The sequence below is a fragment of the Triticum aestivum genome, chromosome 1D (assembly GCF_018294505.1).
Source record: "Triticum aestivum cultivar Chinese Spring chromosome 1D, IWGSC CS RefSeq v2.1, whole genome shotgun sequence".
Lineage (NCBI taxonomy): Eukaryota > Viridiplantae > Streptophyta > Magnoliopsida > Poales > Poaceae > Triticum > Triticum aestivum.
In genome coordinates, this window is record NC_057796.1 from 318,527,792 (window position 1) to 318,599,880 (window position 72,089).

Below are 72,089 nucleotides of genomic sequence, written 5' to 3' on the forward strand. Positions count from 1 at the left end.
TGCCCCGAACCAGATCGGGATCGAGGGGAGGGGGCGACATGGGTGGGGGAGTGGGGCGACGGGGGTTAGGGTTTCCGTCGGTGGGGGTTATGGAGGGAAGTGGGTGGGCTAGCTGGGCCGGTTGGGGGGTGTTTCTTTCTTTTTTTGTTTTGTTTTCTATTTTTATTCTTTTCCTTTTTCTTTATTTTCTCTATAGTTTTAATCAATTTAAATTATTTAGAGATCCTGTAAAAACGTGGTTCCTTCACCATAAATACCTAGGCAATAATTGGCACACTCCGAACATTTTAGTTTTAGTGTTTGAAAACTTTTGATGTTTGACAAAAATTAAAATTTGAATTCGAAACGTTTTGAACTAACGCGAGATTAGCGACAGTAAGAGAGGTGACGCGGCATCATTAGCAGAGGTTCACTATAGCATAACTATCCAGGCGTTACAATTCTCCTCCACTACAAGAAATCTCGTCCCGAGATTTTAAGAGGTGGCATAAGGGAGAAAGTTCTTGCTTGCTCTTCTCGAAGAGGTTGATCCACTACGTTGATGTCTTCATTTCTCTACTCCAGGTCATCATGATGAAGCTGAAATTCTTTTCTTTAGGATCTCCATTGTACTTACGAAAAAGATAAGGGGGGAGACTCGGGAAGGACGAAGCTCAACACATGCTAGGTACTTGGGGGCTATCTCAGTGAACGAGGCATAGAGGCATCTCTTGAGATGAAATTCAAGAGAGTCATCGAGAGCAAGGTAAGAAGGTTCAATAAGAAATTTCAAGCGGATGGGCAATCGTTCGTTGCCTGAAACAGAGTGTGAAAGGGGTTCGAAGCAATGAAAAGAAATAATGCGTCTAATACTAGACTAGATCATCCATAGGACGGTGGCTCGTTAATTTCATACGAAGCCAAGGGCAAAGGATACTTCAGAATCAAGGTTGTAAAGGAGAGTCAGGTTTCGATCCTGTGGAACGGTGGGTTATGGGCCCACCATGTGGGTTAATAGTAGGAAGGGCGGTGGCGTCTTGCAGGATCATGTAAGCAAGGCATGTCAGAGGATAGCTTGTTAGTTATGTCGGCAACAACATCGGTACCAAGGGCGAGGGATGAAGAGAACCATTTTCCTGCTCGTTGAACGAGGCGGACCCATAGGCAAAGTTCTCGTCCAGCGATGGTTATCGGAATGTCGTCAACAAAAGTAACAGGGTCTTACTGACAGAGTGGTACAACGAGGTGTTTACGTAAGCAGGAGAAAATTACTGCTTAGATCATATAGATCACAAGAAAGGTTAAACAAAACAATGGAAAGGAAATTGTGATTACCAGATTAAATAGAACAATGAAAAGGAAAATGTGTTTAAACACATATTCCAGTTGTATATCCTTCCCAAGGACAAGTAGAGCATGACATCCATGACATGATAGAAAGTAGAAAACCATTTAGGTAAGGGGAAAGGAATTCCACGACATTACCCATACAACGGTGTTTGGATAATTGATAAAGAAAATTTAGCATTGCTGCTTCAAATGTTCTTATTGAGAATCGGAGTAACACATATATGCTTCGAGATAGCATTGACATGGTCATCATGTAAAGGTTAGATTTTTTGATACACAAGGATCCATAAGGAACAACTTATAGAATAAGTTTTACAATTTCATCATGGAAGAAAGGATAACCTTGCTAACAAGGAAACTGTAACAATAGGTCCTCCGGCCAGGTGTACTAGGCATGACACCACCTTACTGGGTCATGTAAAGACCAATGTTAAAACTCTTGGAAATATGTTCAAACCATCATATATGACCCGAGATTCGGATCTAATTGGTGTCGGGATACCTCAGACTCGGGATGCCTGAGAAGAAAAGGTGCAACACAATTGACGAGATGACATTGTAAGATTATCAGGAAATGAACTATGAAAGCGAGTTCCGAAACAAGAGTTCATCATTAAACAAAGGGAAAAGACGAGGGTGTGGCTGATGGACTCAGCGTCTATTCCTCAAGTTTTACTAAAAGATGGATTTCCACAATTATGTGAACAAGGAGATCACATTTGTCAGATCAAATGATATAGTGAGGTGTGCTCGAGGTAAACGTACACAATTAAACATTGGTTGAAGGTGCACCCAAAATACGGACTTAGGTAGCATAATCAACGTTAGAATGCTGATTCGATAACCAATGGTCTAAGAATGAAATGTCGACCATTAACTTCAAAGCAATAAGGTTGCTAGAAGTTTTAAAATTACTAGTCCATTTGTCGGTATTACTGTTAGGAACAACACGGGGACCAAGAAAAGAATGGTGATGGTGATAAGTATCACTTATATCAAGAATTCTCAAGAAGTGGTGAAATTCCCACGACATCCTTGACATAAAAGATGGTAATATTCCAAGGTAGAACATAACACAAGCTGGATAGAAAGGAACTCAAGGTAATACACAAAACATGAGCAAGTTTGTGTTGGAGGGAGGGCATTAACGTTGCCGATGATAATACAAACCATCGAGGGGCAAGGATGGTATTTCCCATCAAGAATTCAATAGATATTTTGGAAGAGCTCAGAATGTTGATGATCACGACACCTTTGTTGAAAGATTCCATGAGGCTGCCATTGAATAACGACGACATCAAGCAAAAGGAATGGTGAAGCAAAAGACCACTGGAACCACGGATATGACACAAACTCGGAATCAAGTATTGTTGTTCAAGAAAATAATATATGACAAGGAAGATCGACGTAAGCTTAGCTCATCGTCGAAAGTTGTGCTCTAGAAGGAAGGACCCGCTAGCATAGTTAAAATTTAGCACAATAATGATATAGCCGAGTAGGCTAGGAATGACGTGATCGAGTTCAAACTCATAAGTAATGAAGGTTACCAAGAGTTGTTTAATCGCGGTGCGGACTCGATTCAGTTATCAATGTCTTTGAGTGTTTAATAATTCAGAGCTCGTGAAAAATTGGAATCAATGAGAATGTAGTACTTGACGGAGAACTCATAAGAATTTATGCAGTTATGTGATAATCTCGAGATACCAGGGGGTAATACTCGATGACAGACCAAAGTAGAGGTTGGACTGGGGTATTTCTTTGCAGAGGACAAGTGCTTAAACTTGCCCGAGAAATGGGATCAAAGAAGAACATATGGTCGGAACCACGATTGCAAAGGATCAATTCACCGATACCAAAGGATATTATATCAAGGAAATAGTTATTATTACAAGAAGCTTCCATGATAGGATCTACATAATGTCCATGGGCATGAACACAAAGGTTCAAGGTCGACTCCCACTTCCTCAATGCACAACCTTCCATTCACCTCTCGTATTTCGAAAATGACATTAGTTGTTGAAAGTTCTACCTAGCGCAATACCAGATAAGCATGACCCGTGAAATCTTTTGGGTTCACACAGATTAGGGAAGCTGTTGGTTCAACCCATCGGGGCATCTTAGGAACATATACCACAAACTTCGGAGTAAATAATACAAGCTCGCAAGTAGAGTATGGTTATCAAAGCAGAGGATACAAATTACCATAGGCATTATATACCCATGGAAAGGCTCATAAGGTTATTGAGTATGAAGGACACTGTCGGATAATAATACAACAAGGGGTCCTGTGGTCTACAATGGAGCTGATGCGAGTATCGGTACTCTATCAGAGGAAGAAGGAACAAAAGGGCATCGGATTATAGAAACAACTGACTAATTCAAAGATCAAATGCAAAGGAATTATCATTTCCAAATCAAGGGATCAAAGTCGACGGTCTGATTAAGAATGGATAAGTTGAATAGACTTAGGGGGTACAATCAACGGCAATTTGATTGGTCGATAACCAGCTCATGTTCAAAATGACATTTGAGCCGGAAAGATAATTTAAAAGGGTCAACTGATGATTGTGTGCATTCGCACTCATGTTGAATCAATAGGATCAAAATGACGGTGTCAAAGGAGACTAATGAATATTGCCAGACATATGAGAAGCATCCATAATGCAAGCAAACAAGTATTTGCAGAGCAATAAGCTGCTAAGGATTTTCGGAGGATCGAGTAGTATTTCGAAGACTTTTGTGAAACACCTGAACAACTGGGGATGAGCGAATAGTCGATAAGTGCGAGGAATTATCCGTAGGGGTATCCATGTGGCAAAGAACTGCAAGGCAGTAGGCACAAAGTATTCTCGGAACAATAAAGATAATTTCGAGGTATCTTATAATAACAAGATCAACGGGGAAAGATTGTATGAATGGCAAGTGTACATTGTTATCCATAGAGGTTTATTGATGGATGGGAATTGCAAAAGCGATGGCACAAAGTCTCGAGAGAACATCATAGAGTATCCTCGAAATCTTCTGATGTAGCAGACGATCATCGGTAATAAGGTGCTCTCCGTATGAAAGTGATCACAAGATCCTAATGTTAGATTTAGCAAAATTCATTTAACCTGAATAGAAGAGAGATCAGAGTCCCGGAGTATAGATGGGGAATAAAATATCCTAATACCACCCAATGGCGACGTGGGCCCATAAGGCACACAGCCATGTTAGTAAAAGTTTTGTAATGTCTAGACTCGACTTCGGCCAAGGAGTGTGGAAGGGGGATTCCTACAGGCAGTCGGCTCTGATACCAACTTGTGACGCCCCCGATTCAATCGTACACTAATCCTGCACAAAAACATGTACGATCAAGATCAGGGACTCACGGGAAGATATCACAACACAACTCTAAAAACATAAATAAGTCATACAAGCATCATAATACAAGCCAGGGGCCTTGAGGGCTCAAATACAAGTGCTCGATCATAGACGAGTCAGCGGAAGCAATAATATCTGAGTACAGACATAAGTAAACAGCCATAAGATGGCTAGCACAAACTGGGATACAGATCGAAAGAGGCGCAGGCCTCCTGCCTGGGATCCTCCTAAACTACTCCTGGTCGTTGGTGGCGGCCTGCACATAGTAGTAGGCACCCTCTGTGTAGTAGGGGTCGTCGTCAACGGTGGCGTCCGGCTCCTGGGCTCCAGCATCTGGTTGCGACAATCGAGAGGAAAGGAAAGGGGGAAAAGAGGGAGAAAAGCAACCGTGAGTATTCATCCAAAGTACTCGCAAGCAAGGATCTACATTACATATGCATGGGTATCTGTGTAAAGGGGCAATATCGGTGGACTGAACTGCAGAATGCCAGAATAAGAGGGGGATAGCTAGTCATGTCAAAGACTACGCTTCTGGCAGCCTCCATCTTGCAGCATGTAGAAGAGAGTAGATGGTAAGTTCACCAAGTAGCATCGCATAGCATAATCCTACCCGGCGATCCTCCCCTCGTCGCCCTGTGTGAGAGCGATCATCGAGTTATATCTGTCACTTGGAAGGGTGCGTTTTATTAAGTATTCGGTTCTAGTTGTCATAAGGTCAAGGTACAACTCCGGGTCGTCCTATTACCGAGGATCACAGCTATTCGAATAGATAAACTTCCCTGCAGGGGTGCACCACATTACCCAACACGCTCGATCCCCTTTAGCCGGACACACTTTCCTGGGTCATGCCCGGCCTCGGAAGATCAACACATCGCAGCCCCACCTAGGCACAACAGAAAGGTCAGCACGCCGGTCTAAATCCTATGGCGCATGGGTCTGGGCCCATCACCCATTGCACACTTGCACGTTGCAAGGGCGGCCAGAAGCAGACCTAGCAACCTCCATTACAAAGGAAGTTGCGTTACACGGTCCAACCCGGCGCGCACCGCTCAGTCGCTGACGTCAAGAAGTCTTCGGCTGATACCACGACGTTGAGTGCCCATAAATGTTCCCGCGTAGTTGGTTAGTGTGTATAGGCCAGTGGCCAGACTCAGATCAAATACCAAGATCTCGTTAAGCGTGTTATTTTGAAGTAATCGCGGACGCCGACCAGGGCCAGGCCCACCTCTTGTCGGTGTCAAAACCGGCGGATCTCGAGTAGGGGGTCCCGAACTATGCGTCTAAGGTGGATGGTAACAGGAGGCGGGGGACACGATGTTTACCCAGGTTCGAGCCCTCTCGATGGAGGTAATACCCTACTTCCTGCTTGATTGATCTTGATGATATGAGTATTACAAGAGTTGATCTACCACGAGATCGTAGAGGCTAAACCCTAGAAGCTAGCCTATGGTATGATTGTTGTTGTCCTACGGACTAAGCCCTCCGGTTTATATAGACACCGGAGGAGGCTAGGGTTACACAGAGTCGGTTACAAGGGAGGATATCTACATATACGTATTGCCAAGCTTGCCTTCCACGCCAAGGAGAGTCCCATCCGGACACGGGACGAAGTCTTCAATCTTGTATCTTCATAGTCCAACAGTCCGGCTAAAGTATATAGTCCGGCTGTCCGAGGACCCCCTAATCCAGGACTCCCTCAGTAGCCCCTGAACCAGGCTTCAATGACGATGAGTCCGGCGCGCAGATTGTCTTCGGCATTGCAAGGCGGGTTCCTCCTCCGAATATTCCATAGAAGATTTTGAACACAAAGATAGTGTCCGGCTCTGCAAAACAAATTCCACCTACCACCATAGAGAGAATAATATTTCCACAAATCTAATCTGCCGACAACTTTTCATAATGTGACGTCACACCATGGACTGGTCATTATTCAAACCGTTTCTCCCAGCCTGCCACTGCACGTTTTGCCAGGCGGTTTTATTGGCACGTCTTGTCGGAGCAGAGATCGTGTTCCCCTTATCACGGGATTCTCATCAATACGCGTATGGATAACCCAATCATGCCTGTTGGTATGACTCCCCGATTTCAGGCAAGTTCCAAACGGCCACGCGGAGGACGCTTGATATTCACCCTCTTTATAAAGGGGCCAAGGCCTGTCCTTTTCTTCTCGCACTCAATCGAATCCTTCCCCCACCTCGAGTTCCAACACCCAAGGCCTAGGCTTAGTGTTTCGGACCTTCAATCATGTCCGGATCCAATCTTCAAGGTCGGTGGATGCCCTCCTCCGTCACAGAGGAGGACATCAAGAAGCTAAGAGAAGCCAGGTATCTGACCGCCGAAATCTCGCACAGGCTGCCTGCTCGAGTGCAGGTCATCCCCACTCCCGAGCCCAACGAGAGTGTCGTATTTGTCTCCCACTTCCTCCGAGGGCTAGGCTTTAGTCTTGATCCCTTTGTTAGAGGGCTCATGTTCTATTACGGGCTCGATTTCCATGATCTGGCTCCGGATTCCATCCTTCACATCTCGTCGTTCATCGTCGTGTGTGAGGCCTTCCTCCGCATCGCCCCGCACTTCGGCTTATGGCTCAAGACCTTCAATGTGAAGCCGAAGATAATCGATGGGTGACACGCAGAATGCGGAGGTGCCATAATAAGCAAAGGCGTTGATGCTTCATGGCCAAAGGGAACCTTCCCGGAGATGTCCAACTTGTGGCAGCGGGAGTGGTTTTACATCACAGCTCCCCGAGGTACTAAGTGGGTAGCCGCCCCTGCCTTCCGCTCGGGCCCCCCGCCACAACTGGCGTCATGGGTCAACAAGGAACTGGACTGGGGGCCAGTAAATGATGTGACGACATTGCAGAGTCACATCCGAGATCTCCTCGAGAGAGATGTCAGCCTTGTCAAGGTAATGCAAGTCATGCTAATTCGTCGAGTCCTGCCTTGCAAACGTCGACCTCTCCGTATGTGGGAGTTCAACCTGGAAGGATCGTGAACTATTCAGCAATTCTTCGGCATGACGCTCGAAGAGATGTATGGATTGTTCTTCGGATCACAAATAAAGTGTCCGAACACCACCGAGGATGCGGGTCTGAGCTGCAATCGTCCAGATACCCAAGTAAGTAATTCTTCGGCCGAACATGCTGTCTCTTTATTTATCACAACATCATTATGAAAGTTGCTCTTCGACCAGGACTGGATAAAAAAGGGGAAGATGATCAGGTGTTTGGCCCCCCTTCCCGAAGGCTCAACGGATCCAGTACTGGTCAGAATGCTTGAGCTCGCGCCTTATCAAGCGCCATCAGGGGAAGATAAAGGGAGGAATAAAGAAGCCGAAAGCGGGCCTCACTCATTATTCATCCAAACCGGGGGAATTAGTGCCTCCGCGAAGGAGGATATCCAGGGAGAAGGATGTAAAATCCCCTCTCCCCAAGGAAGGAAGAGGACCGCCTCTGAAGACTTGGAAACAATGGTTTCCAAACGAGGGAAGAAATCTTTGTCAGGGGGCCCTACCCCGAAGGGTATCCTTACCGCACAGTGCCCGCAAGGGGATCAGCCCTCCACCGAGCTGTAAGTAAACAAAAGTACTCTAAAGTAAATATATCCTGCTTTATTTCTGAGGACAATAACCGAGACGTATGTCTTGTAGTTCGGATCGTAGCCCTTCTCGACAGAGTTTGTCTTCAGGGGATCTTCTTCCAGAGATGATGGAGAGCGAAACACCTCCCCATGCCTCCCCGCCTCATGAGGCGGGCGACCCTGAGGTGTCGTCACGAAGGATTTCTCCTGATCCGCCAAGGCCGGAAGGTAACCCTTCGGCCACCCGGAGTCCGGAGTATTCGGCTCCTAAGGGGAGCAACAGAAAGAGTCCGGAACTGTCCGGTGCACGACCAGACTCACTGAGGAATCTTCTGGAGCAAGCGGCTATCTCAGAAGCGCATCGTAAGTTAATGGGTACGGTAGTAGAGAAGATTTCATCCGCCGAAAGCGGGTTGCATGAAGCTTTTATGAGTCTGCTGAGAGGCTTTGAGGTACGCAAAGTAATATGTATATTTTTGACGGTACCACGCACACCAGGTGTGCCCTATGCAAATAGTAGCCCCTGAGACTCTGGTTGCTATCGAAAAAGGCGGTAAACAGAGGATCATAGTCCCAGGTAACAATCATGCCGCCTTCATGTGCAGGTGGCTGAGGGTCCGGTGGCTAGCCGGACTGGTGAGTTTGCCGAACTGAAGCGGCAACTTGATGCGGCAGATGCCGACATCGTGCTTGTAAACAGGCGGCTTGATGAGGCATAGGGTATGTATTCTCCGGTGGTCAACATATATTAAGAGGAGCATAATGCTAGTATCTATAATATGCTGTGACTGCAGATGGAGCTGCCGCCGTGGAGACCCTTCAGGCGGAACTTGCCCGAGCCAAGGAACAAGCCAGGAGGAGTGATGCGGCCGCCCTAAAGGCGGTCGAAGAGTTAAGAGCCGAACAGGCTGCGCATTGCCAGAGCAAAGAGAAAATAGCCAAGATGGCTGTTGAGTTGAAAGATGCCGCCGACCGTTATGAGCTTCTCGAAAGGGAAAGTCAAACGAAGGCGGCGGACATGGAGAAAGCCATGGTAGCAGCTAAGGAAACCCGCTCTAAAATCAGAGCGGCGAAGGAGGAGCTACGTCAAGCCAGAAATATCACGGCTGGGAAGCCCTTTTTGTTGCGGACGAAGTTCGGAGATCCTAAGTATGCCCTTCTGGATCAATTATGGAGTTCTGCGGACGCGTACTTGGATTTGGCAGCGAGTGCTGCTGATGCGACCAAGTTTTTCAAAGATAAAAAAGATCACGAAGTGGAAAAGTTGTTCTGGTCACAGTTCAATTCTCCAGCGCATCGGCTGCTGTTAAATGAGCAAATGGCCGAGTGGGCCGAGCTCCATAGGTTGTCCGGGGTTGCCATGAGGTCTGTCGTGGATCGTCTCTGGCCGGAAGGACCAAGGCCGAATAGTTATTTTGGTCTTGTGCAACGATTCCTTGGTGATGTGCCGCATATCGACGCTGTAAAGAGGTCGGCGTGCATAGAGGGTGCGCGGATGGCTCTTGCCCGTGTCAAGACATACTAGGCGGAGATGGAGGCCACCGCTATTGCAACCCAGAATCCAGCCGTAGGCCAGGTTTCGGCCGAGCGCTATTTTGAAGAAGTCCTGGAAGGTGCTCGTTTAATAGAGGCTCAGTGCTCGAAGAGTGTCATGTTCGAGTGACATGTATCTCGATTGTAAGAACAATGCTATTTAAATTATAAAGGCGGTGTTTATACTTTTGCCTGAAAGTATTATGATGTCTCCTTTGCGGCCGTTTATGTATATATGTATATAACCTGAAAGTTTGCAGTCGTCGGCTTCAGCCCCCACGCATATAATGCGGGGGTGTTCGCAAAAGCGCGTGTTCACACTTGATCCATGTCTTGGTCCATTAAGGAGGTGGTAGCGCGGCGAACGAGGCAATCAGACTATATTGCTTTAACACTTTCACTTAACCATAGGAGTTTGACAGTGGGGCTACTATATAGCCCCTGGTACTTCCGCGCTCATCCGAGTACGGGGCGCGTACGTACATGACCGAGAAAACCGGCCCTTCGTTAATGCAGAGGAATCCCGAACTGTGCGTCTAAGGCGGATGGTAACAGGAGGCTGGTGACACGATGTTTACCCAGGTTCGGGCCCTCTCGATGGAGGTAATACCCTACTTCCTGCTTGATTGATCTTGATGATATGAGTATTACAAGAGTTGATCTACCACGAGATCGTAGAGGCTAAACCCTAGAAGCTAGCCTATGGTATGATTGTTGTTGTCCTACGGACTAAGCCCTCCGGTTTATATAGACACCGGAGGAGGCTAGGGTTACACAGAGTCGGTTACAAGGGAGGAGATCTACATATCCGTATTGCCAAGCTTGCCTTCCACGCCAAGGAGAGTCATATCCGGACACGGGACGAAGTCTTCAATCTTGTATCTTCATAGTCCAACAGTCCGGCTAAAGTATATAGTCCGGCTGTCCGAGGACCCCCTAATCCAGGACTCCCTCACCTCTCACCTAGGTAGTCTCAACCTGCCACAAAGATCCACCCAGAGGGCCGTCGGGACAAAGGTCCTTTCAGCCCCCAATCCGTGAATCACTCACGGGTACTCTACGAGCCGACCCGACTTTAGTCACCACATGTATCATATATTACGTATATAAGTATATACCCGTGATCACCTCCCGAGTGATCACGACCCGATAGTATAGCATGGCAGACGGACAAGAATGTAGGGCCATTGAAGGAATACTAGCATGCTATACTAAGCATTTGGGATTGCAGGTAAAGGTAACAGCAGTAGTAGCAAAGACAGGCTATGCAGCAGAATAGGATTAACCAAAAGCAGTAACATGCTACACTACTCTAATGCAAGCAGTAGAGAAGGAATAGGCGATATCTGGTGATCAAGGGGGGGGCTTGCCTGGTTGCTCTGGCAAGTAGGGGTCGTCAACAACGTAGTCGATCGGGGCACCAGCAGCGGCGTCAGTCTCGTAGTCTACCGGAGAGAAGAGGGGGAAGAAACAATGAATACAATGCAAACAAATGCATAACGATGCATGACATGACAACAAACAGTGCTAGGCGTGCCCTAACGCGGTAGGAGGTGATACCGGCGAAGGGGGGAAACATCCGGGAAAGTACCCCCGGTGTTTCGCATTTTCGGTCAGATGAACCGAAGGGGAAAAGTTGTGTGTTCGCTATTCTAGGGATGTGTGGCGGACGAACGGGCTGCGTATTCGGATTCGTCTTGTCGTTCTGAGCAACTTTCATGTACAAAGTTTTTCCATCCGAGCTACGGTTTATTTTATATTAATTTTAAAAGATTGAATCATTTTTAGAATTTATTTACTTATTTTAATTCAACATTATCCAGAATAGTGTATGCTGAGGTCACGATGACGTCAGCAGTCAACATGGTGTTGACTGGGTCAAACTGACGTGTGGGTCCCAGCTGTCATTGACTGTTAACTAACCTATCAGATTAATTAACTAAACTAAGTGATTAGGTCAATCTAATCAGGATTAATTAAGTTAATTAATTAATTAATATTTTAATTAATTTTAATTATTATTTATTAATTTATTTTTAAATTAATTCTTTTTTAAAATTTTCGTTCTGGGCGTGGGCCCCGTTTGCCATAGGCACAGGGGGCTTAGCGGGCTTAGCGGGCAGCGGGTTACGGGCGCTGGCGGAGCCAAGCGAACCTGGGCGACGACGGCCCTGGCGGGCACAGCCGCATTGGCCAAGGCGGCGGGGGTGGCGCGGCCGGGCTGGCGAGTGGCCAAGCGGGCGCGGAGCAACACGCGAGCGGGGGCTGCGGGGCGGCGCGAGCGGGGCGGCCGAAGCAGCTGTGGCGGCGGCAGCGCAGGCGGGCGCGGCAAGCAGCCGGCGAGCATGGACGAGCGGGAGGGGCGGTAGGCCGGAGCAGGCAGCGCAGCGGGGTTGCGGGCGGTCGCGGTGATGGGAAGGAGGCGGGGAGCGGTGCAGGGCTCGGGGCGAAGGACGCAGGGCCTCCGAGCGGCGCCGCGGTGCAGTGGCAGGAGCCGGGCGGCGGCGGCACAGCCCGCGGGCAGCAGAAGCAGTAGGAGCAGCGCAAGACGGGGTGCGTCGAGGCCGCAGCGCCAGGCAGAGGCGGGCAGCAGAGCGCAGAGGCGCGGCGGCTCGGTGAGAGCAGCGGCGGACGGGCGTGGCTGTTGCGGGCGATGGGGACGGCGGTGAGCGCGCGTACGTGCGCGTGTCGTGGACGAGGAGAAGGAGAGGAGGGGGCTCACGAGGGGAACGTAGGGAAAATGACAGCGGGGTTCGAGGCGGGGGATGGGGACGACGCGGACGTAGGGGAGGCAGTCCGGCGGTGACGTCCGGCGAGGTCCTCGGGCGGCGGCGACGGTGATGCCCAGATCCAGATCGGGATCGGGGGGAGGGGCGACGTGGGTGGGGGAGTGGGGCGACGGGGGATAGGGTTTCCGTCGGTGGGGGGTTATGGAGGGAAGTGGGTGGGCTGGCTGGCCGGCTGACTAGCTGGGCCGGTTGGCCCAGTGGAAGGGGGGTGTTTCTTTCTTTTCTTGTTTTGTTTTCTGTTTTTATTCTTTTCCTTTTTCTTTATTTTCTCTACTGTTTTAATCAATTTAAATTATTTAGACATCCTGTAAAAACGTGGTTCCTTCACCATAAATACCTAGGCAATAATTGGTACACTCCGAACATTTTAGTTTTAGTGTTTGAAAACTTTTGATGTTTGACAAAAATTCAAATTTGAATTCGAAACGTTTTGAACTAACGCGAGATTAGCAACAGTAACAGAGGTGACGCGACATCATTAGAGAGGTTCACTGTAGCATAATGCTACCTCTTGAGCACTGCGTTGGTTTTCCCTTGAAGAGAAAAGGGTGATGCAACAAAGTAGCGTAAGTATTTCCCTCAGTTTTTGAGAACCAAGGTATCAATCCAGTAGGAGGCCATGCTCAAGTCCCTTGCACCTACACAAACAAATAAGAACCTTGCAACCAACGCGATAAAGGGGTTGTCAATCCCTTCACGACCACTTGCAAAAGTGAGATCTGATAGAGATGATAAGATAATATTTTTGGTATTTTTATGATAAAGATAAAAAGTAAAGATTGCAAAATAAACGGTAATAGAAATAACGGTAGATTAATATGATGGAAAATAGACCCGGGGGCCATAGGTTTCACTAGTGGCTTCTCTCAAGATAGCATAAGTATTACGGTGGGTGAACAAATTACTGTCGAGCAATTGATAGAATTGAGCATAGTTATGAGAATATCTAAGTATGATCATGTATATAGGCATCACGTCCGTGACAAGTAGACCGACTCCTGCCTGCATCTACTACTATTACTCCACACATCGACCGCTATCCAGCATGCATCTAGAGTATTAAGTTCATAAGAACGGAGTAACGCTTTAAGCAAGATGACATGATGTAGAGGGATAAACTCATGCAATATGATATAAACCCCATCTTTTTATCCTCGATGGCAACAATACAATACGTGTCGTTTCCCCTACTGTCACTAGGATCGAGCACCGCAAGATTGAACCCAAAGCTAAGCACTTCTCCCATCGCAAGAAAGATCAATCTAGTAGGCTAAACCAAACTGATAATTCGAAGAGACTTGCAAAGATAATCAATCATACATAAAAGAATCCAGAGAAGATTCAAATATTGTTCATAGATAATCTTGATCATAAACCCACAATTCATCGGATCTCGATAAACACACCGCAAAAGAAGATTACATCGAATAGATCTCCAAGAGAATCGAGGAGAACTTTGTATTGAGATCCAAAGAGAGAGAAGAAGCCATCTAGCTAATAACTATGGACCTGAAGGTCTGAGGTAAACTACTCACACATCATCGGAGAGGCTATGGTGTTGATGTAGAAGCCCTCCGTGATCAATGCCCCCTCCGGCAGGACGCCGAAAAAGGCCCCAAGATGGGATCTCACGGGTATAGAAGGTTGCGGCGGTGGAATTAGGTTTTCGGGGTGCTCTTCGATGGTTTGGGGGTACGTAGGTATATATAGGAGGAAGAAGTAGGTCGGTGGAGCCACGAGGGGCCCATGAGGGTGGAGGGCGCGCCCAGGGGGTAGGCGCGCGCCCCTGCCTCGTGGCTTCCTCGTTGGTTGCTTGACGTCCACTCCAAGCCCTCTGGATCACGTTTGTTCCGAAAATCACGTTCCCGAAGGTTTCATTTCATTTGGACTCCGTTTGATATTCTTTTTCTGCGAAACACTGAAATAGGAAAAAAAACAACAATTTGGGTTGGGCCTCCGGTTAATAGGTTAGTCCCAAAAATAATATAAAAGTGTATAATAAAGCCCATTAAACATCCAAAACAATATATATAATAGCATGGAACAATAAAAAATTATAGATACGTTGGAGACGTATCACATAACTATCCGGGCGTTACATCAGGCAACACACACAGTTTCTAGGAATAAACTGTGTTGGATCAATGAACAATCACACACAACATTCTCTTGAAAACTGTTTGCGTTACGCTACCTTGCGCAAACGTTTTCCTTGAAGTGACTGTGTGGGATGTATATACGAACGGAAATGTTTAGCGGTGACTGACTGTGTGGGATGTTTGTACGACTAGAAATGATTTCGCCTGTATAATTGTATTTTTTGAGCACTACTGTACGTATTTCTGTATTTGAGTGCTTGCCGGTCGCACACGACCTCATTTTGCCGAGCGTGTGTGCCAGGAGGGCATATCCCCGACGGTTTCTGGGTCACCCCCCTATCGCCCACACTCACTAGGTGACGGTTCCGAACGCCGTCGCGGAAAGGGGTTAAAAACCGTGTGTATAGCACCGACGTGTACCAGTGGTGACTAGATGAAATTCCCGTGTACCCTCAAGAATGCTTTGCTTATCTTAAGAGACCGTTTTGGACTGTTCTTTGCCTTAAAAGGATTGGGCTACCTTGCTGCACTTTTGTTACTATTAGCATTATTTGCTCGTTACAAATTATCTTGCTATCAAACTACTCTATTACTTACAATTTCAGCGCTTGCAGACATTACCTTGCTGAAAACCACTTGTCATTTCCTTCTGCTCCTCGTTGGGTTTGACACTCTTACTTATTGAAAGGACTACGATTGATCCCATATACTTATAGGTCATCATATCTTCACAGTTCTTGCTTTCTTTAAGCACGAGGTCTTACTTGTTCTCGGTTGCACACATGGACTAGGTCTTCATGGTTAGCTGGCGTGCATCCGATATTGTCGGTAACCTTTAAGTGAAATGGCTTGGTGACTGCTAATGCGTGTCGTCTCATGTCCGACGTACGATGTAGTCGGATCGTCAAAGTTGATCTCCATCCAATGCAAAGGAGTGTTTCCCTTTAAATGACTAGGACACTCGAGGTGTGTATCACCAAATTAAAATCCTATATGTTTTTTTTACCGAGGGATTGATATACAGGAAAAAAAGATTTCATACATGGGAAGGAAACCAAAATTCTTGTAGCTTCCACTTCTTTCCCTTTCTCATGCATACTCTCATGTCCCTTGCAACAAACCATTTTTTGGAACCCCACCTTCTACCAATGTTTCATCTTTATTTATACATTTTAGCTTACTATTTTTTATAATTCGTTGTCCTCGACTGCATGCATGAACTAGACCTCCATGGTTAAATTAACCGTGCCGTAAACTTTAAGAGATTGACTTAGTGACTGATTATCAGTAGCGTTGTCTACTGTCCAATGTAGGATGTAGTTGAGTCGTCAAAGTCGATACCCATCCAACTTCAAGGAGTGCTTATTGTTGAAAGGTCAGAACTTCCAAGGTTTATATCACCAAGTCACTATTAAAACTGCGACAAGTAATATGGACTAGAGGAAGTATATGGTTTTTCACTTTTTTTTGCCGAGGGATTGAAATAAGAAAAATAAAACTCCACATCCCGAAGGAAATGAAAATTCTTGGTGTGTCCTCTTCTTTCCCTTTCTCCCACTGTCCTTCCAAACAAAAAGCTAAACGACTATTCCGAATTCCCCCAACACTCCATTTCCTCCCCATCTCCACCGCCACCACCACCTCCTCCCGCTCCTCTCCATGGCCGACTACCACCGCCCCTACCAGCGCGACCTCCGTCCCCCGCCGTCCTCGGCCCCGGACCCCACCATCTTCCACGGCAATGGTTACTTCTCCTCCGTCGCCCCCCAAGCCAACGCATACTTCTCCTCCGCGCAGAAAGACGGCGCTTTCCCCGGCGCAGGCGACCGGCGGATCGAGATCTACACGACGGCGCCTCCGCCTCTCCCCCCGCCTCCGCGCCTCGCACTGCCCCCGCCTCCGGGGAGGAGGGAAGGTGGCGTGGGGAGCGGCGGCAGCGGAGGGGGAGGTGGGGGCGGTGGAAGCGCCAACATGTGGTGCTTCAGCGACCCGGAGATGAAGCGGCGGCGGCGGGTGGCGAGCTACAAGGCTTACTCAGTGGAAGGGAAAGTGAAGTCCTCGCTGCGGAGGGGCCTCCGCTGGTTCAAGGGCAAGTGCTCCGATATCTTCCACGGCTGGTAACCTCTTCTGCTCGGACGGTGACAGGGTCCCAAGAAACCTAAGCTCCTGAAAAATGTCTGCATTTTGGAATCTTTTGTTTGAAGGTAATGTTCAGAATAATTCCTCTACCACTAATTGAATGCATTTGAGGTTGTGATTGTATATTGGTGAGCTAATGGAGGCTTAGAGGAACTTGCGACGGGTGTGAATTCATGAAATGTTTGTGATGTGTCGTATTTGCACCTCTGTAGATTTATCTGCAAGCGGTGGTGGTGATTAGTCATGTTACCCATATCTGTTACTAATAAAACACAAGGGCTGTGTGGGCAAATGTATCTTTTTAGTGGTTATGATTATTTGTTGGGAGATTGGTTTTCAATCAGATTCAGGAATCATGGAAATACCTACGTTTTTTTTTTGTACTCTATCACTATGAATGCTGAATTGTCAGTGGTACCATTTTATCTTGTGGTTTGAATGGCTGGTGAAGTGTGTGGTACTACTATCTATTGGAGTGGGTGTTCCGGTAGGAGGGATTGAAGTGCAATAAATTCTTTCAGACAAGTACGGATTAGGTACATTGATGAACTTCCATCTGAAATTAATAAACAGAAGGACATATGAGACTGAACACCCCCACTGATTGGCTCAAAATTGTTGCAAACAGTTGCTGATTACCTAATCACATATTCACTGGTAGTCTGATAACTAACGTCACCTATTTGAACATAGTTTGGTCCAGTATTTTTTAGAAAATATGAAGTTATCCTGTGGTTGGTGTGACATGTTGACAACCAAACCATGCCACATTATTATTGGCTTGATTATGTTGTTTGACAACCCTTTGTTTGTTTCAACTCTACGTTCGGTGTGGCACTGTTTGGTTCACCAAACTTCCTTATGTTTGTCAACATAATGAAGCCAATATTTGTTCATATAGATGTGTTGATGACCTACCTTTGGTCTTTATGATACAAATAGTATAACATAATTGCCCCTTTGCTTGATAGAATTGCTAGACATCACTGCCGTCAGCACGGCCACATCAGCCTTGCATGATATTCTTTTTTTATCATGTTCTGGCAAATGCGCTTTTGATTGATGTTACACTGTGACTATTAGCCTCGTAGCACGTTAAAGAAAACATGGTAGACGGTAACACATTTTCAGCTTGGACATTCTGTGAGCTCTATAATCAGCCACATTCAACACAAATGCATTGAGATGTATAAACACATTGATTATGTTGCGTGTCAAATCTTAATATGCGTTGTTCAGGCCATGAGACAAAAGTGCTTCTCATTGATCTGTATAGCGGGGCCAAGCGAGCTACCTTTTGTTAAAGAAGATTGCACATGATTGAGCTGTTGCTAGTTCCTCCATTGGTTCATTCTGCTGTGTAGTTACTTATTAATCTTGTCTATTCCCTGCCTCCCTGTTGTATGATGAATACTTCTTCTGAGTGAACAGTTGGTTTCATTTGACTTGTTTCAGAAAGTTCCATTTTTCATGAAAAAACTGACACTGCATTGTGGGCACCAGCATGTTAATTGTTTGCCTGGCAGTGCAAGCTATGCAAATGCAACGCAACAGTGTCAGTGGGGGGACGCTTCATCACCTCTGTCCTAAATGATAATGGAATCTTTGACTGCTTGTATTTCCCAGGAAGAGCTGTGGAGGCGTATGCTCCTGACATAGCCCACATGTTTCTTTATCTCCATCTTTACTCTTAATAATGATGTCGAACAATGGGGGTGGTCCGGGATGTGGAGTATCTGCTTCTGAGCTCAAATGCTCCCTCATGAACAGGAAAATAAAATCAAAAAATTCTGATTTTTTTTTTGTAAACTTTGACAAATGTTTTGTGTGCTTGCAAAACTTCAGCACTAAATAACATTCGTGGAAGTTGTGGCAAAAAAAAAAAAATCGATGCTCCAAAAATTCTAGTTTTGTAAACATTTAGGAGTGTTGATTTTTTTTCTTCTTGCCATGACTTTCACGAGTGTCATTTCATGCTGAAATTTTGCAAGCATACAAAACATTTGTCAAAGTTTACCAAAAAAAACAGAATTTTTTGAATTTGTTTACTATTTATTTTCAATTTTACTGTTTATTAGGGTTCATCTGAGCTCGGGATTAGAATAGGACTTTTGGTGGTCCGGGCACCTTTTCCTCTTTACGTTTGGGATTTCAAAATTTTGAATTTAAAGGTCTCAATTTACTGCAAACAACCCTCGGCTTCTTGAGATGGAAGATCTCATCCAATAGCTGGGATGAAGCCGAGAGCGTGCTATGGAGTGAAGAAGTTGTGGTGCCACTTTTTTTTGTTGCGAATAAGAAGTTGTGGTACCACACAGCTGGAGAAACCTAAATTGTTAATGGACTTGACTAGGGCACATCTAGATGTAATTTTGTTATAGCACATCTAAGGTGACATCACCATCAAACTGTGATCCCGTCCCCCATTGTCTATCCGCACTTTGTACGTTTGCGGCAAATTTGACAATTTTGACCTGTAGATGAAAACAATTCATTAAAACAATTCACAAAATGAATTGGTTCAAAAAAAAATTCACTCAGGACACGCAGGCGCCACATCCTACCGTGCAGCGCCTATCTTGCAGGTGTTGCACATCTGACCAGCGTGGCACCCATGGGGCCCGCACCGAGCAGTGCAATGCCTCAGAGCTAGACGCCACACACATGTAATGTGCAGCGCCTAATTGCTAGGTGCCACACTTGTTACGTGCAGCGCCTAGCTGTTGGGCGCTGCACATGCTGTTACTAGTTGGCTGGCTGGCCCCCTTCCCCCACGCCCCCCCCCCCACACTCCAACCCCCAACCCCATCCTCACGAGATTTGCCCCCTCTCCCCCTCTCAAATCTTTCTCCAAATCTTCCAAATTTGAAGATTTTGTCCGTGGATTTCGAACCCAATCCCTCCCTCAAGGTAGTCTCCTCTGATCTCCTTGTTTTGATCCAAGAAATGTTAACATTTGCTCATTGGTTGCTAGTTTGGGGAAACCCTAGTCTTTATGGATCTAGAGATTTGTATGGAGATATGAGATGTTTGTTTGCCAATTTCCTATGATTAGGGTTGTTAGTATGTTAGGGTTATTCTTATGGGTGTTGTTATGTTGGTGCTAGGGTTAGGCTTGTTAGTATGTTAGGGTTAGGGTTATGGGTGTTGTTATGTTGGGGGGTTAGGGTTGTTGTTTCATATCTATGTTAGGGTTTGTATTCCGTGTTAATCTTTGGATTAGTACTTACGGAAGATATGTTACGTTTTGTTGTTTGAATGCTTATAGGGATGGGAAGAACATGTGTGTTTGTTCATCATGTGGACAAAGAAGCCATCTTGAAAGGCAATATTGAACCGGACCCGGATGAGCTTGACATGGTGTTTGATAGTAGTCCTAGCTATGCGGAGGTCTTGGAACAAGTGAGGAAAGATTTGAATTGGATGGACCCTAGTGATATCGGTGAGTTGGAGGGAAGGCATAATGTTGGTTTTGGAATGCACATCAGTTGGAAGACAATACGTGTGAACTCCGAGAAACGTTGGGTTGCATACACGGAGACGGTGGCCGAATCACTAGACAAGGCTCTTGAGTTATTTGCTACGAAGAAGGTTGATTCAAGTTTGCATTTGAACATGAACCGGAACCCCTCCCCCTTGGTTGCTAGTAGCCCCCCACCCTTGAACCGAGATGAAATTGTTGAACCTCCTTTGACCCAACAAGTGAGGCCAATATTGAGCCCGTTTCCAAACAACCAAAATGAAGCTTTACAAGAGGAGAATGATGAGTATGCGGACGATGACAATGAAATTGATCTACATGACAACAATGTGGGTGATCTCGACAAATATCATGTACAAGAGACAATGGACCATTCCATCCCTTATTCGCGTGGCTATGCATCGGATTCAGATGATGAAGGTCCCGACGAACAAGTTGATGAGGAGGGGGTTCACGGTAAAGGAGGCCGAAGCTTTCGAGAAGGTATTCGGGCGGGATCATCGGACTACATTGTTCAAGGATGTTAGTCTCGTGGATGAAGCCGTGGTAGATGGTGGCCAAGGTATATCTTTTGGAGTTAGGCCAAGTTCTCACCGTGATTTGGAAGACGACAAGAACAGGATTTCTCGCGGGTCTAAGTTCCAAACCTTCTTGGAATTGAAGATGTGGCTCGACAACTACTCGGTTATGCATTATCGTCCACACAAGGTGGTGAACTCGGACGTTAATGTGTGCTACACGGTTGCATGTGAAGAGAAAAAATGGCCATGGATTGTGCGTTCAAGACCATGGAAAGGAGGTCCCACTTGGCACGTAGTGAGTTGTGTACCAAGTCACATGTGCCGAGGCAAGAGGGTGGATGGCAAGGTTGTCTCCCAATACCAAAGACAACTCACGTCCGAGTTCATCGCTTACAGGATTTCCAACTCAATATCCACACTTCCAACAATGAGCATCCAACATGTCATGGACCTTGTGAAAGCCATCTTTCATTACAAGGTGAAATACGACAAGGCATGGAAGGCGAAGTAAGCCGCATTTAAGATGTTGTATGGTAATTGGGAGGAAGCATACAACCGAATCCCTAGGTTGTTGTTAGCCATGGCCGCCACTAACCCGGGCATGGTTCATGTGGTCGAGCCTCATGGGGAAAAACAACGGTTCATGACGGAAGGACCGTCCGAGTATTTGGCTGTGCATTTTGGGCGTTCGAGCAATGCATGAGGGCTTTCGAACACTGTCGGCCGGTCATCGCCGTTGATGGCATGTTCTTGACGGCACAATACAAGGGCACCTTGTTGGTTGCGATAGCAAGTGATGACAATAACCGGGTGTTGCCATTGGCATTTGCTTTGGTTGAGGTGGAGAACAATGACAACTGGGAGTGGTTTTTCCGTCTTTTGAGGACGAAGGTGTTACCCGCTCAAAGGGAAACTTGTGTCATATCGGATCGCCATCAAGGAATTCTTAACGGGGTGGACATTGACATTCCCGGTCATGCTCCGTTGCACCATCGATGGTGCATGAGGCACTTTTGTTCGAACTTCTATAGGGCATGTGGCCTTAAGGAGTTGGCCGATGATCTTCAAGATTGTTGTCTCGTTTTCTCCGACAAGCGGTTCTCCTACTTGTACAACAAATTGCTCGCACACAAAAAACTTGATCCCGGGGGTCAAGACTTTCTCAATAGGCACATTCAAAAAAGGAACAAGTGGGCACATGCTTTTGATGAAGATGGTCGGAGATATGGTCAAATGACAAGCAATATGGCCAAATGCTTCAATAGGGTGCTCAAGGGTGCACGTGCATTACCCGTGACGGCAATAGTTCAATACACTCTATTTTGGTCTGAACATTTGTCCACATGTGCAACGCCTAACTGCCAGGCACCACATCGTGCAGTGTGGCGCCTCAGGGCTAGGCGTCACACAGTTGGACAAGCTATCCAGAGAGCAACAGAAGGTTGCAGCCACTTCTCTGCCAAAAAGCTCGCTAAGTCCTTGTGTGGCGCCTAGCACAGAGGCGTTGCACTGTATGGTGTGGCGCCTCAGAGCTAGGCACCACACCGCGATGTTTCTGGTTGTAGCTTTCTGTTGCTCTCTGGACATTTGTCCAGATGTGCAACGCCTACGTGCAAGGCGCCACACCATGCAGTGCAGCTCTTCCAAAATATCCTCATTATACGTCGGCTTGCATATCTCCACACGGCTACTTGCAAGAAACCATGTGAGGTAGTTGTTGAACGCGATCGGGAACTTGGATCCTTTTCCAGCCTTAGCTTGCTCCACACTAAGCGTGAACTGAAGGAAATATGCCCTAGAGGCAATAATAAAGTTGTTATTTATATTTCCTTATATAGTGATAAATGTTTATTATTCATGCTAGAATTGTATTAACCGGAAACTTAGTACATGTGTGAATACACAGACAAACAGAGTGTCACTAGTATGCCTCTACTTGCTAGCTCGTTGAATCAAAGATGGTTAAGTTTCCTAGCCATAGACATGAGTTGTCATTTGATTAACGGGATCACATCATTAGAGAATGATGTGATTGACTTGACCCATCCGTTAGCTTAGCACGATGATCGTTTAGTTTGTTGCTATTGCTTTCTTCGTGACTTATACATGTTCCTATGACTATGAGATTATGCAACTCCTGAATACCGGAGGAACACTTTGTGTGCTATCAAACGTCACAACGTAACTGGATGATTATAAAGATGCACTACAGGTGTCTCCGATGGTGTTTGTTGAGTTGGCATAGATCGAGATTAGGATTTGTCACTCCGATTGTCGGAGAGGTATGTCTAGACCCTCTCTGTAATGCACATCACTATAAGCCTTGCAAGCAATGTTATTAATGAGTTAGTTGCGGGATGATGCATTACGGAACGAGTAAAGAGACTTGCCGGTAACGAATTGAACTAGGTATTGAGATACCGACGATCGAATCTTGGGCAAGTAACATACCGATGACAAAGGGAACAACATATGTTGTTATGCGGTTTGACCGATAAAGATTTTCGTAGAATATGTGGGAGCAAATATGAACATCCAGGTTCCGCTATTGGTTATTGACCGGAGATGAGTCTCGGTCATGTCTACATAGTTCTCGAACCCGTAGGGCCCGCACGCTTAACGTTCGATGACGATTGGTATTATGAGTTTATTTGTTTTGATGTAACAAAGGTAGTTCGGAGTCCCAAATATGATCACGTACATGACGAGGAGTCTCGAAATGCTCGAGACATAAAGATCGATATATTGGAAGGCTATGTTTGGACACCGGAATGGTTCCGGATGAGTTCGGGCATTTTCCGGAGTACCGAGAGGTTACCGAAACCCCCTGGGGAGTTAATGGGCCTTATTGGGCCTCAGTGGAAGAGAGGAGGAGGCGGCCAGGTGGAGGGCGCGCCCCCAAGCCCAATCCGAATTGGGGTGGGGGGCCGGCCCCCCTTTCCTTCTCCCTCTCTCCTTCTTCCTTCTTCTCCTACTCCTACTAGGAAAGGGGGAAACCTACTCCTAGTGGGAGTAGGATTCCCCCCCTTGGGCGCGCCCTATGAGGGCCGGCCCTCTCCTCCTCCCCTCCTTTATATACGGTGGAGGGGGGCACCCCATAGACCCACAAGTTGACAGTTGTCTTAGCCGTGTGCGGTGCCCCCCTCCACAGATTACCTCCTCGGTCATATCGTTGTAGCGCTTAGGCGAAGCCCTGCGCCGGTAACTTCATCATCACCGTCATCACGCCGTCATGCTGACGAAACTCTCCCTCGGCCTTAGCTGGATCAAGAGTACGAGGGACGTCACCGAGCTGAACGTGTGCAGATCGCGGAGGTGCCGTGCGTTCGGTACCTGATCGGTTGGATCGCGAAGACGTTCGACTACATCAACTGCGGTACTTAACGCTTCCGCTTTCGGTCTACGAGGGTACGTGGACACACTCTCCCGCTCGTTGCTATGCATCACATAGATAGATCTTGCGTGATCGTAGGTAAATTTTTTGAAATACTGCGTTCCCCAACAGTGGCATCCGAGCCAGGTCTATGCGTAGATGTTATATGCACGAGTAGAACACAAAGAGTTGTGGGCGATAATAGTCATACTGCTTACCAGCATGTCATACTTTGATTCGGCGGTATTGTTGGATGAAGCGACCCGGACCGACATTACGCGTACGCTTACACGAGACTGGTTCTACCGACGTGCTTTGCACATAGATGGCTGGCGGGTGTCAGTTTCTCCAACTTTAGTTGAATCGAGTGTGACTACGCCCGATCCTTGTTGAAGGTTAAAACATCACACTTGACGAAAAATCGTTGTGGTTTTGATGCGTAGGTAAGAACGGTTCTTGCTCAACCCGTAGCAGCCATGTAAAACTTGCAAACAACAAAGTAGAGGACGTCTAACTTGTTTTTGCAGGGCATGTTGTGATGTGATATGGTCAAGACATGATGCTAAATTTTATTGTATGAGATGATCATGTTTTGTAACAGAGTTATCGGCAACTGGCAGGAGCCATATGGTTGTCGCTTTATTGTATGCAATGCAATCGCCCTGTAATTGTTTTTACTTTATCACTAAGTAGTAGCGATAGTCGTAGAAGCAATAGTTGGCGAGACGACAATGATGCTACGATGGAGATCAAGGTGTCGCGCCGGTGACGATGGTGATCATGACGGTGCTTTGCTGATGGAGATCAAAGGCACAAGATGATGATGGCCATATCATATCACTTATATTGATTGCATGTGATGTTTATCCTTTATGCATCTTATTTTGCTTAGTTCGGCGGTAGCATTATAAGATGATCTCTCACTAAATTTCAAGGTACAAGTGTTCTCCCTGAGTATGCACCGTTGCGAAAGTTCGTCGTGCCGAGACACCACGTGATGATCGGGTGTGATAAGGTCTACGTTCACATACAACGGGTGCAAGCCAGTTTTGCACACGCGGAATACTCGGGTTAAACTTGACGAGCCTAGCATATGCAGATATGGCCTCGGAACACTGAGACCGAAAGGTCGAGCGTGAATCATATAGTAGATATGATCAACATAGTGATGTTCACCATTGAAAACTACTCCATCTCACGTGATGATCGGACATGGTTTAGTTGATTTGGATCACGTGATCACTTAGATGATTAGAGGGATGTCTATCTAAGTGGGAGTTCTTAAGTAATATGATTAATTGAACTTTAATTTATCATGAACTTAGTACCTGATAGTATTTTGCATGTCTATGTTGTTGTAGATCAATGGCCCGTGCTACTGTTCCTTTGAATTTTAATGCGTTCCTAGAGAAAGCTAAGTTGAAAGATGATGGTAGCAACTACACAGACTGGGTCCGTAACTTGAGGATTATCCTCATTGCTGCACAGAAGAATTACGTCCTGGAAGCACCGCTAGGTGCAAGACCCGCTGCAGGAGCAACACCAGACGTTGTGAACGCCTGGCTGAGCAAAGCTGATGACTACTCGATAGTTCAGTGTGCCATGCTTTACGGCGGGACTTCAACGATGTTTTGAACGTCATGGAGCATATGAGATGTTCCAGGAGTTGAAGTTAATATTTCAAGCAAATGCCCGGATTGAGAGATATGAAGTCTCCAATAAGTTCTATAGCTGCAAAATGGAGGAGAATAGTTCTGTCAGTGAGCATATACTCAAAATATCTGGGTATCATAATCACTTGACTCAGCTGGGAGTTAATCTTCTAGTTGATAGTGTCATTGGCAGAGTTCTTCAATCACTGCCGCCAAGCTACAAAAGCTTCGTGATGAACTATAACATGCAAGGGATGGATAAGACGATTCCCGAGCTCTTCGCAATGCTAAAGCCTGCGGAGGTAGAAATCAAGAAGGAGCATCAAGTGTTGATGGTCAACAAGACCACCAGTTTCAAGAAAAAGGGTAAAGGGAAGAAGGGGAACTTCAAGAAGAACGACAAGCAATTTGCTGCTCAAGTGAAGAAGCCCAAGTCTGGACCTAAGCCTGAGATTGAGTGCTTCTACTGCAAAGAGACTGGTCACTGGAAGCGGAACTGCCCCAAGTATTTGGCAGATAAGAAGGACAGCAAGGTGAACAAAGGTATATGTGATATACATAGGTATATGTGATATACATGTTATTGATATGTACCTTACTAATGCTCGCAATAGTGCATGGGTATTTGATACTGGTTCTGTTGCTAATATTTGCAACTCGAAACAGGGACTGCGGATTAAGCGAAGATTGGCTAAGGACGAGGTGACGATGCGCGTGGGAAATGGTTCCAAAGTCGATGTTATCGCCGTCGGCACACTACCTCTACATCTACCTTCGGGATTAGTTTTAGACCTAAATAATTGTTATTTGGTGCCAGCATTAAGCATGAACATTATATCTGGATCTTGTTTGATGCGAGACGGTTATTCATTTAAATCCAAGAATAATGGTTGCTCTATTTATATGAGTAATATCTTTTATGGTCATGCACCCTTGACGAGTGGTCAATTTTTGTTGAATCTCGATTGTAGTGACACACATATTCATAATATTGAAGCCAAAAGATGCAGAGTTGATAATGATAGTGCAACTTATTTGTGGCACTGCCGTTTGGGTCATATTGGTGTAAAGCGCATGAAGAAACTCCACTCTGATGGACTTTTGGAATCACTTGGTACTTGCAAACCATGCCTCATGGGCAAGATGACTAAAACTCCATTCTCCGGAACAATGGAACGAGCAACAGATTTATTGGAAATCATACATACTGATGTATGTGGTCCTATGAATATAGAGGCTCGCGGCGGGTATCGTTATTTTCTGACCTTCACAGATGATTTGAGCAGATATGGGTATATACTTGATGAAACATAAGTCTGAAACATTTGAAAAGTTCAAAGAATTTCAGAGTGAAGTGGAAATCATCGTAACCAGAAAATAAAGTTTCTGCGATCTAACCGTGGAGGAGAATATTTGAGTTACGAGTTTGGTCTTCATTTGAAACAAAGCGGAATAGTTTCGCAACACACGCCACCCGGAACACCACAGCGTAATGGTGTGTCCGAACGTCGTAACAGCACTTTATTAGATATGGTGCGATCTATGATGTCTCTTACTAATTTACCGCTATCGTTTTGGGGTTATGCTTTAGAGACGGCTGCATTCACGTTAAATAGGGCACCATCTAAATCCGTTGAGACGACACCTTATGAACTGTGGTTTGGCAAGAAACCCGTCGTTTCTTAAAGTTTGGGGTTGCGATGCTTATGTGAAAAAGCTTCAATTTGATAAGCTCGAACCCAAATCGAAGAAATGTGTCTTCATAGGATACCCAAAGGAGACTGTTGGGTACACCTTCTATCACAGATCCGAAGGAAAGACATTCGTTGCTAAGAATGGATCCTTTCTAGAGAAGGAGTTTCTCTCAAAAGAAGTGAGTGGGAGGAAAGTAGAACTTGATGAGGTAACTGTACCTGCTCCCTTATTGGAAAGTAGTTCATCATAGAAATCAGTTCCAGTGGCTCCTACACCAATTAGTGAGGAAGCTAATCATGATGATCATGTAACTTCAGATCAAGTTACTACTGAACCTCATAGGTCAACCAGAGTAAGATCCGCACCAAAGTGGTACGGTAATCCGGTTCTGGAGGTCATGTTACTTGACGATAACGAACCTACGAACTATGAGGAAGCGATGATGAGCCCAGATTCCACGAAATGGCTTGAGGCCATGAAATCTGAGATGGGATCCATATATGAGAACAAAGTGTGGACTTTGGTTGACTTGCCCGATGATCGGCAAGCCATAGAGAATAAATGGATCTTCAAGAAGAAGACTGACGCTGATGGTAATGTTACTATCTACAAAGCTCGACTTGTTGCGAAAGGTTTTCGACAACTTCAAGGAGTTGACTACGATGAGACCTTCTCACCCGTAGCGATGATTAAGTCCGTTCGAATCATGTTAGCAATTGCTGCATTTTATGATTATGAAATTTGGCAAATAGATGTAAAGACTGCATTCCTGAATTTATTTCTGGAAGAAGAGTTGTATATGATGCAACCCGAAGGTTTTATCAATCCAAAGGATGCTAACAAAGTGTGCAAGCTCCAGCGATCCATTTATGGACTGGTGCAAGCATCTCGGAGTTGGAATAAACGTTTTGATAGTGTGATCAAAGCATATGGTTTTATACAGACTTTTGGAGAAGCCTGTATTTACAAGAAAGTGAGTGGGAGCTCTGTAGCATTTCTAATATTATATGTGGATGACATATTGTTGATTGGAAATGATATAGACTTTCTGGATAGCATAAAAGGATACTTGAATAAGAGTTTTTCAATGAAAGACCTCGGTGAAGCTGCTTATATATTGAGCATCAAGATCTATAGAGATAGATCAAGACGCTTAATTGGACTTTCACAAAGCACATACCTTGATAAAGTTTTGAAGAAGTTCAAAATGGATCAAGCAAAGAAAGGGTTCTTGCCTGTGTTACAAGGTGTGAAGTTGAGTCAGACTCAATGCCTGACCAATGCAGAAGATAGAGAGAAAATGAAAGTCATTCCCTATGCTTCAGCCATAGGTTCTATCATGTATGCAATGTTGTGTACCAGACCTGATGTGTGCCTTGCTATTAGTTTAGCAGGGAGGTACCAAAGTAATCCAGGAGACGATCACTGGGCAGTGGTCAAGAACATCCTGAAAAGCACTAAGGATATGTTTCTCGTTTATGGAGGTGACAAAGAGCTCGTCGTAAATGGTTACGTCGATGCAAGCTTTGACACTGATCCGGATGACTCTAAGTCACAAACCGGATACATATTTATATTGAATGGTGGAACTGTAAGTTGGTGCAGTTCTAAACAAAGCGTCGTGGCGGGATCTACGTGTGAAGCGGAGTACATAGCTGCTCCGGAAGCAGCAAATGAAGGAGTCTGGATGAAGGAGTTCATATCCGATCTAGGTGTCATACCTAGTGCATCGGGTCCAATGAAAATCTTTTGTGACAATACTGGTGCAATTGCCTTGGCAAAGGAATCCAGATTTCACAAGAGAACCAAGCACATCAAGAGACGCTTCAATTCCATCCGCGATCAAGTCAAGGAGGGAGACATAGAGATTTGCAAGATACATACGGATCTGAATGTTGCAGACCCATTGACTAAGCCTCTCTCACGAGCAAACACATGATCAGCACCAAGACTCCATGGGTGTTAGAATCATTACTGTATAATCTAGATTATTGACTCTAGTGCAAGTGGGAGACTAAAGGAAATATGCCCTAGAGGCAATAATTAAGTTGTTATTTATATTTCCTTATATCATGATAAATGTTTCTTATTCATGCTAGAATTGTATTAACCGGAAACTTAGCACATGTGTGAATACATAGACAAACAGAGTGTCACTAGTATGCCTCTACTTGACTAGCTCTTTGAATCAAAGATGGTTAAGTTTCCTAGCCATAGACATGAGTTGTCATTTGATTAACGGGATCACATCATTAGAGAATGATGTGATTGACTTGACCCATCCGTTAGCTTAGCACGATGATCGTTTAGTTTGTTGCTATTGCTTTCTTCCTGACTTATACATGTTCCTATGACTATGAGATTATGCAACTCCCGAATACCGGAGGAACACTTTATGTGCTATCAAATGTCACAACGTAACTGGGTGATTATAAAGATGCTCTACAGGTGTCTCCGATGGTGTTTGTTGAGTTGGCATAGATCGAGATTAGGATTTGTCACTCCGATTGTCGGAGAGGTATCTCTGGGCCCTCTCGATAATGCACATCACTATAAGCCTTGCAAGCAATGTGACTAATGAGTTAGTTGCGGGATGATGCATTACGGAACGAGTAAAGAGACTTGCCGGTAGCGAGATTGAACTAGGTATTGAGATACCGACGATCAAATCTCGGGCAAGTAACATACCGATGACAAAGGGAACAACGTATGTTGTTATGCGGTTTGACCGATAAAGATCTTCGTAGAATATGTGGGAGCCAATATGAACATCCAGGTTCCGCTATTGGTTATTGACCGGAGATGAGTCTCGGTCATGCCTACATAGTTCTCGAACCCGTAGGGTCCGCATGCTTAACGTTCGATGACGATCGGTATTATGAGTTTCTGTGTTCTGACGTACCGAAGGTAGTTCAGAGTCCCGTATATGATCACGGACATGACGAGGAGTCTCGAAATGCTCAAGACATAAAGATCGATATATTGGAAGGCTATGTTTGGACACCGGAATGGTTCCGGATGAGTTTGGGCATTTTCCGGAGTACCGGGAGGTTACCGAAACCCCCCGGGGAGTCAATGGGCCTTATTGGGCCTTAGTGGAAGAGAGGAGAAGGCGGCCAGGTGGAGGGCGCGCCGCCCCCCCCCCCAAGCCCAATCCGAATTGGGGTGGGGGGCCAGCCCCCCTTTCCTTCTCCATCTCTCCTTCTTCCTTCTTCTCCTACTCCTACTAGGAAAGGGGGAAACCTACTCCTAGTGGGAGTAGGACTCCCCCCCTTGGGCGCGCCCTATGAGGGCCGGCCCTCTCCTCCTCCCCTCCTTTATATACGGGGGAGGGGGGCACCCCATAGACACACAAGTTGGCAGTTGTCTTAGCCGTGTGCGGCGCCCCCCTCCACAGATTACCACCTCGGTCATATCGTTGTAGCGCTTAGGCGAAGCCCTGCGTCGGTAACTTCATCATCACCGTCATCACGCCGTCGTGCTGATGAAACTCTCCCTCGGCCTCAGCTGGATCAAGAGTACGAGGGACGTCACCGAGCTGAACGTGTGCAGATCGCGGAGGTGCCGTGCGTTCGGTACTTGATCGGTTGGATCGTGAAGACGTTCGACTACATCAACCACGTTACTTAACGCTTCCGCTTTCGGTCTCCGAGGGTATGTGGACACACTCTCCCGCTCGTTGCTATGCATCACATAGATAGATCTTGCATGATCGTAGGTAATTTTTTTTTGAAATACTACGTTCCCCAACATGAACTGTATGACATACTTCCTGTGATTCTTGGCCCAGTCCTTGATCTTGCGCTGCTTTCTCCTATCCAACCTGCATGTTAGAAAACAAAATATTAGCACCATCGAAACTGCCGAAAAGCTGCTAAATTCACAAGGTTCATTCTCTTACCCGTGTAGCAACTTTTCCGTGTCCTCCCACTCCGGTGGGTGCGGCTGGAACAAACCAAACTGGCGGAACACCCGATGTGGCATGTGAAAGCTCAACCGCCCAGTTGCATATGAGTGGGCACCGCATTTGCCAAAGATCCCTATCCCTAAGGCACATCAGATTCAGCACGAACTCTCTGGGGTTACCAAATGCATCCCCTTTTCCATAAGGCTCCCATTCCACCTGTAACATAGCGTACAACAAGGAAATATTGATGTCGAGTTACGATAAAAGCATGAGAATGAATGATGCAATGCCAAGTCACCTGCTCAGCCGTAATCGTGTCCAACTCGCTCGTGTACTGCTTGTACATGACCGAGGGATCATCCGTCGTCTCATTTAACACATCCCACTTGTAAGCCCAAGTGGGGAACCGTAGTGGGTCGTCTTTGTCGTCCCGATCCTCGTACTTCACGGTCTTCGGTCGTCCAACCGGCAATTGCTCCCAGCTCCATACAGAAAGTACGAGCATACAACCACCAATACATCCGTCCTTTGAGGTCCTACACCAGGCTTCATCCAACTGCACATAAAAGAAAACATGGTTGAATTAACAGGAAGATCGCATTCATAATGTAGCAACAAAGTGAAAAGAAACAACTCCCTACCTGTCTATATAAGTAAGCCAGTGTCGTCGAACCTCAACTCCATTTGCTATCGAAGACTGTCAATGCCTTCAGCCACATCCATGGAGCATTCTTGCCTGTGCCGTCAGCAAACATAGTCCTGGATATAACGTACCACATGTACACACGAGCATATGTATTGACCTCATCATCATTAGCATCGTCAGGGCAATTCCCAAAGTTCCATGCAATCCAGGTGAAAGGAGCACCGGCTGCGACTCTTTCCCTCTTCTTGTCTCCTTCTGGTTCCGGAGGCTCTGGAGGAACCATACCGATAAGGGCGTGCATCTACTCGCGCCACCCATCAGAATCGGTGCTCATACAAAGAGGATTCCCCTCGATAGGAAGACCGGCGATCATAGCAATATCCTGGAGCGTCACGGTCATCTCCCCGGTCCGAAGATGGAAACTGTGTGTCTCCGGCCTCCAACGATCAACAAGCGCGGTGATTGCTGCAGCATTGAGGTTCGGCGTCGACCGACTGACCAACTGAATGAAAGGGAGGAGTCCTGTCTCCCTTATGTACGGTGTGTACCGCTCATCATAGCGCATCCCCCCCAAGGGTGACCCGTGAGACCGAATCTTCAGAGGTTGAAGCTCCTACAAACAAGCAAATCAGAATATAACATATGGGGCATTTGTGTTTGAAATAAACACAAAATTCATAATACCGGCCACTTTCATTATTACCCGTTGCTCAACCGACATAAAGTAGGCCCGGTGTCGAGTGTCATAGTGATCATCGAGAAGCCAAACCATCCCACAAATTTCAAACGATAAACATACGTTAGCTAACTCCCTGTGCTTCCTAATCAAAGCATGCCAACAATCAACACAAAAAACATGCCTACAATTGGTACAAAATAAAAAGAAAATCTAATAATAATGTAATATCTACAATCAAAGCATGCCAACAATCATCACAAAAACATATGTGTCCAAAATAATATAGGGTTCTATAATGGTTTCATGTAAAATAACATCTCAACATATCCAAATCATTCTTGTCAATACGAATCTAGGATTTCATCTAACTCATCTAAAAAAACATCAACACAAACATCTAGACATGTATAAGGTTCATCTTAACAATCTAGGTTTTCAACATAGAAGCACATTTTTTTCAATAGAAATAAACTAAACTAGGGTTATAAAATAATTACAAATCATCTACAAATCTTAAATCCCACAAATCTATATACATGCAAGATTCTAATCCAATCAAACAAAGGTTTCACAAATCTTCAAAATAAGATACATTTTCTGGATAGAAAGAAGGGGATCGGAGGAGAGTACCTTCTAGGATGGATTGATGACGAAATCCACGAACCAAAACGTCAGATCTGAAGGATCTGGTTCAGATCTGGGAGAGAGGGTTGAGAGGGGGAGAGGAGGAAGCCGCCAGCGCCGCTGCTTCTGTAACTTGTAACTGCACAAATGGGGTGGGGTGGGGGGAGGGAGAGCAGGCGGCTGCCTCTAAGTCACAGTGCAGCGCCTAAGGGCTAGGCGCTGCACATTACAGGTGTGGCGCCTAGCTCTGAGGCGTTGCACTGCTCGGTGCAGGCCCCAGGGGTGCCACGCTGGCCAGACGTGCAATGCCTACAGGATAGGCGCTGCACCGTAGGGTGTGGCGTCTGCGTGTCGGACGCCAATCAAAACGGTCAGCTGGGTGAATTTTTTTTCAAACGAGTTTAGTTTGTGAATTCTTTTTGTCCACAGGTAAAAACTGTCAAATTTGCCTGCGTTTGATGTGTGTCGTTTCTGGTTATCGAGTGCTCCTAGTCGATGCCCATTGCGGCGGTTGACAAATTGGTGCTCGCGCGCTCCTTCTCGCGTCGGCCAGTGGGCGGAGCTGCTCTCTCACTCGCCTGGCTTCCTTCGAACAGGTGATGGTTGACCTCATAGATTGTCCCATGGCAAGAAGTGTGTGGTCTTTGTCTTCTGAAGATACAGTGGAATGCATGCATAATAATCCGACGATGAACGCGAAAAACTGGATTTTCACGATGTATGACAGACTGGAGCATGATGATTTCACCCATATGGATATTGTGGGCGATTTGGCGAGCAAGAAGGAAAGTGATCCATGAAGACATTTTTCAAACTCCTTTTGCCACGCATTCTTTCATCAATTATTTTCTGAAGGATCTTGAGATCATTGAGAAGAAAGCCCCGGTGAAGATCAATGTCCCTATTGCGAGGCCATTGGTGTGGCTGCCCCCACCTGAAGGATTGGCCAAAATAAATGTTGATGCAGCAGTAGGAAGAGAGGGAGAGCATGGAGCAGTAGCGGTGGTTTGCACAGATCAAGGTGGCAAATTTTTGGGAGCTTCAGCAATCAATTTCAGATTTATCTCAGATCCAACCACGCTGGAAGCTCTAGCTATTCATGAAGGACAAGCAATTGCAGAAGATCTCTATGTCAATCTAATTCAAATTGCGTCAGATTGCAAGACAGTGGTGAACAACATCAAGCAAAATTCAGCGGGTGAGCATGGTGCCATAGTACATGAAATAATAGATCGCTCACGGTGTTTTTCGGTATGTAATATCGTTCATGAGTCTAGAAGCTCGAATTTCAAGGCTCACAATCTCGCTAAACACGTTTTAACTCTCGGGTTTGGTAGGCATGTATGGTTAGGCCAACCAAGGGAGCTGCTATTCTTACCTGTAAACATTTTGGAGATTTGAATAAAGCTTGGCGAGAGTGTCTAAAAAAAGATGATGGTTGACCGGTTGACCGGTCGCCAGTTGACCATTCGAACTCGCTCTCTTGCGATGCCTCCAACCTTTTCTCATTTGTAACAACGCTACTCCGGACAGCAGTGCATACATTATTTATGTGGAGTCGACTGTTGCCCGTTCACTTTTTAAAGAATCAAAGAAATTAGAAAAAGTTTAGGCATTTGTATTTTTTGATGAAATTTCAAAAGATGTTCGTGAATTTGAAAAATGTTCGCTGATGTTTCCATAACTGTTTCCTGCAGGTTTGTTTTCGTTTTTCTTCTTGGTTTAGCTGTTTTGTCGGTTTTCAATTGTTTTTCCAGTTTATTTTTATTTTTCTCTTTTGGTTCCTTTTTTCCTTTCATTTTTTTTATTTTTTTACTGTTTCTTTTTCTTTTTTTCCGTCTCTTTTTTTCCTATTTATATAAAAGGTCACCGTGTATTAAGAAAATGTCTACCATATATTATAAAAAAGTTCACCATCATTAGAAAAAATTTCATCGTGTATTACAAAATGTTCTTCGTATGTTAAAGAAATTATTCAACCTATATTACAAAATATTCACTGTGTATTTGAAATTTGTTCACCATATATTAAGAAATTGTTCAACATATGCTACAAAATATTCATTGTGTATGATTTGTTCATCATTGTTTTTACAAAATAAATCTTATTTTTTTGTAAAAAATGTTCAATGTGTATTCAAAATTTCTTCCGTATATATATTAATATTTTCATAAAATGTTCGAAATAAAAACCGGCAAAAAAATGCGTTCCTACAGTTAACCAGATGTACAGTGCCGGAATGCTAAGTGTCTCTGCATTGCCTTTTTTTAGTTAAACTGCGGTCCAGTTGGATCAACCTGTGCGAAGCCACAGCTCCTTGAAGCACATGGGCGTCTTTTAGGGACTCTCAGAGGGTTTGGCCTCGTTGTCTCGTGATTGAGTCATCTGTATGATCTTGTTTTCTCAAAAAAAAAGTAAAATCTGTATGATCTTGTTGGGCCTGGTTTTCGGCTTTCTGTAATATTTTGGGGGGCTTTACCACTTATTGTGCTGGGCCTTCTAGTATGTTTTACTGTTTGGTTGTTTCTAGCACCCCACGTCGCCACATGTGTTCGTTCTAAATACAAAAAAAAAACTACGCATCTGTGTGGGCGCATTAGCCAAAAAAAATACCCCTAAAAAAGGCCAAAAAGACATATGTATGAAAAACTTCTTTCTATGTATATCTTTTGAGAGACTAAAAAAATGTATATCTTTTGAGAGAAAACTATTTTACAAGTTTTTATGCATATCCCATTTACAAAAAAAGGAAAAGTGAAAGTATGGTTAAGTGTTGCAGGAAGAAAATGCATGTTGCAATTTTAAAAAGTTTCCATATTTTTTTAAAGTGTTGACTTATTTTTACAAAAAGGTTGGAACCTTTTACAAGGTTCACAAAACCGGTTATATAAAAACTACATGGACCAGCCGAACAGGAACTTGGTGCGCGTGGCATACGGTGCGAACTAAGAAAATATATATTAAATGGGCCAAGCACAAGGTTGAACGGGGGTGTGGACCAGGTTTGCCAGAACGCTATAAGTGGCGCTTAAGACGCTGAATAGGGTTTAGACTCATTGTCTCCTCAGTGTGATCCTGTTGGGCCTGGTTTGGTTTGTTTCTAGCACACCACGTCGGGGAATCCCCTATTCGGCACGCGGTCCCCCGCGATCGACCTGGAGTGCACCCACCTCGCGCCCTGGGTGTTCATATGGGTCGGACCATTTTTCTGGTTTTTTCCTTCCTTTTATTCTTCATTTTTTTCGTTTTAATTTTTTTCCTTTTTTCTTTTACTTTCTCTTCTTTACCTTGTGAATTTCTTTTCAAGTTCATGAACATTTTTTCATTCATCAATGTAAAAAAATGTTCATCGAATTAATTTTTTCATTGAATTCGAAATTTGTTCACAGATTAGATGTGCATTAAATTCAAAATTTGTTCATCTTTTTTTAAATGTGCTTGAATAAAAAATTTGTTCCTCAAGTTCAAAAAATGTTTATCAAATTCAAAATTTGTGCAGAAAATACAAAAAAAATCATAAAGTGTTTTTCATTAAAATTCAAAATTTTCATTCTTTTGAAATCGTGATTTTTTTTGAATTCAAGAACTACTTTTGAATTCGGTGAACTTATTTTTTAATCCGCGGATTTATTTTGAAAATCAGAACTTTTTGTGAAATCTCGAAAAAAACATAGGGCACCTCGCCCCCACATGGGTTGGCCCAGAAGGCGTGCAGGGGAGCGGGGGTGGTGCGCGCTGGCTCGCTCGCCAGCACGCGGGTCATGGAATACGAGTTCCCCACTACGTCGCCACATGTGTTCATTCTAACAAGAAAAAAAGGCCACACATCTGTGTGCGCGCATGAGCCAAAAAAACACATGCATGAACAACTTCTTTTCTTTGTATATCATTTGAGAGACTAAAAAATGTATATTTCAGAGAAAATCGATTTCGCTAGTTTTATGTATACCCCGTTTACAAACAAGAAAAGTGAAAATATGGTTATATATTGCAGGAAGAAAAATCTATGTTCATGCATTTTTAAAAGGGACCATATTTTTTTAAAAGTGTTGACATATTTTCACAACACACGATGAATTTTTTGAAAAATGCATGATGAACATTTTCGAGATACACGAATTACTTTTCTAAAACTAGCACAATGATCGTCACTGCTACAAAATTATAAAATACGAGGAGTTCAGTCAGTGGCTTAGGATGTCATCAAACTATTGTGTCGTGCGGCCTTTGTGCGTAGTTTACTATTAAAAAGAACAAAAATACTATGAAAAATCATGCATCAAGCATTGGAGTATCTTAAGCGATCATTGCAAGACACATATTTTTGAATGTTGAAGCATATGGGAATAGACAATCGACAAGTTGATTGAACAAGGCACAAGGGTAGGACAATGGCTATCATCGCTTTGGAATTGCAATTTGTTCACTCTCATAATCTATTCTATAGAACCGGGAGAAATTGGTAAGGAAGGAACTAAAAACAACAGCATTATTTTGAGCTGGAGTTACATTTCTGCGTTATTTGTTATTTCTTTAATTGTTGATCTCACATAAAAATAGTAATGTAGTTGTTTATTTGTGGTAGGTCCCACATGTGAGTAAAGTATATTTATTTATGTTTCGAAAGGTTGTTGGTCCCACGTGTGGGTAAGGGTGCATTTCTTTATCGGTCAAAGCTGTTTATCCCACATGTGGGTAGAGGTGCATTTGTTTATTGGTGAATGTTGTTGGTCTCACACATGTGGCATAGGACTATAGGTGTATTTGTTTATTGGTGAAGATTGGTGGTTTCACATGTGAACTTATCATCAACTACAATCTTTATAAGTAGGAAAGTAGTACACAATGAACAATTTTTTAGCATGAGGGGAATATTTTTTAAAGTATATGATGAAAAATTTATAAATACACTACGAACTATTTTTTGAAACATGGTCAACATTTTTGAAATACAAGAATGTGCATGATGGAGGAAAGAAACAAAAGGAAAAAAGCTGAGGGTAGACATGCAACTAGGTTGGGGCGAGTTGTGTTAATGGTGGACATGCAACTGAGCCAGGCAGTTTTGTGTGGACGGTGGACATGCAACTAGGTCGGGGCCAGGGCAAATTGCATGTTGAGGGTGGATATACAATTGGGTTAGGGCGGGATGAGTTACGTACTGATGGTGGATACAACTAGGTCGGGTGAGTTGAACGTCAACGGTTAACATGCAAATGGGTTGGGTGACTTATGTGTCCATAGTGGAGATAGTACTGGGTCGGGCGAGTTATGTCTCCATAGTGGAGATGCAATTGGGTTGGGGATCAAGCAAGTTGCTTCATGGGTGGACATGCAACTAGGTCGGGCGAGTTGTGTGTCAAACATGGACATGCAATTAAGCCATGTAGGGCCAAGTTACACATCGATGATGGACATGTAATTGGGTGGGTGTGGGCACAAGTTGTATGTTGAGGGTGTATACGCAACTCAGTTGGGCGAGTTGCATGTTGAGGGTGGACATGCAACTTGGTGAGGTTGGGCAGGTTGCATGTCTAGGGTGAACATGCAATCGGGTCGGGGTCGAGCAAGTTGCATGTCAATGGTGGACATGCAACTGGGTCGGGCAAGTTGTTTGTTGATGATGGACATGCAACTGGGTTGAGGGTCAGGCAAGTTGCATGTCGAGGATGGACATTCAATTGAGCCAGATGAGTTGTGTGAAAGGTGGACATGCAACTGGGCCATGTAGGGTTAGTTTGCACGTCGAGTGTGGACATGTAATTGGGTAGGTGTCGGCGGCAAGTTGCATGTTGAGAGTATACATGCAACTTAGCAGGGGAATTGCATGTTGAGGGTAAACATGCAATTTGGTCGGGTCGGGCAAGTTGTGTGTCTAGGGTGAACATGCAATTGGGTCATGGAAGGGAAAGTTGCGTGCCGATGGTGGACATGCATCTCGTTCGAGCGAGTTGGATGCTGATGGTAGACATGCAAACGGGTCGAGGGTCAGGCAAGTTGCGGACAACTCGGCCAAGTCGTTAAGATGCCCCCTCCCTCACGCGCGAACACCCTTGATACATGCCCCATTAATGGGCCTCAAGCGGTCCACACGAATCACCATTACCTTGAATTGTTTTCGCTAAAATTATTGGTAAAAACCATGTAGTAAAATTTCTTTAAATTTTCTATGTAGTATGGGAAAACAAAAAAGTTCACAAAATTTGCCATGTTAGAAACCGTCAGGAGAAAGATTTTCATTTTCATGATAAAAAATAACCTATATGTTGAAAAAACATAGGGTGATTCTTTGCCATGGTATAGATGATAGAATTGCCATGAAAAATAAATTGTATTATTAGTTTCATAACAATAACAACGTAAAAAGGAAATAGCCATGGATTATAACGAAGAAAAGATTCCACATGGCTACATTTAGAACTTCCTCATTGCTAAAGAAACAAGTAAATCATGATTCTTTTCTCTCTAACATGTATGGAAAATCTTGAAACAACACTAATATTTGCACAAAAAAAATATAATTGTTCCTTTGAACAAAAAAGAAAGTAAATTTATAAATTTTCATGGGGGGCATGAAAAAGTGAAGCCATGTGACCAATATTGCCATGGTTTACATTTTTTTACCATGCTCTATTTAACAAATTTGCCATATTAAAAAAATTTACAAAAAAATTATAATGGTGTGTGTGATAAAAGTTTCCATGGCGGTGTAGACATGAAATGTTAAAAATAAGTTTGCCATGTTTAAAGTACTAATATTGCCATGGCCCAGAATATAATTTTGTCGAGGCCTAAAATACAAAAGTAGCCATGGTCCAAACAAAAATAAAATTTCCATGGTTTAAAAAGAAATTTGCCATGGTGCAAACAATAAACTTTCCATGGTTCATAAAAAAATTGCCATGTTATGAAGTATGAATTTTTCATGGTTCAAACAATAAAAATGCCATCGTCATAGTAATAACTTTTCCATGGTTAGAAAATAAAATTTCCATGGTTTAACTTGCAAAATTGTCATGGTCGAAACAATAACTTTGCCATGGTTGAAGAAGAAAACACTGACATTAACAACAAGTTTTCCATGGTCAAAATATATGGATTTGCCATTGTATACACTATGAATTTGCCATGTTTCAAACAATAAATATGCCATGGTGAGAGAAATAACTTTGCCATGGTTAAAAGAGTTAATTTGCCATGGCCAAAATGTAAATTTGTGATGGTCTAACTAACATAATTTCCATGGTCAAAAACAAAAACTTTGCCGCTATTGAAGAAAAATAAAAGTGATATGGTGCAAACAATTAGTTTGTCGTGGTTCAAAAAATAAATTTGCCATGGTATGAAGTATGAATTTGGTTCAAACAATTAAAATGCCATGGTTGGAAAAATAAGTTTGCCATGGTTAAAAGAGTAAATTCGCCATGGAAAAAAATCATCTTTAAAAATGGCGTGTTGAGAAAATGTTCTAAAAGTTGCCATGGCAACACATCTTAAATTATAATATATCTAACATTGTTAATTTGTCATGTTGAAAATCATCTTTTAATTGATGTGTGGGGAAAATATCTAAACTTTCCATGGCAACACATCTTAGGTTGCCATGGCAAGTGCAACACTCCTTATGTAATAAAAGTTGCCATGGCAAGAAATCATTTGTTAATTGGCGTGTGAAAAAACTCCAAAGTTGCCATGGCAACATATCTCAATTTGCCATGTGAAGAACGTATCTTAAATTGCCATGGTAGAAGTATATTTTAGTTTCCATGAAAAACACACTGTAAGTTGTCGTATCAACACATGTTAAGTTTGTTATGGCAACACAACTTAAGTTGTCATGGCAAACGTATCCAAGTTTACATGTCAAACATTAACTAAACTAATGGCCACAACATGGATATAGGCTGAAACCAAATTCATGTATACACAAGTTCCCATGATTTTCAAAATAAAAATTGTCACCTATGCACATACAAAGTTGCCATGTCCATTAGACAGATCATGAAATGTGGAAGATCTAAAAAAATAAAGTATATTAAGCATAAAAATGAAAAAAAATGACACATACATGATGATCACCTCATTGATGAAATGATGACACAAAGTTAGTAAAATGAAAATTTCCATCTCTAAGATGCTACAAAAGTAACTACACACATAACGTGAAGTTGCAAGGAGCAAAAACACAGTAAAAGTTACCATCTAAACTATGAGTCTAACCGAACTAAATGACATCAAACATGACCAAGAAATCTGGCTCCGCGTCTATCAGCACAAATTCATTTAGGGAAAAGGGGAAGGGGATATGCTGACTGGGCGCGTCGTCGTCGAATCTGATGGAGGCTATGGGTACCGCGCCATGCTCCTCCTCATCCTCCACTCCTCTGTGCCTCAGGCACCAAGGAGATGGGCCATGACAACGTCTCTCCGGTCGTCCTCCACCACACGCAACAGCTCCAAATCGACCCCCACCTCCCGTGGCGGATTCTGGGCACGCCGCAGCAGCGACAATGAGAATCTCAACCCCGACGAAAAAAGCTAGTGGAGGCAAGCCTCATGGGCGTCCGCTCCGTCTTCCATGCGGAGGTGCGCGAGGACGCGACAGTAATGGGCGTCGAGCACAGGACGGTGGTGAGGGTCGCCATGAGCAGCAGGCCTGCATCGCACATCGACCACAGCCACCCGCGGTATTCTTTGGAAGGTCGCCATGAGCAGCAGGCTCCGTCGGCATCCGCCACGAGTACTCGCGGCACTGGAGCCCCCGTTGAGCCTCGTTGGCCTCAGAGCCGCTGCCTCCGCCCATTTCATCGTCCGAAGCCACCACGCCACGCCCCCAGCCGCTCCTGCCGGGTCCACGGCCTGCTCCGCCACGCCACCAGGCGAGCTCGCCCGATGATGTTGATGGTCGGGCTACTCCTGACTTTCAGGATATGAATGGATAAATAATGGGCACTGCTAGGCGCCAGCGCGCGACCCAAATTTGGGTCAGTCGGCCCCAACCATCCGATTTAGTGGATTGTAACCGTCCGATGACTTCGTCTTCCTCACACGCGCGTACAAAGGATTCGCCTCCTGCATCTTGCTTCTCTTTCATCTCGTCGGCCGCACACACTCTCCAGTGGCTGCCCCTCGCCGGCCGTCCTCATGGCCGGTGCCCGCCCCCGCCGGCCGTCCTCGTCGCCGTTCGCCGCCCTCAGTGGCCGTCCTCCTCGCCGGCTCCACCCATGCAATAGTTGCACCTATGGTTGCAGCTCTTGGGGCGACGGTTGTAGCTCCGGTGGAGACGACCGCAGCTCACCGGCGCGCTCGCCGCTGCTCATGTCCGCCAGTCACAGCTCGTCGGTCACATCCCTCGCCGTTGTAACATCTCTCTTATTCCAGCAAATTTGAGGATAGCTTCCAGCAAAAAAACGTATCTCTGTACGATGCAGCAAATCGCGACGACGATTGTAGCTGGATGGGACGCCGGTGGTAGCAATTTTCAATGTTGGCTGTAGCATATAGCACAAATCTGCAACGTTCATCCTCGCCGAATGTTGCTTGGAGCAGAGCCGCACGTCCTTGCCGCCCGCGGTCACCACACTCACCAGCCTCGGCTGTAGCAAAAAACGAAGCCGGTCGTAGCAAGAAACAAAGTTAGTTGTAGCAAAAAACAAGTCGTTGTGCGCGGTCACCATGCTCGCCATCCTCGATTTGTAGCAAAAAAAGTAGGCGGTTGTAGCAAACAATGGAGCCGGTTGTAGCAAAATACAGAAGTCGCCGCGCCCGTTGTAGCTTACCTCGAGGCTGGTTGCAGCTTCCCTGGGAGGTGGTTGTAGCATTCGGCGCCGTGTTTGTAGCAAAAACGCGGTGTCGCTGCAGCTTCGCCTGTTTGGGACAAAAAAACGTCTCTGTCATCAAGGCGGTGCATCTCCGGCGTGAATGGATGTAGTAGCCATCCGCGCTGGTCTAGGATGGAGGAGAGACGAGGTGCACGCTCGCCGGGGAAGAAGAAGGGAGGAGAGTTGTTGCGGATCCGAAGGGGGAGAGAGATGCGGGTGGTGAAAGAAAAATGGGAGATGGCGGCCTGGATGGGGGCATCCTACGTGTTGCTTGGTGGATGGACTGGGAGGGGCGTGCGTGGACGCGACCGGCCGAAGCTTCGGCCGGCCTGCGGGCTTGAAACATTTCTCATAAAGAATGGGGAAAAGAGCAAGTCCAGGGCAATGAGGGTGATAAAGGGAAAAACAAGTAGACAGTCATTCATTCCGCGTCAGCGCGAACGATTGAAAAAGGTGACGTGGAAGTGGCTTTGTTCCGTGATTCATGCCACAAAATCGTACGGTAAAAACAACATTCGATCCGAAACCTTAAAAATCTAACATTTGGGTAAAAGGAAGACATGGATTTGGGTCTCTCTCCCGACAACCGACATGGAAAACGAATCTTAGCACATGAAGGTCCAATGGCATAGAAGTTAGATAAGACATAGTTAATTCTTGTCTAGACGAGAATTACTACCTCCGTCCTGGTTTATGGGTCTCCCTCGTATTTTGTGGCATTTTAACTGATAAAATATAACTTATACGTATAAAAAATAATATAATTGAAAACTATATTCAAATATGAATTCAACAATATAATATTTGATGACATGCATTAAATCCGTTATAATCAAAGCTGGGTAGAAGCCTTTTTATTTTCTGAAAAGGTCTGACTTGTATACTGCTGAAGTGTTGTAAACAAAAATTGAATATGAGAAAATAAGAACATAAAAAGGTGAAGAGGAAAGAAGATGGACATGATGCCTGTTGGTCCAACCGAACAATCAGAACAACCATTCTGACATGACCTGGAGCTGGATCGGAGGTACATCTGATGGGTTGGGTTAATTAATTGTACTAATGGAATTATGTGATGGCTGCAGGAAGCAGCTCTTTCCAGCTCTCTTGGCTTAGAATCCAAGAAAAAACAGTTGGTTTATCAGCATTACTGTGTGGATCACCAACTACGCTTGTTCTGCAAGTCTCGTTGTGGATTAGTTTCGGCTGCAGCCTGGTGCGCCTGGTGCAGACAAAGTGCATTTCATCTCCCTGTTCTCAGAGGTTACTCAGAGTTACACTTGTTCTGCAAGCCTTGTTTAGGATGGATTCAGACCGTCAGATTCTTCTCAGAGGTGGAATGTAAGAAGAAAATCAAATAATTTTGCATTGCAATCAGCCAATAGAATATAGAGACATGGGCTAAACTCTTACTATGCGTTATGATGAAGCATAATTCCCTGCTTATTTTCCATTTTGCCTTTAACGGACAGACTACCTGACAGTTGGTATGGGTTCCTGTAGATACAGGGTAGAGCGAGGAAGGTACAGCACAGTACAGTACAGTACATAATAAATAGGTGCAGATCAGCAGCAGGATCGCCGATGAAACAGGCCAACCCGCTTGATTTTGATGCACTTTTGTTGGTGCATGCATGTGAGTACACATGTCTTGTACTAGTTACAGGCTGGTGCCGAACCTGCCAATAGCCACTGAGTGAGTTCAGACATTCAGTTTCTCTTGCTTTTGGGATTAATGAGTTCCAAAATGATTAATGGGCTGAACATGTGATCCGCGCCAACCCCCGCACCTGCCCTGCGCACAAACAGTTTAGAAGGATCTTCCTCATCTTTCCTCGGCGAAAGAGAGAAAAAAGAAGGCATTTCCTGTCACCGGCCGAGGCACTCCGAGACAGCGACCTCCCAACGGTGAAGAACTCATGGTGGCAACTGAATCAGCCTATATAATATGTCCCCCACTTACGAACTTTGCACTGCTGCCGCCATCATCACGCTCAAATCTTGTTTGCAGCTCCGCATTCTGCAAGCAAAGTGATATTGATCAGGGGATCATCATATCGACCAGGGATGGTGAAGGCGCCTCTCCACTCCTCGTCCTCGGCCGCCGCCGCCGCGGCCACCTTCTCGCTGGTCGCCAAGAAGGCGCGGCTCTCGCCCTTCATCCTGCTGTCGCTGCTCTTCATGCTCCTCTTCTCCTTCCTCTACGGGGAAGAGCTCGCGGCGCTCATCGGCCGGCGAGCTAGTCGAAACTGGGCACACCTCGACGTCAGCGTCAACCGCGAGCATCAGCAGCCGCCCGGTAAGTATCACGTTCACGATCGATCGCAGAATTAACCTGTTGCCAGCAGCGTGCAATACTATGGACGTACTGATCGATCTTTCCAAAAAAAGGTGGATCGGGGGTGGAGGATGGGTGGCAGAGGAAGAAGAAGAGGTGGCAGGGGAAGCTGGCGTTCGCGGTGAATGACGAGGACGAGGACGAGGAGTGCGACGTGTTCTCGGGGAGCTGGGTGCGGGACGAGGAGGCGCACCCGCTGTACCGGGAGGAGGAGTGCCCCTACATCCAGCCGCAGCTCACCTGCCAGGCGCAGGGCCGCCCCGACAGGGGCTACCAGTCCTGGCGATGGCAGCCGCACGACTGCACCCTCCCCGCGTACGTACGCCGGCTCCCATCTTTTCTATTCTTCCGCCATTACCGGACTCCTCTGCTAAACTAACTAACCTCTCTCTGCATGCATGCGCAGGTTCAACCCGACGCAGATGCTGGAGACGCTGCGGGGCAAGCGGATGATGTTCGTGGGCGACTCGCTGAACCGCGGGCAGTTCACGTCCATGGTGTGCCTCCTCCAGTCCGCCATCCCGTCGCCGGAGGCCAAGTCCTTCGAGATGTCCCCCGACCAGCAGCACACCGTGTTCACCGCCAGGGAGTACAACGCGACGGTGGAGTTCTACTGGGCGCCCTTCCTGCTGCAGTCCAACGCGGACGACGCCGTGGTGCACAAGATCTCCGACCGCATGGTGCGCAACGGCTCCATCGCCCACCACGGCCGCCACTGGGAGGGCGCCGACGTCCTGGTCTTCAACACCTACCTCTGGTGGTGCACCGGCCTGCGCTTCAGGGTCGTGAACGGGCCGATCGCGGGGGCCAGGGAGGAGGACGCGGCGTGGGTGTCGACCGAGGAGGCCTACGGCATGGCGTTCCGCGACATGCTGCAGTGGGTGAGGGACAACATGGACTTCAACACCACCAGGGTCTTCTTCACCAGCATGTCGCCCACCCACGGCAAGAGCCAGGACTGGGGGGGCGCGGCGGGGGGCAACTGCTACAACGAGACGGCGATGATCGAGGACGCCGGGTACTGGGGCACGGACGGGCGGCGGAGCGTGATGCGGGTGATCGGGGAGATCCTCGACGGCGACGGTGCCGACGTGCCGCTCACCTTCCTCAACGTCACGCAGCTTTCCATGTACCGCAAGGACGCGCACACCTCCATCTACAAGAAGCAGTGGAACCCGCTGACGCCGGAGCAGGTCGCCGACCCCAGGACCTACGCCGACTGCGTCCACTGGTGCCTCCCGGGGCTCCAGGACACGTGGAACGAACTCCTCTACTCCAAGCTCTTCTACCCTTGATCACATTTTGTTTACTTACTAGTAGGTTGTAAACTTGTAATAACCATGACAAGTACTCCTATAGAGTAGGCCTCCCGAGTACAAACCTGGTGTTTGAATTGGTGGCAACTATCATGCGTTTTGATTCCATAGCCTTAAGACGCTGCCAAACAGAATAGGCGATCTTCTTCTTCCTTTCGTGAGCCGAAGCGAGGCAATCAGGTGCAGCTGTTAAACCTGCTAAAGGGAAGAACATGCAAGAGCCGACCGGAAAAACAGGATTATCATAACCATAAGATAATTGTGCGATCAGCAAATCGAATCGCACGTCTGGCATGCTTGTATCTATGGAATGTGACAATTAATGCATATATCGTACGTACTTAATTCGACCTATACCCTCTATATATACTGAGGCGAGAGGGGGAGTCATTGCCATTGCTACAGACTGCGTCTATCTCATAATCCCCCACACCGTTCGTCGAAAATATGAAGGGGGCAGCATGGTGTACATGACTGTTTTGTTCATCGGGTGTCTTCTTATGGTTGGACAATGTAAGTACTGTTTATATATGTATATATATATTTGTGTATTGTGCACTGACATCCATGCATAAATATTATCAATGTAATAGGTCGTCGTCCTGAGCCTGAGAGCATCTACGAAGATGGCCGTGCCAACACAACTATGGTGGTCTCGTCATTGAGTGTTTGACAAAAAACTACTAGTTTAGGGGTTCGCGTCCCACAGAACTACCACTTTTTTAAAAGTGGCCGAAAACTACCAAAAAAAGTAAAAACATGACTAAAAACTACCAGGTTGACTGAATGGTGATTTTGACCGTTTTAACAGCGATTCTGACGTGAGTGGCCCACTTGCCAGGCGGGCGGCCCGCCTAAGTGCTAACGGCGCGCGCGGGGCCGTTAGAGCCGCTCGTCGGTCGCACCTGGTCGGGACCAGGTCATAACCTGGCCGACCGGGCCGCTCGTCCCCACCAGCTCTCTCACTCTCCCCCGAGCTCCTCCCTAGCCCTAGCCGTCGCCAGCCATGGCGGCTGTGGATGCAAACTCCGGCGGCGATTCAGGCATACCTCCAGGCGGCAGCGCGGCGCAGCAGCCTTCTCAGTCCGAATCTAATCCTTCCGCTGGCGGCGCGCAGCAGAGATTGGATTGGTCGGCGCCGGCGCGACCACCGTCGACGACAAGAAGCAGAGCTCAAGGTCAGCGGAAGCTTCCTCGTTCTGCGGGCGGCGGCAGGTACGGCATAGTTTTTTGCATGGTTGTGAGATTCAGAGAATCAGTAAATTAGGCTAGTTTTTTGCATGGTTAGATTCAGTTATGATGACCTTGGAAATTGTTAGTATTGTGCATACTTTGTTGTGTAAGAAACGGAAAAAAGCAGTTTGACAGAAACTCAATATTGTGCCTAGTTAGGTTCAGTTATCCTGTTTTCAGTTAATAAAGGTATTTCATTTTATAATTTTCAGAATTGATGACCCAAAGTGGTCAATTTGGTTCCATTTCAATGCCAGAGAATCTGTGGTTCGAAATTTATACCAGTCAGACATATCATATTTGACAATGCTTTCTCTTATTGGGAGTGAGGGCTTTGTGGCTGATGATTATATGTACTATGTATTTGATGAGGAGAAAGGATTAGAAGGTTTAGATAAAATATGCTGTGAAGATGATGTGCAGCAGATGTTGGCACACTCTCATAATGAACTCTCATAATGAAAAGTTTCTGAACATAAGAGTAGTGGGAGCTCTTGAGGAATGTAATGCAGATGAAAATCATGAAAACAGAGATAGTTATTTTGCTGAACATTGCATTAACACTCAACAAAGTTGCACTAAGGTGGTGGATATAAGCATGGACAGAAAGGAAGAGCTGAAGAAAAGCATGGTGCAGAGAGAGGCTGACCTTAACCATTTTGAAGGTGACACTGATGTGTCTGAATTTGTTTCTGATGATGAAGTTGCAAATTCAGGTTCAGATGGGAACAATGTGGATTTTCAGTCAGAGTATTCCTCTGAAGATGAAGCTGCAAAACAAGATACAGCAGTGGTACTGAAACTGAAGGTAGTGAGAAAACCTGGTCCAACTAGTAGATCCCACCATGAGGGAGGTTTAAAAAGAAATTTCCTGATGGATGCATTAATTAAGAAGACCAAGACTAAGTTTGATCTCCTGTGGTTTGTGTCAAGAACTGCTTGAAGATAATCCCTGAGCCTCAAGTTTAGCAGCTTCAAAGGAAGGTTTCCTTAATGGTTGCAGACCATTTATAGGTCTTGATGGATGCTTCATCAAGTTAACCACTGGACAACAAATTCTTGCAGCCACAGGAAGGGATGGAAACAACAATATTTATCCTATAGCTTTTGGTGTGGTTGACAAGGAAGATGGTGAAAGTTGGAATTGGTTTTTAACTCAATTGAGATGTTGCATTGGCAGTGGCAACAAATTTGGAACATACACTATCATGTCTGACAGGCAAAAGGTTGGGAAGAATTTCATTGAGCAATTTATGTTATTACTTTTTTTAATTATTTCATTTTTTTCAATTGTATTAATAATTTGTGAATGTGCAGGGCTTGCTTAAGGCAATAAATGAGGTATTCCCTGATTCACCTCAAAGGTATTGTCTTAGGCACATATATGCAAATTTTCAATCTGCTGGATTTAGAGGCCAGGAACTAAAGAAGTGTATTGACAAGGCTAGCTACTCCTACACTAAACATGGGCATGAACTAGGCATGGCAGAGCTGAAAGCACAGTCTGAGGATGCTTGGAAATGGCTCAAAAAAATTGAGGGGTCTACTTGGGCTAGGTTTGCTATGGATCATACTTGCAAAACAGATTTAGTTATGAACAATCTAAGTGAAGTCTTCAACAAGATGATACTGGATGTTAGGGCCAAACCAATAAGGACAATGTTTGAAGGGATTAGGACCAAGCAAATGATCAAGAGGCAACAAACTAGGGAGAAGTTACAGATTAGCAGGTGGACAATCACACCAACCTACTCAGAGATTTTAGAAGAGAATAAGCAGTATGCCAAGTATTGTCAGGCTGACAGAGCTGGTCCAACAATTTGGCAAGTTACTAGCAAAGAAAAACAGTATTGTGTGGACATGGAAGGGTATACATGTGACTGCAAGAGATGGAACATGACTGGTGTACCTTGCAGTCATGGCATATCTGTACTGACAAAGCAAAAGCTGCATCCTGAGGACTATGTCAATGACTTTTTCAAGAAGCCACTTTATTTGGAGACATACAAAGAAATTATATACCCTGTTCCTGGTCCAGATTTCTGGCCCCACACAAACACTCCAGACATTGAACCTCCTGTGTTCAAAGAAAAGGCAGGCAGAAAACAAACTGCAAGGAGGAAAGGAGAGTTTGAAGTTCCTGCCCCAAGAGACACCAGTAGGATGGGAACAATTACCTGTGGAAATTGTGGGTTGGAAGGACACAAGTATACAAGTTGCAATAAGACTCTTAGGCCTAAACTGCAAATGAGGAAAAACAAACACCAGGTAATTATCAAGCATCAGAGCAATGTTTCCTTTTACAGTCTAATCTAAGTTAAGTTGGACCTTTAATGTAGGAAAACAGGGCAGTCTATGCACCTGCTCCATCTGCTCCAGTACAAACTCCAAGAGCACCAGCCCCTAGTGCAAGAGCACCAGCTCCTGCTGCATCAGCACCAGCACCACATGCAAGAGCACCAGCTCCTGCTGCATCTGCACCAGCTCCTACTACAACAGCTAAAAGGGGTAGGCCTGCAAGTGGAGGGACAGGCAAGGGATTCAGTGCACCAAGATCTGTTGCTGCAACTTCAGATGTTTTGGTTGGTAATAAAAGGAAGAGGTTTGCAAGCAGTAGATTGAGGGGTTATTTCTATGCCAGTGGTAACTGACACTATAAAAAGGTAGAACTTCTCTCTTTGAACCTGTTTGAATTAGTTTAGAACCTGTTTCACTTTGTTTTGAACATGTCTGTACTTTTCTGCATGAGTATGTCTGAATTTGTGTGAACCTGCCGAGATGGCAAATATTCGGAGATGACTATGAAAACACCTCTCTGGACCGAACCTGACTGTACTTCTATCAAATTTGTGGTGTAACGTGGGCCTGATGGTGGGCTTCCGTTTTGGACCTAACTAACCCACCAAGCCTGCCACACTGTCTACATAAGAGAGGCCACCAGAAACCACTGGATCCCTGCGCCTCATTCCCCTTGACCAAAACCTAGCCGCCACTGATGGATCGACAGTTAGGAGAGGTAGTTGATGGACAAGACGAGGTTGCTAGGGCTGAAAGGAGGGCCAACCGTCGAGCACAGGCACAGGAGCGACGCCAAAGGATTGCTGCCATGATTATGGCGGAACGCAACCAGAATGACGTGAAGCAGTTCAAGGAGGTGTTCCCAGAAGGAACCAACATCACAGATGAACTAATCATCTGGTGGGCCAGAGACAGGGCATCTTTCCATCGATTCCAAGCAACAAGGAAGAGATGGACTCAGATCCTGGCTGCAGCAGAAGGAAGACAAGATTGGGATTAGTTCAACGCGGTAGTTTCTGACTAAATTGTGGTGTTTCTGAATCTGCTTGTCTTGTGCTCAATATTGCCCAGAATCTTGTTCTTAGTCTTGCTTTGAATCTTGTCTTGTTCTGAACTTTCTGAACTTTATGATTGCAGTGAAGGATGCAGTTCAGGAGTTGCACCAACCGTGATGAAGACGATGCAATGTGGCTGCCTGAATCTATGTTAAAGACTATGCTTATTTTCTGAACTATCTATGTTTGGGTTGTTGGAAAATCTATGATAAAGACTATGCTTATTTTCTAAGAAATATATCCATGGCACAATATTTTTAAGTCTGAACGTATGCCTGAATCCATCTATCTGCATTTATCTGAATGTTTCTATACTTGGGCTTTGCTGAAATGTGATTTTTTGGTCACTCTAATTTTTGAAATACTTTGCCATCAACTACTCCACTGTTTGAGCACACAAGTTCCAAGTTGCTGGGTTTCAACAAAGACTTTAATTGCAACACAACTACCACCATTTTTCATCACTCAATCTACCACTTCCCCACTGTCACACTCCACCGCACTTCCTCCACTCCAACATTTAAGTAGCCCAACAACTCACTCTATCTCTGCTCACTCTACCTCTCTCTCGAAAACCTCACTCCACCTACATCCATGGCTGGTTCTTCCTCTACGCCAGACCCATGGCTGAACCCCTTCCCCACCGGCAAGGGCTGGGTTGCCATGCTTTTTGGGTCGGCTCGTGGTGACGAAGACCTCTTCCTCGACTACATGAAGATTGCCATGAGATACAGCAGCGCACAATGGCTCGCGGATGCATCAGAAGAGGTGAGGAAGAAGGCGACGACTGAGGAGAAGCAGCGCATGGACCAGCGCTATGCAACCCCAGGTAAGGGTATCATGCCCATCGACATGTTGCTGTGGGCAATGAAGGAGGCGGACTCCGGCGATGCTGGGCAGAGGGAACGGTGGGCAGCCCACCGCTATATCCCTCCAGCACAAGCTACAACTCCAACTACTATGGGCAACGACGACGAGGACCTGCAGATCATCGCCCCACTAGCACTGCTGGCTCGCCGACGTCCTCCTCCCATCATCGTCATCGATGGAGACGAAGAGGAGGTGCCAGAGCTGCCACCTACCACTCAAGTCAAGCAAGAGGTGCGACGGTCAGGTCGCATAGCAGGGCAGGGGCCTAACAATCTGAAACTGTAAGTTTCAGATTCAGTTACAGCAGTTATCGCCAGATCTATGTGAGATTCAGTTCTGTCAGTTTAGTTCTATCAGTTTATCAGGGTGTTTGCAATCTTAGTGAGATTCAGTTCTGTCAGTTTAAGTGTCTTTGAACAATTTCAGTGTCCATGTCCTATCTATGTAAGACTAAATGCTATCTATGGGAGACTAGATGTCTTCCAAACTTCTCTGAATTTGTCTGAACCTGTGATGAAGCAATTTATGAAGTAAACAGATCTCAGCAAGAACTTATGATACAACACACACAAATAAACTACATCAGACTTAGATAATTTAGTTCTTAACTTAACTTAGCACCAGTTCTCAGCATCAGGATAATATTTGGGCAGTACAGATCAGGGCAAACACCACCCCCACACCAACCAAAATGATCTGAACCCATTACAGTTCTTAGGTAGTTCAAAGGTAGTTCATAGGTAGATCAGGGCATATTTGCATCAGACTGATCATTCCTAGGCCAATTATATATATAGGCCTCATATATACTTACCATCCAGAGCTGCCACTTCACTCCTCCATCACAACTTTCTTTATCTTGTCCAGCTTTTCCTTGCACCCATGACCAACCTTAAGGAGCTCAGCAATGACATTCTCCAGCTTCTTCTTCTCTTCTTTAAGGAGATCTTTCTCCACCTCTAGCTCCTTCATGGCCTTCCTTGTGTTTTGGATTATATCAGCTTGACTCTGAAGGATGCACCTTTGTTCTTTCTTGAGCTTAAGCTTCTCCATTTGAAGCTCAATCTTTGCCTACTCCTCAAGTTGCTTCTTATTTTCCTTCAGTTCATTGATTGCCTGGCTTGTGCAATCCATGTCATGAGATTTGATTCCATCCTGATAATCAAACAACTTGGACACATCATCCACCAGCTGGCTATACTGATTGGCCAGAGAATCAAGCTCCTTCTGCAGTTTTGCAACCTCTATCCCATGAGCCTCATTATCCTGGGCTCTACCAAGGTTCTGCTCATGATACATATCCCAGAGCTTGCTTAAGCACCTTTGCAGAATTACAGGCCAGGGGGCATCTACCCACTCCAAAACACCACAGTTCACACCATCCTGAAAATCAATTTAAATTTACAGTGAACAAGCAAATTCAGAATAACAAATCATAAACAATAATGATATAAGCTACACTAGCTAGTTAGTTCTATACTAAAAATACAATACATCAATATGTTTCATATGTTTCCAGTGCTCTTTACTACAAGTACAGTATTCAGACATACCAATGTTTTCAGACTTAAGGAAAAATCAGAAAAACAGCAACTAAACAGTCTGTTTCCACTACATAGCAGAAATTCAAGCTAATCAAATCCACACCAACTTGGTCCATTACCTCAGTAGCACATCCTATGAATCTCCTGCCAGTGTCAGTGCCTTCAAATGCCACAAACTTGCCCGCCCTCTGCCTGTGCAGGATGCACCTTCTGTCAGATTCAGTCACAAGCCCACAGAAACTAGGGTCTATCACAGTGTCAGGAGTTTGCTGCAAAAGCAAAAGCATATCTATATCAAGAACAACTCACATATATCAACTTAAATAGAAAAATCTCAAATATCTTCAAACCCTAACCCTAACCCTAGAATAGAACAGACAGGAGAGGGAGAGGATAGACTGAGCTAACTTACAAAGTACTCCATCTGCATGCTGCTGAACTCGCTCATGTACTCGTCATCGTCGTCCGACGTCCCGTTGCTGTTCGGCCACGACGGCATGGTCGCGGCGTCGCCGGAGCGCGAGAAGAAGAAACAGAAGCAGAGGAGAGCAGAGAGGAGTGGAGTGAGCTCGGGGGAGAGTGAGAGAGCTGGTGGGGACGAGCGGCCCGGTCGGCCAGGTTATGACCTGGTCCCGACCAGGTGCGACCGACGAGCGGCTCTAACGGCCCCGCGCGCGCCGTTAGCCGTTAGGCGGGCCGCCCGCCTGGCAAGTGGGCCACTCACGTCAGAATCGCTGTTAAAACTGTCAAAACCACCATTCAGTCAACCTAGAAGTTTTTAGTCACGTTTTTAAGTTTTTTTGGTAGTTTTCGGCCACTTTTAAAAAAGTGATAGTTCTGTGGGACGCGAATACCTAAACTGGTAGTTTTTTGTCAAACACTCCTCGTCATTAGATGACAGCAAAATTACCGTGAAATTTTGTCCTCCTAGAAATTGTACATCTAAAGGTGAATTCTGGGGCTGGGATCCAGAGTGCTACTGCTACCTCACTAAGCCGGGTGTACCGTGTTTTCATACCGCAGAGGAGTGTGAGAAGAAATGCCCACCATTGAAATAAGGGTGTGGAATATGAGAATATATATAAAGCAGCCTCTTAGAATAAAATAATGTGTGGATATTGATGCATGCAGTACCTTTTCACGAGTGTAATAATAACTATGCTAATAAAAACATGAGTTGATTTTCTTTTACGAACATGAGTTGAATTTTAATGCAGAAAATATTATTCCCTCTGACATACTAAGGCAATATCAAATAAAATGGATCCGAGTGAGGATGTTATTTGTAATTACTAATTGGTGGCCCGACTCAAACTTTTTTTTTTGCGAAACTAAATTATCAATTTTAGGAGGAAAAACAAGTCCGTTGAATTCATGGCTCTAGAAGGCCATATTCACCATCTAACCTTGAAAGTGCTCTTATGAGCAGAGCACAAATGTACTCGTTATCTGACTCGTTTCTTTCGCTCTGAGATCCTCACGTGTCAGTGTAGAGGTTTATCTATTACGTATTTCATAACTAACATAGCTTGAAAAACGATCTCATATTATGGGACGGAGAAATTATTAAATACCAATCTTCCCCTTTCTCTGTCCTCTTTTTTTCTCAACAGCCAAACTCACTCCGCCGGCCGCCGGCCCTTGCCCTTCATCCCAGAATCACACGAGGAACTCTCACCGAACCACATGACTACATCATCCTCATCGTCCACCCATCAAAAGATTTTGCCACTGATTCCTTTCCCGGCTTTGGCGACAAGTTCGTCACCTTCCTCTCCTACAAGTGAGGAAAGATGCAAGTTCTGGATTCCATTACCAAATTTCTAGTCCTCCTAATTATAGATCTACATAATATTAATCGCTTTCTCCATTCGTCCACTTGACGAAAAATGGTTTTCCCCGCTTTATATATATAAAGCAACCATCACCACAACATCGAGCAAGAAGGTACAAACGCATGTCATCATCGTACTCAACGCACACATCCAAGGCGAGATACAAAGGTGCCGAGCAACGAAAACACCACCCCAACAACGACAAAGCACCCTAATGATAAGCCGAAAACCACCGTGAAGATGAGCAATCCACCGAGGGGTGGTGAGATGTAACATCCCAATTTTCAATTTGGATGTTATAAATAGGTCATCATATGCATATCATATTTTGATTGCATTTTGGTTGTGATCCTAGAAATCTCAAGCAACTCAAGAACCCAAGGAGAGAGTTGGAGATTTCACCAATTTTCATATTTGAATTTTTCTCAAATTTGAAAAGAGGATCAATTTGATTTTTAATAATTCTCTCTCAAATTATTTCCAATAATAAAAATAAAAGAGAGAAGATAAAATGACTTCTTCAAAAGAGAGGAATAATGGAGAAGAAATTTTAAAATCAAATTAAAATTTTAATTTCATTTTATTTGCTATTTTATTTGAATTAGAAAAATATATGCATTTTTTAAAATTGCATTCTTAGGCCAGAAAAATGTTCACGTTGTTCTAAATATTAGATTTGGACGGTCAAAATTAATTATGGTATTTTAGAATTTTTTATATATTTTATTAGGATTTTTCTTTCGGGCGAATTTTATTTAAAAAATACTTCGTCGCCCGAATGGGCCGAAGGCCCAGCCGAGCCGGGACAAGCCCAGCCGCGCCGCCGCCTTCGCCACTGTGCGGACGCCGGACTCCGGCGAGGAGGTGTCTGGGTCGGACTGCACCGCCCTCCCTCGTGCAAGCCGCCCCCCGGCCTTTATAAGCCGCTCGCCCCCCTACCTCATCATCACCGCCGCCGCCGCAGCCCGCCTCCAGCCGAGCTGCGGCGCCGCCGCCGCCGCCTCCGCCCGCCGCCGCCGTAGCCCCGCCTCGCCCCACCGACCGTCGGAGCCACGCCGGAGTTGCCGTTTACCTCGCCATCGTTTTCTTCGGTTAACCGGTAAGAAAACCGTTCGAATTCCCCGGTTTTCTCTCGGTTTATTTTTAGGGTTAGGGTTTTCTCGGTTTTTCCGATCGGTTCTAATTAGCGGACGTTCGTCCGTTAATCCGCAGTAGCGAACGATTTTCATTTGTTAGTTCTTGATAGCGAACGTTCATTCGTTAGGTTTTTCTTTTTTTCTTTTTAATTTTCGGCCAGGGACCTATCCGTGAATACTTTTATCACAGATTAGTCCCTGAACTTCGAACCCTTGTTACTTTTTGCTCGTTTGTCCAAATCCAGTGAAACCGACGCCAAAACCTTCGTCTTATTACCCTCTTTCCAGATAATCAACTTGAACATGGTTTTGACAAATTAAATTTGGTTTCAAGCAGATTTGAATTCTAACATCTTTTGATCGTAGTTTGAGTTTCGTAGCTCCGATTCGATTGATTCTTTTTGCAAATCGAAGCTCTTCAGTTGAAATTTCAGTTTGGATCTTCTCTCTTGAGTTTTAGCCTTGCATCTTATGCTTGAGTGCTTATGTATGCTATTGTTTGTTCATGATAGAGTTTCCGGAGTGCGAAGCGTGCTACTACGAGTCACTAGGGTTTTCAGATCGTCAGCAAGGCAAGTAACACTTTGATCATACCCCTTTATTACCCAGTTTTTATGCATTAGTTTCAATCCTCAAACACTGCATGGTTAGGACTTGATAACATGTAGGTATTGGGAAGTAGTTGATGAGGTAGAACCTATTGCCTTGCATTCAAACCTGGGGAGTTACTACGTATGCTTATACTGCTATGCTATGCTCATAGACGTGGTTTGGTTTTGAGAGTATTCATGTCAGATGTGAGAGATTATTGTTAACTAAGGTTCAACTTAAGGTGGCTACTTTAATACACATCTGGGTGGATTGGTTTGTGGGCACCTGGGGAACCCAGTGTTGTCCAAGGAGATCCCGGGGAATCCGTGTGATCATCCTATGGTTTGCCACCCAGGCTCAAAGGGATCCTTATGTTATTCATGCTGGAAACTTCCGTGTGCAGCCACAAGCCATTATGGGCTTTGGCATAGTCGAGTATGTTGTGTGACCTCTTACAGTGGTAGACTAGCAGATGTAGGGGATGTGGGTGGTATTGTCTACCCGTCGTAATGAGCTAACTCTTCTGAAAGACTGTGTCTCGGTCATCCGTTCCTCAAACATCATGTAGTGCGAGAAATCCAACGGAGGAGATCGAGTCTTGCGTGGAAAAGTGCGCAAACCTCTACAGAGTGTACAAACTAATCATGGTTAGCCGTGTCCCCGGTTATGGACATCTTGAGTATCTGGTGCTTGAATTATTATGTTGATCTCATCACTCTACTTAATTAATTTGTTGGGTTATTGATTATTATTCTGGGATTGAGATGGGGTTACCATTCTCAATGTTTTCAACCAACTTTGTAGTTAAATAAAATATATTCCTTTGTTGTAGGGAAAAACTAGCTTTATGCAAATGATAACCGTAGAGCCTCCACCAGCCAATTATGCATATAGTTATAGCTGTTACATGTTCATTGCTCTATAGTGTTATTTTGCCAGCATATTCCATGTGTTGACCTACACAGGCTGCAACGTATTATGTTGCAGAGTTTTCAGACGAAGAGTAAGGTGCACTAGGTCGTTGTCATGCACTCAGCTATGCCGTCGGAGTTGATTGACTCATTTACCTTCACAGCTTATGTTGTTATCTTAGTTAGATGGCCTTCAGCCATATTATTGTAATAGTTCTCTTTTGAGACTTTCGGTGTAATAAGTGTGTGATTGAACTCTGTAATAAATCCTCGGGTACTGTGTGTGTCAGCATTACCGATCCAGGGATGACACTTATGCACAGAGATTTGACCGTCTGAGGTCAAATCGGTACAAGATGGTATCAGAGCACACGTTGACTGTACGATGCGACCACTAAGATAAACCATAGGACCTTCTCCTCTACTCATTTCTGACTCTTCTCCATTTTCTACTCTATAGATGGCGGACCCAAGGAACAAGTTTGCTCAACCGGACGAAGACACACCTTTTGGACGACACTTGAAGGAAGCCACTAAGTACCTGAGCATCGGAATAGCAAGCTTCACCGGGACCTACACCGCCACTTTACCAGAAGAGGAGCGTTGGATGATTCGAGTACATGTTCCAGGAAGGACATTCATGCCAGTTACTGAGCCCATAGAGTTTTCCTTTGATGCACCAACCTGGAGTCTAGGAAAGAGCATGGCAGCCCACATCGCCATGGGACGCATCAGCGAGGTATACCACAAGGATCTTAAGGACACCATCTACCAGATATGTGGACACCGAGATGAGCAATGGGAGATGATTTGCACCAGGAGTTAAACCAGCACATTCGCCGTCAGGAGAACCAGATGTGCGCCAGCATGATAGACATGAAGAAGGTGATGACCAGGAACATGGTCTTGAAGAGGAACTCAAGTCTACACGCGATGGATATGAAGAGGAAATTGTAGTACTACTGGAGAAGAATGAAGACCTGAAGAAGAAGCTAGGAATATTCATGGGAGATCCCGCACCTGAGGAGGATAACCACTCCAAAGACTACATCATCATCGACGACACCAATTCCGACCGCGATAGTGATGATGATTATGAAGACGAAGCGGGATCAGATATCATGGAGTCTTCCACCGATCAAAATTTCTAGTCGACCACCATTTTATCATTAGTAGTTCCCCCATGTATATAGTAATAGTCCGAGTATTTTGTAACGGTAGATTAGATCGATTGTATGACCTTGTTTGAATTGAGTGGTGTGAAATGAATGTGTTTGTCTCATGTGCATATGGGTAGTGATATCTCCTTAGACCTCACTCTATTCTATTCTCACCCCTTTAAACCTATCAGATGCCTCCGAGACGTGACCCCGGATTTGTCTTCCCACCGGAGCTCACTGAGTTGATCCAACAGCAGAATGCCTTGATGCAGTTGCTAGTCCAGAACCAAGGCAACAACAACAACAACAACAACAACCCACCGCCACCACCTCCAGTTGACAACTTAGCCCGTTTTCTGAGGTTGAATCCACCAGTGTTTTCCAGTAGCATCGAGCCGATTGTTGCTGATGACTGGCTCCGCAGGATTGGAAGGGAGCTGACCACCACAGGTTGCACAGATGCTGAGAAGGTGCGCTTTGCCGCACATCAACTGGATGGACCCGCAGCCTCATGGTGGGAGAATTACACAGTCACTTTCCCCATAGCAAATGTCACTTGGGATCAGTTTTAGCAAGTTTTCCGCACAACACATGTCTCAACTAGAGCAATGTGCATGAAGAAGCGTGAGTTTCGCAACTTACGCCAGGGAAATCGTACTGTGGCACAGTACGTGGATGAGTTTAGTAAGTTAGCTCGCTATGCCCCCGATTATGTGGCCACAGATGCCGCAAAGCAGGAGAAGTTTATGGAAGGGCTGAATGATGAGCTGAGTATGCAGTTGATGGTGGCAACATTTGCTAACTACCAGGAGTTGGTAGACAGGGCTCTTATGATTGAAGGCAAACAGCAACAGATAGAGAGCCGCAAAAGGAAGTATGGACAGGGGAAGTACAATTCTGGAGCTCAGCAGAAGCCTCGTTTTACCCCAAACTCGGGAGGACATACCCTTCATAACCATGGAGGCCATACCCATAATGGAGGAAGTTCACATAACCACAGTGGGCCTAAGAATGGAAATGGGAATGGAGGAAGCAACAACCAGAACCGTTCTAACCCAGCAACACCCGCTAAGAAGGACCTGAGTCATGTCACCTGTTACAAGTGCGGGAAGACTGGACACTACGCCAATGATTGTTCTGAGTTGAAGAATGGCACTGGAAATGGAAACTCCGGGAAGAAGCTCAATCCCTTCACCAGAGGTCAGGTGAACCACATCAACGTGGAGGAAGTTGAAGATCAGCCTGACGCTGTGATTGGTAAGTTTTTGATTAAGTCTTTTACCGCTCTTGTTCTTTTTGACACCGGTGCATCGCATTCATACATATCAAGGGGATTTGTGGACAAGTTTAAGTTGCCAACCTTAGCCCTTAGGTCACCCATGTTAGTAAGCTCGCCAGGAGCAGAGTATATGGCCGGCTGATGGTGTGGTCGGTTACCATTAACCATTGGTAGCCATGTTTTTACCTCAGGCCTAGTAATTTTGGAGTCACAAGGATTGGATATAATACTAGGCATGGATTGGTTATCGAAGTATGGAGGAAACATCGGACTGTGCTAGCAAGTCGATACTACTCACCACCCCGGAGGGAAACAGGATCAAGTATGTATTAAGGCATGGCCAAGGAGGACCCAAGTAAATTCCCTCTCGGGAGTTGTTCAGGAAGAAGTGCCTGTTGTGAAGGATTACCCGGATGTATTTCCAGAGGAATTACCAGGCATGCCTCCAGATCGAGACATAGAGTTTTTGATAGAGCTGTTGCCAGGCACCGGACCAATATCGAAGAGACCGTATCGGATGCCTGCAAATGATCTGGAGGAAATTAAGAAACAGATCAAGGAGTTACTGGAGAAAGGATATATCTGACCAAGTTCATCACCGAGGGGAGCCCCAGTGCTCTTAGTTGAGAAGAAGGATGGATCTTTGAGAATGGTTGTTGATTATCGTGCGTTGAATGAAGTGACGATCAAGAACAAATACGTACTACCGATGATCAACGATTTGTTTGACCAGCTGCACGGAGCTAAAGTATTCTCCAAGATCGACCTTCGATCAGGATACCACCAGCTGAAGATCCGAGAACAGGATACACCCAAGACAACTTTTACCACAAGGTACGGGCTATATGAGTACTCGGTCATGTCTTTTGGATTGACTAACGCCCCTGCCTATTTTATGAGTATGACATTTTGGTGTACTTGAAGAATGAAGAGGAACACAAGGAACATCTGCGATTAGTTCTCGAGAAGCTCAGAGAACATCAACTATATGCCAAATTCAGAAAATGTGAGTTTTGGTTGAAGGAAGTTGGATTTCTTGGACATGTTATATCAGGAGAAGGTATAGCAGTAGACCCTACCAAGGTTCAGTCTTTCACTGAGTGGTTGGCACCCACCTCAGTAGGAGAGATCCGCAGTTTTCTGGGACTCGCAGGATATTATAGACGGTTCATTTAGAATTTTTCCAAGATTGCGAAACCCATGACAGAGTTGTTAAAGAAGGACACCAAGTTCAAATGGACCGAAGAATGTGAAGCCAGTTTTCAGGAGTTGAAGAAACGTTTGGTTACAGCCCCAGTGCTAATTCTTCCGGATATACGCAAGGATTTCCAAGTTTATTGCGACGCTTCTCTCCTAGGACTTGGAGGTGTACTCATGCAGGAGGGAAGAGTTGTTTCTTATGCTTCACGTCAGCTTCGACCTCACGAGTTGAATTATGCTACGCATGATTTGAGTTAGCAGCCGTAGTGCATGCACTCAAGACATGGAGACACTTTCTTATTGGAAACCATTGCGATGTGTACACGGACCATAAGAGTTTGAAGTACATTTTCACGCAGAAGGAGCTGGATCTCAGACAGAGGAGATGGTTGGATCTCATAAAGGATTATGATATGAAGTTGCATTATCATCCAGGAAAGGCCAATGTCGTAGCAGACGCTTTGAGCCGCAAGAGTTATGTCAATACCCTCGTAAGCGGAGGATTACCGCAGGAGTTAGCCGACGATCTCAAGGAACTTCGTTTGGAGATAGTTCCAAGAGGTTTTGTTGCAGAAATGGAGGTTCAGTCCATGTTATTGGGAAAGATTCGAGACGCCCAGAAGGATGATAAGGAAATTGCTGAGATAAAGGAGAGGATGAGCAAAGGAAAAGCCAAGGGTTTTCGTGAGGATGAGCACAAAACTTTATGGTTTGAGGATCGTGTATATGTACCCAATAACACGGAGATCAGGAAGTTAATACTTCAGGAAGCCCATGACTCGCCATACTCGATACACCCCAGAAACACCAGGATGTATTTGGATTTGAAGGAACATTTCTGGTGGACAGGTATGAAGAAGGATATTGCCGAGTATGTAGCAGTATGTGATGTATGTCAGAGAGTGAAGGCAGAACATCAGAAGCCAGCAGGATTACTTCAGCCTATGCCGATACCCGAATGGAAGTGGGATAAGCTTGGCATGGATTTCATCACCGGATTACCCAAGACACGATCGGGATATGATTCTATTTGGGTAGTAGTTGATCTCTTGACCAAAGTTGGCCAAGATAATATGACCAGGATCGTATGTCTGCATGGAGTTCCGAGGACCATCGTATCAGATAGAGGGACACAGTTTACCTTGAAGTTTTGGAATCAGCTGCACCAGACTTTGGGTACCAGGCTAGAGTTCAGTACAACCTTTCATCCACAGACAGATGGACAGACCGAGAGAGTCAATCAGATTCTGGAAGACATGTTGAGAGCTTGTGTGCTAGATTATGGATCTAGTTGGGATGATAATTTGCCTTACGCAGAGTTCTCATACAACAACAGTTATCAGGCTAGTCTGAAGATGGCCCCTTTCGAAGCTCTGTATGGAAGAAGGTGCAGGACACCGTTGATGTGGGATGAAGTCGGAGACCGTCAGTTGTTCGGACCAGATTTAATTAAGGTGTCTGAAGAGAAGGTTAAGTTAATCCGAGATAGACTGAAGGTAGCTCAGTCCAGGCAGAAGAGTTATGCCGATACAAAGCGCAAGGAGGTAGTCTATGAGACTGGGGACAGAGCATATCTTCGTGTGTCACCACTGCGAGGTGTTAAACGATTTGGAGTTAAGGGAAAGTTAGCCCCGAGATTTGTAGGACCATACCGAGTTTTGGAACGTATGGGAGAAGGGGCCTACAAGTTGGAGTTACCCGAAGGACTGTCAGGAGTTCACGATGTGTTTCACGTTTCCCAGTTGAAAAAGTGCCATGCAGAGATGGCCGATATTCCTCTAAGAGATACAGTGCCCCTGGAAGCAATTCAATTGGATAGTGATCTAACCTACGAGGAGAAACCCGTCAAGATTCTCGAGTTTGCCAGCCGAGTTACACGCAGCAAGGTTATCAAGTTTTGCAAAGTTCAGTGGAGCCACCATACCGAGGAAGAAGCCACCTGGGAGCGAGAAGAAGACCTACACAAGGACCACCCACACCTATTTTCTAGCCAACCCGAATCTCGAGGACAAGATTCATCTTAAGGGGGGGGGTAGGTTTGTAACATCCCAATTTTCAATTTGGATGTTATACATAGGTCATCATATGCATATCATATTTTCTTTGCATTTTGGTTGTGATCCTAGAAATCTTAAGCAACTCAAGGACCCAAGGAGAGAGTTGGAGATTTCACCAATTTTCATATTTGAATTTTTCTAAAATTTGAAAAGAGGATCAATTTGATTTTTAATAATTCTCTCTCCAATTATTTCCAAGAATAAAAATAAAAGAGAGAAGATAAAATGACTTCTTCAAAAGAGAGGAATAATGGAGAAGAAATTTTAAAATAATATTAAAATTAAAATTTCATTTTATTTGAATTAGAAAAATATATGCATTTTTGAAAATTGCATTTTTAGGCCAGAAAAATGTTCACCTTGTTCTAAATATAAGATTTAGACAGTGAAACTTAATTTTGGTATTTTTAGAACTTTTTTGTATTTTATTAGGATTTTTCTTTCGGGCGAATTTTATTTAAAAAAAACTTCGTCGCCCGACTGGGCCGAAGGCCTAGCCGAGCCGGGCCAAGCCCAGCCGCGCTGCCGCCTTCGCCACCGTGTGGACGCCGGACTCCCGCGAGGAGGAGTTCGGGTCGGACTGCACCGCCCCCTCGCGCAAGCCGCCCCCGACCTTTATAAGCCTCTCGGTCCCCACCTCCTAATCACCGCCGCCACAGCTCGCCTCGAGTCGAGCCGCGCCGCCGTCGCCCTTGCGCCGCCGCTGCCCGCCGCCGCCGCCGCACGCCATCGCCGCCGCCGCCGTAGCCCCGCCCCGCCGACTGCCGGAGCCGCGCCGGAGTTGCCGTTTACCTCGCCGTCGTTTTCTCCGGTTAACCCCGCCGACTGCCGGAGCCGCGCCGGAGTTGCCGTTTACCTCGCCGTCGTTTTCTCCGGTTAACCGGTAAGAAAACCGTTCGGTTTCCCCAGTTTTCTCTCGGTTTATTTTTAGGGTTAGGGTTTTCTCGGTTTTTCCGATCGGTTCTAATTAGCGGACGTTCGTCCGTTAATCCGCAGTAGCGAACGATTTTCATTTGTTAGTTCCTGATAGCGAACGCTCATCAGTTAGGTTTTTCTTTTTCTTTTTAATTTTTGGCCAGGGATCTATCCGTGAATACTTTTATCACAGATTAGTCCCTAAACTTTGAACCCTCGTTACTTTTTGCTCGTTTGTCCAAATCTAGTGAAACCAACGCCAAAACCTTCGTCTTGTTCCCCTCTTTCCAGATAATCAACTTGAACATGGTTTTGAAAAATTAAAATTTTGTTTCAAGAAGATTTGAATTCGAACTTCTTTTGATCGTAGTTTGAGTTTTGTAGCTTCGATTCGATTGATTCTTTTTGCAAATCGAAGCTCTTCAGTTGAACTTTCAGTTTGGATCTTCTCTCTTGAGTTTTACCCTTGCATCTTATGCTTGAGTTTTACCCTTTCAGTTTGGACCATCTTCATATCTCAAAACAATCATCAAGTATCAAACTTCTCATAATATTCAATGCACTTTATATGGAAGTTTTTATTATACCCATCTTGGATGCCTATCATATTAGGATTAATTTTATAACCAAAGCAAATTGCCATGCTGTTCTAAAAGACTCTCAAAATGATATAAGTGAAGCATGAGAGATCAATAATTTCTATAAAATAAAACCACCACCGTGATCTAAAAAGATATAAGCGAAGCACTAGAGCAAAATTATCTAGCTCAAAAGATATAAGTGAAGCACATAGAGTATTCTAATAAATTCTGATTCATGTGTGTCTCTCCAAAAGGTGTGTACAGCAAGGATGATTGTGGTAAACTAAAAAGCAAAGACTCAAATCATACAAGACGCTCCAAGCAAAACACATATCATGTGGTGAATAAAAATATAGCCTCAAGTAAAGTTATCGATAGACGAAGACGAAAGAGGGGATGCCTTCCGGGGCATCCCCAAGCTTAGGCTTTTTGTTGTCCTTAAATTTTACCTTGGGGTTCCTTGCGCATCTCCAAGCTTAGGATCTTGCCACTCCTTATTCCAAAATCCATCAAATCTTTACCCAAAAACTTGAAAACTTCACAACACAAAACTTAACAGAAAATCTCATGAGCTCCGTTAGTATAAGAAAGCAAACCACCACTTTAAGGTACTGTAATGAACTCATTCTTTATTTATATTGGTGTTAAACCTATTGTATTCCAACTTCTCTATGGTTCATACCCCCCCGATACTAGCCATAGATACATTAAAATAAGCAAACAACACACAAAAAACATAATCTGTCAAAAACAGAATAGTTTGTAGTAATCTGTATCAAACGCATACTTATGTAACTCCAAACATTCTGCAAAAAATAGGAAGACCTAGATAATTTGTTTATTGATCTACTGCAATTGGAATTAGTATTTTATCATTCTCTGGTGAGTTTTAACAATTGTTTTCGTGAGCAGAAAGTTTCTGTCTTTTTTTCAACAAGATCAAATAATTATCATCTAAGAAGATCCTATAGGTTTTACTTGTCACAAACACTAATTAAAACATAAAACCAAATCTAACCAGAGGCTAGATGAATTATTTATTAATACACAGGAACAAAAATCAAGGAACAAAAATAAAATTGGGTTGCCTCCCAACAAGCGCTATCGCTTAACGCCCCTAGCTAGGCATAAAAGCAAGAATATATCTAGGTATTGTCATCTTTGGTTTGCAATTCTTCAATTGAACACTTATAACCCTTAGGAGTTTACTTCTTTTTATTAATGATCAAACTCCTAGGCAAGAAATCAAGAAATTCATTTGTAGCATAAGGTTCCTTAATGATAGCAAAAAAGTTGGGGTGAACACTTATTGATTTGAGATCCGCATTTTCCTTACTAGAAGATTAACTCTTATTTTTAGGAACATACATAAATTTAGCAACTTTGGTAGTAGGAGGATTTGAAGTATTTCTCACGGCAGAAAAGGCAGACCCTAAGTTGGTAATAATATCCTCAAGTTTATCAATTCTAGTGGAATCTTGATCTATCTTTTCATTAACTATGGGTTCCTTCTCTCTAAAAAATTTCAGAGTAACTCCTACCTTAGATCCATATTGGGTAATTTGGTTGTGGATCTTTTTATCCAAATTCTCAATCAACTCTACAGTGGCAACTTTGTTTTCAATAATTTCAAGCCTTTGCATCACATGTTCCAAAGTTAAAATAGTTCCATTAACCAAAAGAGGTGGTGGGCCAAACAAATCTATCATAGAATTATAAGAATCAAAATATGGCTACCCAAGAAATTCCCTCCGGTAATGGTGTCAAGAATATATCTGTTCCAAGGAGTGATTCCTACATAAAAATTGCGAAAAAGAACGGAAGTAGATTGCTTCCTAGTGGATCTATTCTGAGCATTGCAAATTCTGTACCAAGCATCTTTTAGATTTTCTCCCTCCTTTTGTTTAAAATTAAGAACTTCATGATCGGGAGTACTAACAATGATAGAAGGACTGGCCATGACGGCGAGGCAAACGATCTAACACACGAGCACACAAGAAGCAAGCAAAAAGGGACGAATGGAAAAAGGGCGAATAAAACGGCAAGGGTGAAGTGGGGGAGAGGAAAACGAGAGGCAAATGGCAAATAATGTAATGCGAGGGATAAGAGTTTGTGATGGGTACTTGGTATGTCTTGACTTGTGCGTAGATCTCCCCGGGAACGGCGCCAGAAATCCTTCTTGCTACCTCTTGAGCATGCATTGGTTTTCCCTTGAAGAGGAAAGGGTGATGCAGCAAAGTAGCACAAGTATTTCCCTCAGTTTTTGAGAACCAAGGTATCAATCCAGTAGGAGACTACACGCAAATCACCTAGTACCTGCACAAACAATCAAGAACCTTGCAACCAACGCGATAAAGGGGTTGTCAATCCCTTCACGGCCACTTGCAAAAGTGAGATATGATAAAGATAATAAGATAAATATTTTTGGTATTTTTGTTGTATAGATTGGAAAATAAAGATTGCAAAATAAACGGCGCCAGAAATAGCTAGTTGACGGGAAACTAATATGATGTAAAATAGACCCGGGGGCCATAGGTTTCACCAGAGGCTTCTCTCATGATAGCATATATTACGGTGGGTGAACAAATTACTGCCGAGCAATTGATAGAAAAGCGCATAGTTATGAGAATATCTAGGCATGATCATGAACATAGGCATCACGTCCGTGTCAAGTAGACCGAAACAATTCTGCATCTACTACTATTACTCCGCACATCGACCGCTATCCAGCATGCATCTAGAGTATTAAGTTCATAAGAACAGAGTAATGCATTAAGCAAGATGACATGATGTAGAGGGATAAACTCAAGCAATATGATATAAACCCCATCCTTTTATCCTCGATGGCAACAATACAATACGTGTCGTTTCCCTTTCTGTCACTGGGATCGAGCACCGCAAGATTGAACCCAAAGCTAAGCACTTCTCCCATCGCAAGAAAGATCAATCTAGTAGGCCAAACCAAACTGATAATTTGAAGAGACTTGCAAAGATATCAAATCATGCATATAAGAATTCAGAGAAGAATCAAATATTGTCCATAGATAATCTTGATCATAAACCCACAATTCATCCGATCTCGGCAAACACATCGCAAAAAGTATTACATCGAATAGGTCTCCAAGAAGATCAAGGAGAACTTTGTATTGAGATCCAAAGAGAGAGAAGAAGCCATCTAGCTAATAACTATGGACCCGAAGGTCTGTGCTAAACTACTCACACATCATCGGAGAGGCTATGGTGTTGATGTAGAAGCCCTTCGTGATCGATTCCCCCTCTGGCGGAGCGCCGAAAAAGGCCCCAAGATGGGATCTCACGGGTACAGAAGGTTGCAGCGGTGGAAAAAGTGTTTCGTGGCTCCCCTCGATGTTTTCAGGGTATAAGAGTATATATAGGCAAAAGAAGTAGGTCGGTGGAGCTACAAGGGGCCCACGAGGGTGGGGGGCGCGCCTACCCCCCTGGGCGCGCCCTCCTGCCCCGTTGCTTCCTCGTTGCTTCCTTGACGTCCACTCCAAGTCTCCTGGATTGCGTTTGTTCCAAAAACGATCCTCGCGAAGGTTTCATTCCATTTGGATTCCGTTTGACATTCCTTTTCTGCGAAACACTGAAATAGGCCAAAAAAAAACAGCAACTGGCACTCGGCCTCCGGTTAATAGGTTAGTCCCAAAAATAATATAAAAGAGCATATTAAAGCCCATTAAACATCCAAAACGGATAATATAATAGCATGGAACAATCAAAAATTATAGATACGTTGGAGACGTATCATAGAGCCTCCACCAGCCAATTATGCATATAGTTATAGCTGTTACATGTTCATTGCTCTATAGTGTTATTTTGCCAACATATTCCATGTGCTGACCTACACAGGCTGAAACATATTATGTTGCAGAGTTTTCAGACGAAGAGTAAGGTGCGCTAGGTCGTTGTCATGCACTCAGTTATGCCGTTGGAGTTGATGGACTCATTTACCTTCGCAGCTTCCGCTGTTATCTTAGTTAGATGGCCTTCAACCATATTATTTGTAATAGTTCTCTTTTGAGACTTTCGATGTAATAAGTGTGTGATTGAAATCTGTTATAAATCCTCGAGTACTGTGTGTGTCAGCATTACCGATCCAGGGATGACACTTATGCACAGAGATTTGACCGTCTGAGGTCGGATCGCTACATGAGACGGACAAAGCCCGAGCGAGGACTCCAATACGATGCCTTCAGGAGGGATACGACTGTCGGAAGCCGTCACCGTTTGATCCTGAAGATTGGGTTTTCACCCGGAGTGACACGAAGGCAGTGGGAGCACCACGGCGGAGCCTACAAGAAGGAGAACGACATCTGCGGACCCCGCCTCCGTCGGATAGTACCGGGACTGGGCGAGTGGTGAACCCCGATGCTCCTACCCCTCCGTCACAACCTCGCTCCACCAACCATCCGTATCCATGCCGCCCAAGCGACCATGGCCACCCGTCCGCAATCGAGCCGCGTGGTCAGCCCATGACCAATGCGTCTTCCACCGCTAGAGCCGCCGCCCTGCATCCGGACGCCCCGAGAATCACCAAAGGTCGAGGCTTCGAACAATCCGCACCCCAACCGCCTCCGAGACCATCAACAAACCCACCGAGCAATGCCGGAACCGATAATAAATAAGGATGGGGAAGGAGGGAGGGGGAGGAGTGGCTCGCAGCCACGACCGGCGGCAACTCAGTGCCGGCGACGGGCAGCTGAGCATGTGCGTCCTTATAATCAGATCCAACACGGCGGCCCACCAATGCTCACCTCCATGTTGCTCCTCGGACAGTCAGCGTAGGGAGCCAGGGAACCATCATTGAGGATTAACTAAACAAGCCTACACAGTATCCATGACATTTAGGCATTACTTCATTCATGTAGTCGTTTCCTACGAAATCTAGAACTGGCAATTCTTGGCCCTGTACCACATACCAATCTTGTAGTCCTACTTGTTCTACTCCAGAAATATATTTCGCCGCATTAACTACGTATCTATACATCCTTTGACCCAGGCACTGTGGAATCCCTACTTGATACCTAATCTCATTATCATCAATTTTCATCCTCGTGTTTCATAACTGAATGTTTTGACAAGTTCACTATGGTACTTGCTGTTGGAATTTGGCTAGTAGGCCTTTGGCCCAAAGCCCAACTAAAGTTCTGAAATTCTCTTGGCCCATTCATGCACACATGTGAGTGGAGTGAGTGAGACTAGAGTTTAGTCCCACCATGGAAGTTGAGAGGGACTTGCACCTCTTTATAAGGTGAGCTCTTCTACCACTTGTATGAGCATGAGAAGAGGAGACCTACACGCACGCTCCTCCTCCTCGCTCGCCTCGCCTCGCCTTGTCACGACGCGACGTGGGATTGAGCCGAGCCGAAGACAGAGCTATGCACGTTGTCTATATTTTTTGCTGCTCAGGAAAAATTAATGAGAATAATTAACAGACGCGTGAATTGTCTTCTCCATCCCTCCTTTCGGCGTGCGCCGGGAGAAGGGATAGCAGGCCTCCGGAACCCGCCTCTCAAGATCCTGTACGGGAGAGGGGCGATCAGGTTTTTGGGGAGCGCACTCGCGCAACTGCTGGCAGCGACGACTTCGCCAACGACGACTTCTTCCCCGACCTCAGCAACCTCATCCTCGACGACATGGGCGACAACGTCAACACCGGCGGTCCTGCTCCCGCTGCATTGTATGTGATTCTATCCTTCCTGTTTGAGATCGTGGTAGAATTCATGTTTCTAGTATGTGCCCTAGATGTGATCTGTTCATCTACTATGCTAGTTCGCATGATTAGTTTAATCTCTGCTATTGCTGTCATGATTTATCTTCTGTTCATTCGGGTTAAATCTCGTAGTAATTTGCTCATATTTCCAACATTCCAAAAACCTGATTATAGGCAATTTACTCCGAGTGGTTTTGCTGCGCATCTAAAGCCGCCTGCCTTTAAGGGGGTGCAATATAAGAGGTGGCGCACGAGAGCAGTCTACTGGTTTCAGACCATGGGCTGCTATGACACCACCAAGGGCAAGCCTGAGGGCGATCTTAATCCAGCACAGCTGGAAGCTTTTGAGAAGATCGATACTCTCTTCAAAGGCGCTCTTCTGAGTGTTCTTGATGACTCCATTGTGGATTCGTATATGTCGTTTGACAACGGCAAGGACATGTGGGCTTCACTCGAGGCCATGTTTGGTGCCTCGGACACCGGCAACGAGTTGTACGTCATGGAGCAATTCTATGACTACAAGATGACTGATGAGCGCTCTGTTGTACAGCAGGCTCATGAGATACAGTCGCTCGCAAAAGAACTTGAGTACTTCAAGTGTGTGTTGCCGGACAAATTCCGGAGGCATCATTGCCAAGCTTCCACCTTCGTGGAACAATTTTGCTACTTCCCTGAAACACAAGAGACATGAGTTTTCCGTTGCGGATCTCATTGGTACTCTTGATGTTGAAGAGAAGGCGAGAGCAAAGGACACACATGCTCGAGTTGCTGAGGGAGCTTCTAGTGCCCACATGGTACAGAAGAAGAAC

The 72,089-nt window shown here is 45.0% G+C and overlaps 2 protein-coding genes and 1 pseudogene across 2 annotated transcripts; 2 read left to right on the top strand and 1 right to left on the bottom strand.

The window, feature by feature from the left end:
* Positions 1-16,253: 16,253 nt before the first annotated feature.
* Positions 16,254-17,170, top strand: LOC123181745 (vasodilator-stimulated phosphoprotein). The gene has a single exon (XM_044594076.1). It carries the CDS (start codon positions 16,348-16,350, stop codon positions 16,807-16,809), a length of 462 nt encoding a protein of 153 aa, XP_044450011.1. The 5' UTR covers positions 16,254-16,347; the 3' UTR covers positions 16,810-17,170.
* A 14,834-nt stretch (positions 17,171-32,004) lies between these two features.
* LOC123159086 (protein MAIN-LIKE 2-like) lies at positions 32,005-43,092 on the bottom strand (annotated as a pseudogene).
* A 1,874-nt stretch (positions 43,093-44,966) lies between these two features.
* LOC123169229 (protein trichome birefringence-like 33) lies at positions 44,967-47,015 on the top strand. Its single transcript, XM_044587068.1, has 3 exons — positions 44,967-45,526; positions 45,619-45,880; positions 45,972-47,015. Exons 1-3 carry the CDS (start codon positions 45,295-45,297, stop codon positions 46,858-46,860), a joined length of 1,383 nt encoding a protein of 460 aa, XP_044443003.1. The 5' UTR covers positions 44,967-45,294; the 3' UTR covers positions 46,861-47,015.
* The last annotated feature ends 25,074 nt before the right edge of the window (positions 47,016-72,089 follow it).

Excerpts from the sequence above, each read along its gene's own strand:
- LOC123169229 (XM_044587068.1), top strand. The coding sequence starts at position 45,295 with ATGGTGAAGGCGCCTCTCCACTCCTCGTCCTCGGCCGCCGCCGCCGCG. Across the intron at positions 45,527-45,618 it reads CGAGCATCAGCAGCCGCCCG|GTGGATCGGGGGTGGAGGAT; the intron begins GTAAGTATCACG and ends TTCCAAAAAAAG. Across the intron at positions 45,881-45,971 it reads CACGACTGCACCCTCCCCGC|GTTCAACCCGACGCAGATGC; the intron begins GTACGTACGCCG and ends ATGCATGCGCAG.
- LOC123181745 (XM_044594076.1), top strand. The coding sequence starts at position 16,348 with ATGGCCGACTACCACCGCCCCTACCAGCGCGACCTCCGTCCCCCGCCG.